The following is a 72,089-nucleotide window of genomic DNA, read 5'->3' as shown; positions in this document are numbered from 1 at the left end:
TTTTTTTAAAAAAAAATTGCCGTAAAGTAGTATGGGAAGTTTTTAAATTTGTACTGTAATTGTTTTTTTTTTTTAATTGCATGTTGTTGGAAGTTGTTAAAAAGGAACTACACAACTTCTAAAATGATGGATCTGTTGATATTAAGGTTATTATTGTAGATCAAGGTTAGTTTTTTCTGATTAACATTTTTGCCTTAATTTTTTTTTTTTTTTCCGGTAAATCAGTACTACTTTTGAAACACATGATATGTTATGTGCTATGTTAAGGCATAATGATTGTGTTTGTTAGTGTAAAATTGACTTACATAGGAATAATTGTGTTTGTTATGTTTTGGTTTGATTAGAGAAAGGAGTTAATTTTGAGTGAATTGTTATTTAGTGAAATGATTCCGTCTCACATTGTGATACCGTCTAAAAACAGGCAGCTGGTGTAATGTATTTTTATTTTACTCTTTCTTTCTTCATCTTATATTGTTTGATTTATAGCTGCGGAGTTTAATTATACATTCTTGTTTCAAATTTAATCGATGGTTTTTATTTTTTTGGTACTTCAATGTCTGTCAAGGCTTGCTGTTGGTTGTGAGAGCTATTTAATGTCGTATACTTTGTTTTGTGGTGAATTGAGACGATATTAGAGTTGACCCTAACTGTTGACTTGTGGTGGATGATACCTGAGAAAATAGGCTGAAACTGTGTTCTTTCAAAACTGCTGGGGGTATCAAAATGAATATGTGATTTGACTATTTGACAAATTTAGCTATGTATACGTCAATTGTCCTAACCTTATCAAATTGAAGTAGATCTTGCATCAGCCCACATGATAACTATGTTGCTGCAGGTTCTGCAGATGGGTCTGTGTATATTTGGTCAATTCAGAAGGGAGACATAGTTGCTACTTTAAAAGAACACGCGGCTCCTGTTTTGTGCTGCAATTGGAGTGGTCTTGGAAAAATATTGGCTACTTCTAATAAGGACGGGGTTGTCTGCGTATGGTCGTGAGTTTGACGGGTTTATCATCGTCAGTTGACGTGGTATTTCTATGCAACCAATTCCTATAAAAAGGTTAGATGGTGTGAATATGATCTCATTTTCTTCTACTCTGTTTTCTGCTAATGTACAGTTGGTTTCCTGAATATTCCGTTTATTTTTTGAACTATATGGCAAGCTTTTAAGTATCTCATTCTTATATCTTCGGATCCTTTTGGGCACTTTGTGTATGTTTATGTGCATCGCTACTAAACTGTTGTGGAATTGCAAATTAACTCATGATACATTGATATTTACACGAACTACCGTTGCCTTGTTCTTTTTCACAAGTAGTTTTTGGCGAAAGTTTGGATACCTATATACCATTGTTGCATTTGACATACGCTCTTATTAAATTTGGCCGAGTTGTGAAGGCTTTGAATGTTTCCATGTGAAACTCATACACAATTGTAGTGTATGAGTTAAGCTGGTCATTTTTAAAGCCAGTTTAATATAAACAATTTGGTCATTGATGTTTAATTGCGTTTTGATTTATTTTCTTCGGAATATCGAATCAATTTACATCTCTAATGCTTGGCAGTTACTCATAGGAGAGTCAACCCTAATTTAAGGAAGTAGTAGTTAGCTGAACTACATTATGACTTAATTGGGTTGCATGATTCCACATGAATTCCTTCAATCAAACTTACACATTATCTGAATCGGAAGCATAATCGGAATTGGAATCTGATTCTCTTCATCCATTTGATCTATAGTTCATTGTGGTGTTTATCATGATCTATTTCAATTGTGATTATAAAATTTTCTTTGTTACCGATATGTGTGTATTAAATCCTGTAAATTTATAAACATCCTAAAATTAATTGCTGGTATTTTTTATTTGATAACTGATTAAGTGATGAAATTGTTAGTTTTGAGGAATAATCGTTCAATGTTAATCTGTCTGTATCATTTTAATTCAATTCATAAAGCGATTAAGGTTGTTTGGAAGGCTAAAATATCATATCGGCATGATTATTGAATATGGCATCATAATTGTTGTAGAAATTATTTCATTAAGTTTTTGTTTTTGTTCTTTAATGTTGGTCATTGCTGTCATATGTATTAGAAGAAGAAACTAAATCTAAGAAATTGATAATTAATACCAAGAATTGATAACTAACAGAAACAATTTCTGTTACAAATTTCTAAGCAATGGCAGAATTACAAATAAACATTAACTTAATAAAAAAAGGTTCAAGAACAATAACTACAATGGATCTGTATCAACTTAGGAAAATATAAGAAAAAAATTAAAGTCTATCGAAAATCTCCTTGTAAACAACATTAGTTGTTGTATTAGACATCCCTCCTTCTTCATCCAGAAGAAGGACTTTTAAACCTTTCTTACTTGTAACCCTAGATATAGCAACGTACAATTGGCCGTGGGTAAAGACCGGTCGAGGTAGATAAAGTCCAACACGGGATAGTGATTGCCCTTGACTTTTGTTAATAGTCATTGCAAAGCAAACGGCTAAAGGAAATTGTCTTCTTTCAAACTTTATTGGAAACCTAGTATTGTCGGAAGGTGTCAAGGTGATTCGGGGAATATAGACCTTACTACCAATATGACTGCCAGAAATAACAGTTGCACTTATAACGCGTTTTCCTAGATGATTTACCTCGAGTCGGGTGCCATTGCATAACCCATTTGCTTGGTCGATGTTTCTAAGAAGCATGACTATAGCTCCAACCTTCAGTTTCAAGATGTGATTGGGTAAACCAGAACATCTGATAGAGTTCAGAAACTCAGTAGAGTAGAGTTTTCTTACCCCACAATTCGTCTCTTCCTTGCTAATTTCATCAGAGCTTAGATAAACAATTTCTTCCTTTTGAATTTTATCCAAGACATAGTCGTTCACCGATTCGACAACATCGTGAGTAGGTGCTAGTACAGCTCTTTCAGTGAAGTACTGAGGGTCACCTAGGTGATCTTTAAAAGATGGGTACGTGCTGTCTACAATTGTAGCTATTGGATCTTCACCCGGATGTAAAAGTATATCATCAGGTAATTCAATGCTAGCTACACCATCATTTGGCCCACCAACCCCATCGCCAACTTCTAGAATCCACTTCGAGAATTCTCTAATCTCATCAACATCTGACCGTGCACTTCCAACCTGAAGTCTCATATTTTTTGTGAGCTTCAAAACCTGGAATTTTTATAATGAAATAAAAGAGTCAAGATTGAATTACTAAGTAAAATTGATTAGTGAATCAGTAATAGTAGAAGTGTAAGATAGATCTTTTTAAAAAAAGAGTCTAACCTTACAATATCTCCATAAAGGAGAAGAACTGATAGCAGCACCTACAATATCTTGCCTGCTTCCTTTGGGTACAACAGGCAAGATTTGTCGAAAATCACCGCCAAAGACAACAACTTTTCCTCCGAAGGGTTTTTCAGGGTCCCCTTGCGATGAAGTTCTCATGATATCTCTCAAGCTTCTATCAAGAGCTTCAAAACAATAACGATTAACCATAGGTGCCTCGTCCCATATAATAAGCTTTGCTCTTATTAATAGCTCTGCCAAATCCGTTCCTGGTCGTATTCCATGACAGGTTGAGTTTTCATCAACATTAATAGGTATGCTTAGTCGTGCGTGGGCTGTTCGCCCTCCGGGAAGAAGGATAGATGCAATGCCACTTGAGGCCACAGCTATAACGATCTCACCTTTGGACCTTATTGCAGCGCATAAGGTCTTCCATAAGAATGTCTTACCTGTTCCCCCATACCCATAAACAAAGTATACACCACCTTGACCATTTTGAACAGAATACATGATTTGTCTATAAATTGACTTCTGTTCATCAGTCATTGAAGAAGTGAGCACTTCATGTTCATTCTTCAAAGCATCCTTATCATAAGATAACTCATCTGCCAAGAGCCTATTCGAGCACGTTGCAAGAATGTCAATGTCTGGATATGGCATGTTGTCAAACTTACGCAATGAACTACCATTTCGTTGCAACCATGATTCAATTTCGGAAAGTGTATAATTCAGAATCGCTCGTCATTAGGCGGAGTTCGCATACACAAAGAAAAATATGTTGTATTTCAATATATCCAAAGAGAAAGTTACTTTATTATAAACTAAAATAAAATTAATATATTTTTAAAGCATAGTTGACAAACTACCTGGGTTACGTAGTTCCATTCGTCTTCTGTATAAGATATCATCAGATAATAACTTCCACGTCTTTTCCCAAACTAATTCTGGCTTCACTAAGCTATTAGTGAGCAAAAGAGTTGCGAAAAGGTTCCTAAGATAGAATCCTGTCCCCCAAAAACTCGCTTCCTCAATGGCATCAATATACTCTTTATCATCACCAAGTAAGCCTAAAGCGTAGCAAGCCTCTTTGAAAGTTGGGTGAGGGAAACCATGTACAGTTCTAATATCTTCATATGATTTCGGTCTTTTAACAAAGTTCAGTAGAGTTCTCAAATAGTACCTCTCACCCCCATTTGGAGACATATGATACATTCGGCCAAGAGTAAATCCTCTTTCCCTTGGAGTCCATCTCCTTTCTTTTATTTTCCACACATATTTTTGTGGAAACTCCCAATATGTTAGATCTCTACCATCGGAATTCAGATTATTATATTCCAGCCAAGCCGTGAATTTTGTTCTACCTCCGGAAGACCTTTCGACCACTTCGTCGATTGGATCATCATCATGGAAAATAACATTTTGCTCATTAGGTAGGTGATAATCTAACCTTAATACGGGGGGGGGGGGGTCCTATATTGAATAGGAAATGAAAAAATTCTCCAAACAGCTTCACATGGTGAAATGTAACGGCAGTCGTAGTATTGTTGTATTTGATCATCATCATTTGGGTCTTGACTACCTATTCGAAAGAAAAAAATGGTTCTTAATAAGACATTTAATTTAGATATTTTGAGTCAAAAATCATGACAAAGAAATTAGATAGATACGGCCGATTACCAGTATTGCTGCGAGCCGCACTAACAGTGACACGGTCAAATCCTTTATTAATGTACTTGAATAAGTACTTAATTGATCTTGCTTGGTTGCACCATTCCACATTAATGTGAGCACGATATTTCAACAACAAATCTGCATTGTATGGAACAACATATCTGTTATCAACCGTTTTATGATTTTTTTTCAATTGTTCTTCCATTGTCCCTTCTCTTATAAACTGGATAACCATCGCCATCTACTGTAGTTCTCTCATTAAACTTCTTAGGGAATTTTTTCGAGCAAATTCCATCAATCATGCATGGCGAATCTGGGTTAAGTTCTCCACATGGGCCGTGAATCATACAATCCTTAACTGCTGTATAAAGGGCTGGGTTTTCTAGGGGGTCTGGAATTTCAGCACTTATAATACGATCAACATCCACGGCTTCTGGGAACTTGTCATCCCTTTGTAAAAAGAGCAAAATATGGGCATGCGGTAGACCACGCTCCTGGAATTCAATTGTATAAACAAAAATAAAAAACGTTATTTAATTAGACGGAGTTAAGTATCAAAATTAGAAGAGATAAAGAATATAACAGATATTTTAAAATGTTAAATAAAGTAAAAGATAAAATCACCTGCCCTTGTTCGCCCAAAAATATGTAGTTCTTTAAAGTCCCGCATGAGCTCATCAAGTTTCAATTTAAAGACTCGAGTAACTATATCAGGTCTATCCTCTGGCCGTAGGCCTCTTTGTTGAACAAACCTAGTAATTTCAGGCCATTTTGGGTTGCATGTGAAGGTAATAAACAAATCAGGATACCCACACCACCTGCAAATGGTCATTGTGTCTTGATATGTTTCCCTCATGTAACCCTTGCCCCCTACGAAAGATGATGGGACAATGAAACGAACACCAGCAGAGGAAGGGGTGGTCTGTCCTACAGCTGCAGCATTTGCCAAATTCTTGAAGTTTTCGGACCGCAACTTTGGTTGGTTAAAACGGATATACTTTAAACGGTCAGATTCTATCATTGTGCAACCGTCAGCAAGGAATTGTTGAAATGCTTTACCTGGACAATAAATACGTAAACAACGAATATAAAACATGTCACCATATGATCTAGTAACAAATTGCAACAGATGTAAAATCAATAAATAATTTTAAAATCAAAGAAAAAAATAAATTAAGTTTGAAATAATATACCTGCCATCAAAATAGTTGGATACTCCCGGTCAATTGATCTATTTTGAATGCGAAAGGCAAACCACTCCCTCAACGTTAACTTATCCCGAGTGTTGTTATTGTTACTGGAGGAGGCAGCTTTCGACTGTTGCCTATGAGGGATACCAAGTCTATGACCATCCTCTCCACGCGGGAAAAGAATAGGGTACTGCAAAGCTAAATAAGAAGCATGTAGCTCTGATATACGTTGTAGTCTACCCGAACGTTCCTCAACCACAATGTCCCTACTATCAATTGTGTTCTCTATATCTCCCACAATTAAGGCAGCAACCTCTGAGACGGTAGGTAAATTATATGTTCTCCCATCTGTATGACGTGCACTAATAAGCCGTAACCTGACCTGACCATCAGCACCTTGGTGTAGCCGATCTCTAGCCATTCTAAATGATTTAACCAAAACGTTGTGACGATCAAGCATTTCTTTTAATTCCGTCATTAGACCATTGTCAAATTGAATACCGTTATTAGAACTGCATATATAAATGGAATTGATTATTTTTTTTTATTTTGAAAAGCAGTTAACTACAACGTTAAAAAAATAAATACATATAAATAAAAAAGACAAACCTTACTGCATTCTTCCTATGCTTCAACTCCTCTTCCGTGTCGTAAATGTAAAGTTGACAAAATTTGGGTGGTGCGTCAACATTAGGTAATAAGCTTCCAATTAAATGTGTATTCTCACCACCGATTCTAAATGTGTAAGGACCTCTACCTCGGTTCACCGTATGATCTACTTTTCCACCCATAGATGTAAATGAAAACATATTATTGTAATGACGTATGTTTTCAATGAAATGATTACTCTTAGGATGTTTTCGCATCAAAAGATCACATAACAATTTCGGAGGTTTTTTGATAAAAGGAAGTTCAACTTTTCCATTTTTGCAACACATATTAAAAGACGGCACTATGGGTTTGCTATCCATACGATCCCTTTCACCGTACCACATCTGAGCTCCACATTTTGTGCAAGTGTAAATAGGGTCCCCGATATCATCGTATCCGTCAAGGACTGTTAATAAAGCCAAATGTCAATAAAAAATTCTATGATTAGAATTAAAATTGTAATTGAAGAAATATGTAACTAATATGACCTTGAAGGTTATCATCAACAATTGTTAAACGGTTATTTGCTTCGTAAGTTTCATAGGCTGATGAAAGATCTCTTGCTATATCTCGGATCAAATTTTGTCTTTCAATATGACTTTGTATTGAAGTATTATCCGTCATAAAGATTTGATTGTCCGAAAGTTGGTGTTCTCCATTAACTGTACACAGAGAAAATATGTATAAGTACAATAAATGATTTTGTTTTCTACAATAAAACAGGTTTTTATCACTTATTTACCATTCGTGATGTTGCTGATTGGAGTCGTGGTTGTTGAAGTGGCTGAATTTTTTGACAACATTTCCTGACGTAAGAGAAGCTTCCTCTTTTGCCTTGCTAATTTTGCAGCCAGTTGTTGTTGGGTCAAATTATTGTGTAGACACGTATAAGCTTCGAAAGTTCCTTTGGATCTCTTTAGGGACAATTTTTGTTTCTGTTGTTTCCTTGGGGTTTGGGCAAGTAGATAGTTGTTTACACCTTTTGCCAACTCATAATCTATGACAAAAAACTATGTTAAACATATGGATTAAAAAGAAATATAACATATGGATTATAAAGAAATAGAGTAGTTAACAGTAGGTTTTTTTTTTGAAAAAAAGGTAGTAGGTTGATTACCATTCCAAAAATTGGTTATAGAGGCTGCCATTAGTTTATTTGTAGTCATATCTGAACATTATTTTAAAGATTGCGTAAAATCAGTATAAAGCCCATCATGAGAGAAAAAAAAATAGTAAGTACAAAAAAACTTTAATTAAGAGACATACCAGTTGGTGAGTGAGGAAATGATGATCTACCTTTAGGTAGGTGAAATGATGACTCATTTTGAATATTTGGAAGTGGCTGAAAGGCTTGAGTAAAAACGAATAGGTATATAATGAGGAAAAAAAAGTTAGTAAATTTAAAGTCAAAAGTTTGTAAACGGTAAATACGTATTTGTATAAATTTCTTTCAACTGAGAGACGTACCATTTTCAGATTGATACAATGGTGCTTTACCGTTATTTTGATGGTTTGATATTTTCCTTTGAATTTGTGGAGGTGTCTCTAATACTGGCGAAAAGTCAAACACTATAACATCATGTGATGTGGGAAAATATAAAAGTAACCATGTACAAATTCCACTGACATTATTGATGAACAATGATTAATGATGACCAGTGCTCTAATATATAGTTGTATTATGCAATAAAAATCAATAATAGAGTAACATACCATTATGTGATTGATAAATCGGTGTTTTACCCTTGCTTTGTTGAAATGAAGAGTGAATTTGATTTTCTGGAGTTGGTTGTAATTCTTGCAGGTTAAGAGTCACGTTAACATCAAAACGTGGAGTTACTCATAATAAGATTGTGAGAAAAAAACAAACGGTAAGCAAATTTCGATATTTGTATTGCACATATTTGTGTTTTTATAAGTTAATTTAAATGTAAAGACTTACCATTCGGAGATTGGAAAATGTACCAATTACCATGGGATGGTTGACCTGATGCTTGCCTTTGTACTTGTGTGTTTGTTATGTCGCGTAGCGGCATCATATACGTACCTTATTGTATTTGTTAATTCATTATATTCATTATATTCAGCAACTTCTTATGATAACATAGTTGTATTATGCAATAAAAATCAATAAATAGAGTAACATACCATTATGTGATTGATAAATAGGTGTTTTACCCTTGCTTTGTTGAAATGAAGCGTGAATTTGATTTTCTGGACTTGGTTGTAATTCTTGCAGGTTAAGAGTCACGTTAACATCAAAACGTGGAGTTACTCACAATAAGATTGTGAGAAAAAAACAAACGGTAAGCAAATTTCGATATTTGTATTGCACGTATTTGTGTTTTTATAAGTTAATTTAAATGTAAAGACTTACCATTCGGAGATTGGAAAACAGACCAATTACCATGGGATGGTTGACCTGATGCTTGCCTTTGTACTTGTGTGTTTGTTATGTCACGTAGCAGCATCATATACGTACCTTATTGTATTTGTTAATTCATTATATTCAGCAAGTATCTAATTAGTAATACACTATATTATGTAAGAAAATAAATCTAAGTTTAAAAGATATACCTGGTAAATTGAGTTCAAAAATGTTCATATACCCATGATTATTTGGCTGTGAATGAGTAATAGTGGACATTGACGTTCTATTGTGTGTGGATCCCATTTTCTCATAGTCACCTAGAAGAATAGCGAAAAAATTTAAAAACTTTGTGCGTACCTAATTTTAGCCTTATACATAGGATGTATTGTAGCCTTATATGGTTTCAAATATACATAGGTTTTTTTCCTTTTTGTACTAAAATTACTACTAAAAAATTGTTTGTGAAATAGTTGCATTATTTTGGAGCTGTTATGTTAAATTGAAAAGACTTAACTTGGTAGAAGATGATTATTATTCATGATGAGCAACGTAGAAGAAGGATACAATACATACTAACAGACTCCTCAATCCTATATTTGACCTCCATTAATCTTCTCCTAAAATATGGCAACTACTCCTAATTATATGACAAATAATTGATAAACTTAACATATACAAAAGATACATGATATATTTAATTACGGTAAAGATCAATATCCATATTAGTATTATTCGTATTCTATTAATTATACACGTAATTATACTTCCAGTTCAATTAAAATTTGTATGAAATAGTTCTAACCTTTTTTAGCTTCATTGCCATTCCTCCTACTTTTCTTTGATACTTGCTGATGAGAATTAGATGATGCCATGGATGAAAGTAACGTTTTTGATGAAATATAATTTTGAAATAACTGAACAGAAAAAAGGATGAGGCAGTATTCTGAGATTTATAGGGGTAACAATAAATAGAATTCGAATAGCCACTTTTTTATTCAATTTAGGTTTTACACTATTATCCAAATAGTATAGATAAACGAAATCTATGAGCCATTTAATTTCTAGTTTTTCGAAATTGAAATAATTGAATTTTAAGAGCCAAGTCTTGGAACTTTAATTTTTAATAATGTTTCACGATTTACACTGTCAATGACAATATGTACTCAATTTTTGATATGTTTTGTAAACCCACCGTGATAGGGGTAACAATAAATAGAATTCGAATAGCCACTTTTTTATTCAATTTAGGTTTTACACTATTATCCAAATAGTATAGATAAACGAAATCTATGAACCATTTAATTTCTAGTTTTTCGAAATTGAAATAATTGAATTTTAAGAGCCAAGTCTTGGAACTTTAATTTTTAATAATGTTTCACGATTTACACTGTCAATGACAATATGTACAAAAATTTTGATATGTTTTGTAAACCCACCGTGATATTTTTTTTCTTATCAAAAATTTACTTCAAATTGATGAAGTTTGGTTTTTTGAAATATATACTGTTTGATTAAACTATAAATTAATAGGGCTAATGAATAATGTGTGGGTATCACGTTTTTATTAGTCAATGTGTCACATTTTTTATCTAAGCCCTAATAAAAACTAATATTTTTTTTATCTAAGCCCAAAAAATTCTAATCATTCCAAAATACTTTCACAGTTATCTAAAAGACAAATAATGTGGACACTCTAATCTAAAAGTTTATTTAAAACGTGACACATTGACTACATTAATATTTTAATTTTATTTTCAATTAGTGTTTCGATTTTAAAAAGTTTGTCCGTAATACATGGGTGGGTATCAGTTTGTTATTATTTGTTAAGTTAATTAGAATATCATTGTTTGGGAGGGAATTTATCCGAGACAGGTTCTTTGGGTCATCTAACGTTGATTAAAATTTTAAAAGTGGTACGTAAAATAACCTTATCTGTAAATAGGGTACATGAGACACTGACAATGTATCTTATCAGTAATATATCAGTAATGTATCTTTACCAATTTTCAAAATTTAACAAAAATTTGTATTCTGAGTAACTGAAGTAATGTATCTTTACCAATTTTCAAAATTTAACAAATAATCGTCGAACTGCTCTTAAAAAAATTGTGACAATTTTAAGTAGAATAACAATAAATTTGAGGGGTCTTACGTATTTGAAAACAGACATTAAAAATCCAAATTCATCACACAAAACACTCAACTTCAATTACCAAGACATTAAAATCAAATTTCATCACACAAAATCAACCAACAACTTCAGTTACCAAAATCCGGCAACATTCAACTTCCAAGTTCACGTACGTACCAACACATATCAAACCAAAAAGTAGTACTATAAGAAAATAACAGTCTTCCAAAATAGTTCTCAAATTTAATTAAAAACATCTCAAGTTCACTTCTCCTTCTTGACAATAGAGGCCTTCTTAGTTGTAGAGCTTGCATCAATTGTTTGAGAGTCATCATTAAATGGCAGAACCCTTTTGAGAGGAGTTATTGTTTTTGGGCTGTTATCTTCTGCATGAGACTCGTCCTCCTCGCATTCCTGCCAAATATATCACGTGTTATTACTCAAAATTTACCCATAACATTTGTGAATTAGAAATTTGTAAATTCTAACCTTCGAGCTTTGGCCTTGGATCATGGGTGTATGCCTTGATTTAAATGAATTCATCTCCGCCTAAGAGTAACAAAAAAAAACGCTTAATAATTAACTATTTTTTTCGTATGATTAAAAGAGGTTAAACTTAATTGTAAATGTAAAAATACCTTGAAAATTTGTGTATATCTTTGAAGCCATTTGTCGGCCATCTCAAATATAGTCGGTCATAGTAACAATAGTATAATTCGTAAGACCTTTGATCACATTGTACTTGTGATCTATGTGTACTTTGAACAAAAAGGACCTGTCGAGAAAAACTTCGAGGTCCCTCGGAATGTCATTTGGATCACAACCATCCTATGAAAACATGAGAAATCAATTAGTAAAAGAAATATATTGGTAGATAGTATAGTATTCAAAAGTTAAGCCCAAATAAATACTTACCTTTTCATTTTTTGAGAGTAGCTCAGAAGCAGATTTGGTGACGAATTGACTCACTTGATTATCGAACGCCACAAAGTCCACCAAATCATCTGAGGGGTCTGAGACCTGGAATTTGACCTGGAATCTGAATAAAAAAATATAGATATAGTTTAGTTTCACATATGAATATGGAAAGAATACATCTATTAATAAATTAATAAAGGGAGATTAAAAAGTTTTGTAAGTTCGACCTAGGCACTCTCGATGTAAATCCAGTAATACGACCGTCACAATTATCTTTGTTACAAATCCATCTCCCATTTTCGTTTTTGGTTGCCCTTGTCCAACACAATTTACAACTGTCGTAGTACCACCCGAACGTGCAGTCGAGGTCTACGATTTTTGCAAATGTGTAGTAATAACCTTCCTGCAATTAAAAAATTAATTAAATTGATAAATTCATAGTTGTACGAATATAACAAATTATTTATAGTTCACGAAGAAATTCTTAGCAAATGAAGCACCTATCAATAGTATACCTTCTCGTTTTCCTTAATGTCACTTATGGATTTTATACTTTCCAATGTCATATCATCTTTGTCGTCGTCGTCAGAAATCTCAATTATTTGAAGAGAGTTACTTGCTGAAGGAGTGGCAAGACTAATGAAATAAAATAAGTTAGAGATGGCATAATCTTATAAAAAATATAGATAATAAAATTGTCAAATAACAGGAAGAAAATATACGTTGGCTGAAATTCTGTCACTTCAGGTATATCGGGGTTGACGTTAAAAACCGTTGCATTAAAAGTGGTCTGGATCCGCCATGTACCTAGAATATTTTAAAAAAATGGCAAATGGAAAAGTCTTAATTTATTTTAATATATATATATATATATATATATATATATATATATATATATATATATATATATATATATAACGATTATATGACGTATTATATAGTACCTTCATATTTTTTTTGTTTGCGCACATTGGATGACAATCACTTTTGATTGCTCTGGGTTTGGAAGCTTGGATATGAGTGCTGGTACTTGATCCGTGAATGTTCCCCACAATGTGCACGAAAGTTGGTTTCCCCTAAAATAAAAGCCAAAATAATTTAGTTAAATAATAGATAATTTATGAAGCACTCATATTTTCCAAAAGATAGAGTACTGATGAACTTACTCATAGTCTTCTAGCTTAATTGTGCGACAGAGATGCTTATTTGGAGTTTCTGTAATGGGACCTATTTCATATAGTTTCCCTATTACATCTGGAAATTGCAAAATTGGAATTAATATAAATAAGTAGGTTTTTCAATGAAATCTAAATAAAGTAATAATATCTTACAATTGAAGATTCATACCTATATATTGCGTCCCGGGAATTATACCATCCAATATATCATTGAATCTTGCAAAACGATATATGCTAGTAGGTATTGTTGGATCCTGAGTGGGTTGGACTCTTGTCGAAAACTCAAATTTTAAACGCAAAGGGTGAGGGGTTGCCTTATCTAGGCCTGTGTTGTTGTCTACGGTTAAGTTGCGAATAGTATAAACTTCACCGACAGTAAGCTTTGGTCCAAAGTGGGACATTAATCGCTTACGTATTGTTGCTTGGATACAGTCATTCTAGTTAAAGGAAAAATAATAATAGAAATATTAGTAATAAGGAAAAATCAAAGGGCTTACTGTTACAAAGTAACGAACAAAAAAATCTGAATGCAAAAATATATATAGGCAACAATAATACGTACTTTTGAATCCACAAACAATAATTCAATTGCTTCAATTGCGTCCACGGGTTTCTTCTTATCGTCGTTATTGTATTTGTTGGCTAAATTGTTTTTGTTGGATAATTCTGGTCTTGACCACTTGTGAGCAACTCTTACGTTAATCTGAGAGGCTCTAACTCCGTATTTGAGATCGCTAATGGTAAGAAAATTTGTCATAGCCATATTTGCAATGGAGATTAAGTTGTTGAGAAATTAAAGAGTTTTTATTTTTTTTGGGTGTTTCACAGGTATTTTTTTTTTGGGTGTTTGACGTTTCACAGGTTATGTTGATCCAGGTTTGAAAGACAATTTATAGGAGAAATTATAAGAACAAAAAAAGAGGTGAATGGCTTTTGATATTTTCGAAAAACCTTGAAAAAAATAAACTTCATTATGGCAGCAAGGCTTGATGGCGTGATTACAGATTGATTTTTTTTTTTTTTTTTTTGTTATAATTTATTGGCTGAAATTAGGGGTAATGATGTATCTTAAATAGCATTTTCAATTGATTGTAATTTGAATAGGATAATGGTTGTAATTTAATTAGGTTTATTGGTATTAGGATTTTATTTTCTCAAAAAGTAATCCAGGGAATCAAATAGAAGATCAAAAAATGAGGTGAATGGCTTTTGATATTTTCGAAAAACCTTGAAAAAGATAAACTTCATTATGGCAGATAATAGGTGCGTGATTACAGATAGTTTATTTTTTTTTTTATTTTTTTTTTTTTTTTTTAAATTTATTGACTGAGGTGGAGACCTCAATGAAAGGTGATTGGTTAAAACAAAGATGTTTTGGTGAGATGCAATGTGAGGCCTCCAAAACACTCATTCTTGCACCACATTGCGCCACATCAGCGGTTTTACCTAATTCTTTTTTATATATATAGAATAGATAATGTTGATGGAGATTAATTGTAAGACGGAAAAGAAAAAATGGCAAGACGGAGGTGATAGGCGCGTGGAGTATATGGTCTAGAGAAAAGGGGAGTTCTTATCTAAGGGAGGTAATATGCACATAATAATAAAAAGGGAAATACTCCCTCCCATTCAAAATAAACTTCCCTATTTCCTTTTCCGTCTATTCACAATAACCTCCCTATTTCCTTTTTTGGTAAGTGTTTGTGTGGTCCAAATTTAATTGTATGGTGGGGTAGTGTATTTGTGTGGTTGAAATTTAATTATATGGTGGGGTAGTGTGTTTGCTTAATATTTGTGCCAAAATGAAATGGGAGGTTTATTGTGAATGAGAGGGAGTAATAAAATAAAAGGAACCTTCCTAGGTATTTCCTAACTACTACAACCAAAACGATAAATACCCATCTTCCTACCATTTTTATTTCTATTGCTCTACAAAACCTCCAGATAAACTAAGAGAGAATTTGAGAGAAGGAAAGAAGACTAGATAAGGGTTTGTTTATCCGTCTAAATATCAAAAGGTAAGAATTTTATAAAAAGGTCTTACAATTAGTTGTTCATGTTTATGTCAATGACCATAGCCTTGACTTGACCGTGACCCGTTGACCGAGACTTGACCTGACACCTCTGACTGCCGTTGACTAGGGCCATGGGGTCTGACCACGACATTGACCTCCATGGGCTGGTGATGGTTGGGCGAGACCGTGGGTGAAGTTAGCCGTGTGTTTGGGTAATGGGATTTTATGGGTAATTTTCAAATTGTTGGTATTATAAGATTGGTAGTAATTGCTTGATTAATTGTATATTTAGGTGAAGGATTCCAGGAGAAACAATTATAACTGCTTGTTTGATAATTGGAGATCTTTGCTAAAAGGTAGGGAACTACTCAACTAGTGTTTATTAAATTGAAAGTTTTGATAATTGGCTTGTTTACATGAAATTGACTTGAACATGAAGAGACTACTTGATTTATGTTTGTCTTATGAGTAAAGTTGCTAAATTTAATATCTTGTGTAAAGTTGATTATATCTTTGGTTAGAGACAATTGAAAACTGAATTATTATATTCATCTGTTATTATTCTGTGATGTTTAATGGGAAAATTACTATTGACATGAGAAGAGGTATTGGTAGGCCAGGCACGGGGTGTTGAAGGTCTGTGGTCCTGATATTACATGAGAGGCCAGGCACGGTGGTGGCTGGATATTTGGCTGTGGTCCTTAAGGCCCATGGACGTGTGGTGCGTGAGGTAGTGTTATATATGAGCATATGGGGTGTGTTAGGCGTATGGTTGCTTGGCTGTGCATGGCCTTGATGGAGACGAGAAATTATTGTGTTGTTTGCTTATGCTCATTGCAGGATTACTTAATACTTTTACCTTGTTGTTTAGTTTTCTACTCGGCCATTGGTTGACGTGTGTTTGTGTCTTGTCAAAATAAAGTTGATGCATGCTTTAATCGATGGCATCCTTTGTCAATCCATTTAATATTTAAGGTTAAATGAGGAGGAGATTGAAAGAACTGGTATTTCTAATGCTCGATGATTGGCGTCGGGTCCTTGGGGCGCGTGACAAAGGAGCTCGAGTCTAGCTTTCACTTAGACAGTTTAAACATTAGTTATTTTTCAGACTTTAATTCTATTCAGCTGCATTGTAACTTTTAAGTTTAATTATTCTTTGGGAAGTATTGTAATAACCATTTGAGGTAACATTAATTATTTATCTTCAAGTACTTGGTTTGTTTATCTTTGTTATATTCACTATCTCGGTCATCTGAGATGGTAACAGTCTCTTTTATCTGAGAATGCCTTATTAAAGGCTTTTGGATAAACGGGGTGTTACAACATATAAAACAACCGATCAAATATCCATTGATCAAAACATCATAATATTACATTATTAAATGAACAGTCAAGTTTTCTTTGATCAAAATAACATTACCCATAAATATTCCATTACAAGTTCCTCTCACATTAATATCCAATGTTAGATTTAACCACAATGACTTAAATATTTATGACCCTACAAGTGTGAGTTTTCAACTTCTCTTAGAAGAAACCAAGCTACCCGAGGAACCAAATCGCGGCTCTCAGTACTGCCCAAAGACAATCAATGCACCATGCCATCAAACCAAATATGTATACCCATATATCACTGATTAATATCCACATTTTTGTGTATTACATTCAAGAGAACTTACACAATATACTCATTCCCACTCTATAGGACTCACCTTCATATATTATATTCACCATATAATAAAAAGTTATAAAACCAGTATTAGTATAATTACTAGCAAACAAGCATTGTGATAACAATATAAACATCCATATGAATACATTACCGATCATCAAATGCAAAAAATTACTCAACTAAAACATAGTCAATACACATGATAACTGATAATAAATTTTAACATTATTATTAAAATATTTGATGATCAAACATCAAAAATAAAATATTAACTCATTCTAATATTCATGCGAGCATAAAGTTAGTGATACATCAACCGCAACAAGTGACGTGATCATTATTTCAAAACTAGATCAAACATATATACATATATGTATATATTCCACATTATATACATCATATATGATCAAATAACAATCTAATTAGACTTGCTCCACATAAAACTAGTGGTGACCGCCAATGAGACAAAGCTCGACATAAACAATGTCACATTTCATGGGTGATACTCCAATTCCCTTCTCAAACAATCTTGGGTGTCTTAAATCACTATAAACCGTGACTATTCACCACACAAGCATCAATACACTATGCAATTAAACTATACGAGCACCCGTATTCTACCGCTCAATTCCGCATGACCGTGTACTATTTCAATGAAGACCTAGAAATGACATTCACGCCCACTCCATATAGACAACAACCAAGTTTGGTACTCTATACTAACTTAGGACAACCAAAGAGTTACTTTCTTAACCATGTCATAACATATGATCATTCTTTTACAACTTCTTAATATTAAACAATATTAAGAATTCAATTCACCCATCAGATCATGTCAAAATGTCCAATAAATAAAAACATCTAATGCTCAAAGATGTCCAAAGTCTACATAAGTGGATCTTGAAACTACCCTGAACCAATACACTATGCTCTTGGTTGTGTCATACAAATTCCTGTTTGATACAACTCAACCACGCATTTCTGTGTATATACTATCTCGAGGAGAGTTTATATAATAACCATTTATTACACCATAATGTGATAATAATAAGATAAGAGAATACATATGAGTATCAACACCCATAACATGAACAAAATCGATGATTACACCGGATTATCAACACTCATAGAAGCAGCCAACTGAATATGAGTACTTGAACGCATACAACCAGAGAACCAAAAGAACTCAGATATTAGTGCCTTTGATCCTATATCGTTGACTAAATTAGTAGCATGATATGGCCATAAATTTCAAGAATGAATCTAGCTGTAAATAATTTAAAAAGAAAAACATACAAGTTAACTAATCCTACGTGGCCTAATGATATTCACCTTATTAGACGTCTAAACACATACCCTTCATCCAATAAAAATAAGAAATATGGAAACCCTTCATTTACTATAAAATTACACCGTAAAAAAGAAGTCTAATTGTCTCCGTCTTTAACTATGCCATTGCAATCACCTCTTCACCTCCTTATCATTGAGATTTTGGGTATTTTTTTTGGTAAAAATTTACCGATTATGAATTAATTATATGAGTGATAGTGAGTATTCTAAATGCCAATTATGGTTAAAATGCAAATGATAGGAACAACGAAATAAAGACAAACGAAGAGAATGACACGGAGGATTTTTGGTGTCGCGGAAAACCCGGTGTGGGAACAACCGCGGGAGAGTCGTAATCCCGCCAACTTTGCACTATAATCAAGATTTTGTAAACTAGTAAGGAAATACAAGTGTTATGTTGCTAGAGAAATATTGCCAATTGTAGATGGATTTTGAGGAGTGAAGTGTTGCTCGAGATTACTGATGAATGCCTTGAGTGTTGATCTTCGGCCCTTAAATAGTTGCTGGAATCAGACCTAGGGTTTTCTATTTCTGTTCCTGAATACCAGGTCAACCCCTAAAGAATAGGGAGTTGTTGATTGACTTGGTTGGTGGCCCTATTTTGCACGTGGGCTTTTAATTTGCCAATTTGTGTTTGTTAACTCTTTAATCCCCACGGTCCCTTTTGTGCCACATCACCAATCCCCTTTTCTTCCCATCTTCCAATAACCATACGCCACATCGCCTAGTCTACTTGGCACCTTTTCTGCCAATAATACGGCGCCATGTCACAGGTGATAAAGTACAATTTTTATCCCTAACAATTGCCCCCAAATTTCCGTCTCAAATATTTTTAGGCGGGAATTTCTGTTGCGATGCGGAGAACTGACGAAGTTTTAGCAGTTACTTTGGTTTCTACAACTTCTCCACTTAATGCTTCCTCAACCGCCATATTTAGTGCCCCACTCCCCCATGAACTCCTTTTTTATATAACTCCCTCGGTATTCCCCTCTAGCTTTCTCTATCTTATCTCTCACTTTTCCCTCATTATCAATTACTTTCATCTTCTTCATAAATAAAAAAATTCCTCATCTTTTCTGGTCGTCTGTAGCAGGTACTCTACCTTCCCTCTTTGCCTTCTATTTGTTTCTTTCTTTTTCCTTTCTTTGCATATAATGTCACAAAAATCCGCTTCTTCAACCTCGGCCTCGGATCCGGTGATGCCGCCTGATCTTTTCCTCTCTGGCGGTGTCCTTTCCGCCAAGCATTCTTGCGATTCCGACTTCTCTCCAGAGGACCTTGCTCATATCAAGGAAACATTTGGTTTTTATGACAATGTGGTGTTTCATATTCCAACCCCTGGCCAAAAAGCCGACTCTGTGAGGGAGGGGTGGATATGTTTGTACGAGTATGCTTTCCGTCTGGGTCTGCGGTTTCCCTTTCCTCCTCTGATTCAGGAGTTTCTGAACCTGAATCACTTGGCTATTTGCCAAGTAGCTCCGTATACCTGGCGGACTTTGCTTGCTATTGAGGCTATGAATAGCCGCTTTGGCTATGAAATCGGTCTCCCGGACCTTGCACACCTATTTTCGATCAGATCCCTTAGTCGGGGTCAAGTGACCGTCCGGGTTCGGGACGGGGAAAAGAGTTGCATTATCTTCCCCGTGAAACCGGATGATAGCAAGTGGTTCACCCATTTCATTTTTGTGAAAGTAGACACTCTTCCTCCTCCCACCGACTACATCGTCAGCACTTGGCGGTCAACTAACGGTATTTGCATATCCCAATTCCTGTGTATTTTTTCTTTGACGCTTATATTTCCTTACTTGGTTCTTTGTGCAGATCTGTGCCACTTGCCTCCATCCCTCGACGAAGTTGCGTCTCTTTCCAAGCTATTCGGTCCACCCCCTGAGCATAGGACCTTCCCCAACTGCCCAGTCGGGGATTACGCCTGCGGTGAAGGAGACAAGAATGAGGAAAAAGAACACTGTGAATCAATGTCGATTGGTGCGTTGTTCTGTTCTTTTGACTATGTTCTGTCTCTGGGTATTTGATACTTTCTGGTTCTGACTTGATTTTCCCTTCTTCCAGGCTCTGCAAAATCCAAAATTTCGCTGGATGACGTCCTGGTCCTGAGAGAAAAGAAACGTGTCGAGGTTGCCCCCAAGCCTGCTGAGAAGAGAAACTGGACCTCGTCCCAAGAGAAGATCTGCTGCTGCGGGTCAAGCTAAGGAGCAGATTCCCATCGAAGCTACTCCTCTAGCCGTGAGACCTCCAATTCCCCCGGGCATGGGTCATGCCTTACGGGATCCTCATGTTCCCAGACCTACTCCTGCTTCCGGCCCAGTCCCTACTGCCACGTCTGCTTCTGCTTCAATCCCAGCATCTGGAGCCATTCCTGCTTCTGGAGCTACTTCTACTTCCAAATCTACTCCTGCTACTAGGGTTGTTGCCTTTACATTTCCAGACGACTTTGGCAAGGCTAAATCTGCGCGTAACCTGGGCTTAATGAACCAGCTGCTGTTTCCTGCCCCCAGGTCTGCGTTGGGGAGTAGAGCTTTGCATGACTTGGTGGATCGTGCAGCTGAGCACTTCTTTGAGGTGAATAGACACTGACTGCTTCAAGTTTTTTTTTTTTGACACTCTGCTCTGGTTTAACAGTCCTTCCAGATGGCTCTATTCTTGCGGGAGAAGGTACCTCTCCTGGAAGCAGAGAATGCTGATTTTCAGAAACAGATGAAAGCAGCTGAGGAGGGCAGACTTCAAATTCAGGCTGATTTAGACAAGTCCCAGAGTCTGCTGTGGGAGGAGGCTGCTCAGAAGCAGAGGCTGCAGAGCAGTCTTTCTGCTGCTGAAGGACGGATTTCTGGCGCTGAAAAGAATGCTGCTGAGGCTAAGGAACGTATTGCGGAGGCTAGAAAGTCTGCTGCTGATGCTGATAAACGTGCCTCAGAAGCTGAGAAACGTGCTTCAGAAGCTGAGAAACGTGCTTCTGATGCGGAGGCTCATGTTTCTCAGATTCAGGAAGAGAAGGCTTCCGAGGTGCAGGAGTTGAAAGAGAAGAATGCTGAGCTCGGGGATACTTTGGTGAATGCTCTTTCCTACGCTGCTATAGAGACGAAGATTAAGTGCATAAAGACGTTCCAGAAGGGAGAGCATTTGGCTTGAGACTTAGGAGCTGAAGAGGAGAGGCTTGCTGCTGATTTCCCTGATGGCCTGAACCTGGATCTGCTAGCTGGCTTGGTAGGAGCCGGTCTTTGCTTCTCAACGATGATACAGTCTTTGAGGAAGAGGTGAATTCTCCCTCTCGACACTCGGTGCAACCGCTTATCGTGGTGTGGATCACATTGACATAGATTAACTTTTTCTGCGTCTGAAAGACTTTTACCATGCTTAGTTAGTTTTTGGCCCTGCGGGGTGTAACATTTAAGTTTTATTTTGAACAGTTTGATGTATTTTGGTCTGGTTCTGGTGCCAGCCGTATTTTGCTTTTGAACTTAAGTATTTTCTGGTGGATATATCTTTGTGTCGTACCGTTTCTGGTGCTTTGATTTGTGCATGCACGTCGTTTGTTTGGCCATCGCTGTTTGATTGCTAGCTAAGGGGTCTAGAATGCCCACTCGTCTAGAGGAGTCAAGCTTGCGTGGGTACTAATGCATCGCGGGAGGCTGGTTGTCCCGGTTGTACGTGCTTAGCCACGGACACACGCCTTCTGTAGTGAATACAGACTCTGCCAGATTAGTTTGCATTTTATTCTCTTGGCCATTTATTTGAAATAAATAAAAAGGGATTCTATACTTAAAACATTCAAAGTGGTTTTGTAACTTAAAATTTATTAGAATTAAAATTCAAATAAGGTTGTTTCAGAACCAAAAATGTTAAATTCAGAAATAACATTTAGAACCAGCAAAGTATTCAGAGTCAGAAAATATTCAGAGCCAGAAAAATATTTAGAGCAGAAAAATATTTAGAGATAGAGAAATATTTTTAGACAGAGAAATATTTAGAGCCAGAAAAATATTTAAAGCAATATCTAGCACCTGGCTGAGCTGTATCTGGTAGGCTGAGTACCCAGTTGCTGACCATGCTGGTGACTTAAGTGAAATACTTTTTCAAGTGGGTGATATTCCAGGATCTGGGAACCATTTGCCCTTCCATAGTCATGAGTCGGTAGGCTCCATTTCCAACTGTGCTCTCCACTTGGTATGGCCCTTCCCAGTTGTAGGCGAATTTTCCCGCTTCTTTGGTTCTTGGTATTCTAAAAGACTTTCCTCGGACCGGATCTCCCCCCGCGTGGTTCTTACTTTTACATTCTTGTTATATCTTCTAGCCACGATCTGCGGTAGGAAGCCATCCCGATCCGGCGCCGTTACGAGTTCATCTATCGTGTCCGGGCCTTGCCATTTCCACCGATTCCGATCTTCTGTTATACATCCATATCTGGGTTGGGACCCTAAATTCGGATGGAATGATCGTATACACTCGAACACCAGGCTGAAGGAGTTTGTCCCGTTGCAACCTTGGGTGTCGTTACGTCGACCAGGAGAACCGAGATAGCTCTTACGCCCATTTACCCCCAATCTCCTCCAGCTTCTTTTTCAAGTTTTCGACGATAATCTTATTGCTGGATTCAGCTTGTCCGTTGGACTGGGGGTTCCTAGGAGTAGATTTCTGCAATGAGATATTCCACCTAGCACAAAAATCTTCTGTCTTATTTCCAATGAATTGGGACCCATTATCACATATAATCTCAGATGGAATGCCAAACCTGCATATGATTTTGCGTTTAATGAAGGATATCACCTGGGTTTCTTTAACCTGGGAGGATGATTCTGCTTCTATCCATTTGGAGAAGTAGTCCGTCATGGCGAGCATATAGACTTTGTTTCCTGGTGCTCTGGGTAGTGGTCCCACGATGTCCATTCCCCACTTCATGAAGGGCCATGGTGAGATAACGTCGATGCGCAGAGGCTCTGTGGTGGTGGGCGACGTGGCGTGCCTCTGACAAGCGTCACATCTTTTTGCGAATTCCATGGCATCTTTACGCATTGTGGGCCAGAAGTATCCCTGCCTCAGTGACTTGTTGGACAGGCTCTTTCCCCCTGCATGGTTTCCACATTCTCCACTATGGAGAGCATGCAAAACAGTCTGAGACTCTTCCCGATCCAGGCATCTGAGGTAGGGTCCAGCAAGGGATTTCCTGAACAGAACACCATCAATTAGTATGAATCTAGATGCTCTCATTTTGAAGCTCCTTACCTCCTTTTTATCTGCTTTGGCGGATATCATTCTGACCAATCCGGTATGGTTTCCTCCGATCTAGAGCATTTTCTTCCTGCTGGTCTGCGCACACCGCTCGCTTCTGCTAAGATTTTAGTGTTGCTGGCTCCAGCACGTGGACAATTGGTTTTGTGGAGATGGCTCCTGCTTTGACGGTTGCCCCCAGGGTGGCTAGTGCGTCTGCTTCTGCATTCTGATCCCTGGGGATTTGCTTGATGTTGAACGTGACAAATCTGATTTTTAGCTCCTTTTCTACGTCTAGGTATGCCATCATCCTGGGATCCCTGGCCTCATAGAAACCATTAACATGGTTAACTATAAGCTTAGAATCACTGTAAACCTGGAGGTGTCTGATTTTCAGATCCAGTGCCAGCTTCAGACCCAGGATCAATGCCTCATATTCTGCTTCGTTGTTTGTGGCTTTGAATTCACATCGCACAGCCTGGACGATGAGATCTCCCTGGGGTGACAGTCCTACTCCTGCTCCTTTGGCATTGGAGGCTCCGTCCATATGTAGCTCCCATACTTGTTCCCCTTTATCTTCTTCCAGACTCAGAATGTCCTGTTCTGCCTGGGTCTGGAGAGCTAGGCAGAAGTCAGACACAAAGTCTTCTAGAGCCTGAGACTTTATGGCCGTACGGGGTTCAAACTTCAAATTGTAACCGCTCAAGTGCACGGACCATTTAGCCATCCTCCCTGACAATTCTTGTTTTCTCATGATGGTCTTAAGAGGATAGTTAGTTATCACAGAAATTGTATGAGACTCGAAGTAGGGACGCAATTTATAAGATGCAGTAACTAGTGCAAGGATAAGTTTTTCTAGTGACGTGTACCGGTCTCCGCCGGAAGCGAGACTTGCGACGTAATACACCGGGTCTTTGTGATCCTTCCTGCTCTCGCACTAGTTGCCGCACCGATCGCTACTTCGTGGATCGACAGACGGGAATAGTGGCTCTCCCGGTTACGCTTGACGGGAGTGGTGGGGTCTTTGAGATAACGTTTGACTCTGAAATGCTCTCACATGTTCCTCCGTCCACTCGAATCTCTGGCTCTTTCTAAGTACATCGTAAAACAGCCTGCATCTGTCCGAGGATCTGGATATGAATTTGTTAAGGGCTGCCACTCTTCCGGTCGGTATTTGGGGACGTCTTTCGGTTTTCGTGGTGACTCCGGTGCAGAATTGCTCGATTTGTTCGATCTTTGGCACTACTACAATAACCATTAAGGAGAACGGTCAAGCACCGTTCTAAATGCATCTTTCAACCGGCTCAGGCTGGCGCGTTCTCTTTGATATATGAGAACGGTTGGTAAATGGTCAACCCGTGCTCGTTGTTATTTCAAATAGCACGGTTGCTAAAGGGAACCGCTCTCATTGATATTTCAAACAACACGGGTGTAAAAGGGGACCGGGCTCTTTGTTAAGGCGTTCTCTTTGACAAAGGTGTTTGGCGCCATTGTTGAACCTTTTCAAAGAGAATGGGGGATGATACAACCATCCTGTTTGTTAAGGCGTGCTCTATGATATACCATTTGGCGCCATTGTTGTACCATTTCAAATAGAACAGGTTTAACAATTAACCGTTCTCTTTGAAAAGTGATTTTTTTTATATTTCCTTTTTCATTGTAATTCCTACACGATTGAATCGTATATAGCTCATATAAGAATTAAGCCTGCATTAAAATTCAGAAACTCCAGCATATTTTACGCAACAAATTTTTTTGGAATTAACAAGGACAAATCCTTGAAAAAATATACATCGTTAATGTTTGTAGTAGCGCATAGGCTACAAACGTACTTTCATACTTACAAAATATAACTAAAAATCCTTGAATCGTTATTACTTAGTAGCATGTAAGTGCAAAAATAATTGAACATCAAAAAATTGTAATCGTCTTCATCCATAATTACTTTTCGGCTTAAAATTGAGTGTGAATTCAGCCCAAACATTCCGCACCTCGTCGATTTGCTTAACCGTATATGTCTTTGGGGCGTTAAGCATGACCTATATATATAGGACATCCAAAAATTTAGTTAATACGCTATATATATGACGTGTAAAGTAAAGCAATTAATAAGATGGAGATTATAATAAGCAAAGCGATGAAAATAATTGAAACGAAGAAAAAAAATACATACATTTGGGGTAATATTAATATATCTATATCGACAAATATAATACCCGCATAATACGCTCCCAAACCCATATACATATGTTATATCTACTCCGACAAAAAACAGGCCAAAATAAAGCCTGATGCAAAAACTGGCGAGAATGCAAATACTGGAGAAAATCAGCACTAAATGCTACATCAACAAATCAGATGCTGCACATTCACATGATGCACCAACAGACCAAAAGCTACACAAACTGATCAGGTGCCGAGCGATAAAGGCTAAAGCAGGAAGTACCTCAGATCAAGGCTCAACCCTAAGACTAAAAAATAGGGGTGAGATTTAGGAATCACAGATTCCGTAAGAGCTCGATATGCGGCACATTCAGATGATGCACGCACCAACAAACCAAAATCCATCAAATTTGACATGATTCAACTATAGTCTAAGTAGTCTATCAGGTGACCGCAGCTACATCATGATGCACGCACCAACAGACCAAAAACATTGAACACAACTGACAACTATATACTTCCATTACCCTTCGAATGCATCAAAAGAGACAACACCTAACTCCAAATCAGAAAGTTTCACTAAATGCTACATACACAAATTGAATTTTTTCCTAATAAATATTGACAATATAAAAGATATACCTTAATTATTCTCCAAGTAATTGGTTTTGCCTCGAGCCCTGCAAGTGGATCGATAGAGTTTCTTTTCCCGAAGGCTCTGTATTTGATTTAACTAAAATAAGTCGTTATGTCAAACATAATTCAAATCACGCACTAACATGTAATATACATGATTTACCTATTAATTATTTCCATGATAAACTATCGAGGCTTCGTATACCCAGCAGGATCACACCAATACACAATACTTTCAAATGGAATAATTGCAGCCAACATCCAATGATCACTTTGATTAAAAAAAGAGGACAATGAGAAAATTTCACGTAAATAGCCAGGCATAAATAAATAGAAGTTCGAAAATGGGAAGCTTTATGTATACCTTTCGTGATAAGCTGCAAATATCAGTTTTCGACCCCTGCCACACTCCGTACATGTCATAGCTCTAGGTAAGGGTTATCTTCTTCAAGACCGTCTTCAATTAACCGATCTCGTAATATTTTTTCTAATTCATCATCATCAAACTCGTCAGCGGACACAGAATTCATATCACAAGAATTCATATCCCAGTCCGAATCTTCCGGTGAGTCGATACCTTTTTCTATAGGAAGACTTCCCCCCTCAATCTCAGTCTCTCCCATATTTTCCTCCATTTTCTGTACCACTCTAGACTCCCCATGAAACCTCCAAAGTTTATACTTTGAAATAAATTTATTCTTTTCTAAATGGATTTTAACATCCGAGAAGTTCATATATTTGATATTCAGACACATTTCACAAGGGCATGGCATATTAGACTTGTCTTTCACATTCTTTCTAACAAATTTATAAAATTCAGCTAAACCGGCATCATATTTAGGATCACATCTTTTCCCATCCATCATCCACGTACGATCCATATTGGTCTATATAATAGAAAAAAGCAACTAATATTACAATTATATTTAATTTGACACTATCAGTTTATGTAAAGAGTTTCTCGGCTCAATTATTACCATCGTCAATATAAAATCATGTTGTCAAAACCAAATTAGATCATTATACGTGTTTGGGCTAAAAATAGCATAATAGAAAAGGCCCATTTGATAAGATAAAGATTACAAAAGAGGTGGTAAGGAGAAAGGGAGTCCGCGGTCAGAAAAAGGGGAGATGGGCATGAGAAGGATCAAGAGCCCGTCAAAAGAAGGTGCCCGCGTTAGGAAAAGGAGTGTTAGGGAGAAGTTAAGGAGAAGTCAGGGAGAAGTTAGGGAGATTGGGGAGAATTGGTAAAAGAGTTCGGGTTTGGAAAGAAGTCCTTATGGAAATAATATTCCCTTTCCATATTCGAGGTAGGACATGTCTAGGGTTCTTACCCTATAAATAGCCAAGGAAGCAAATCAAAGAGGAGATCCAAGACAACTCATTCAACACATCCGTATTCATTCATACAACAATAATCAAGATCATATCTCAGCAAATAATATACGCTCATTCTGGATCTTGCGGGCTGGCGCCTAGGGCCGGCGGGATTAGCTACGCATCACAATTGTAATCATTCTCCAATTCATATAGTGCAATACTTGGCAGGGTACCGTCCCTCCCGCGGTTGTTCCCACATTGGGTTTTCCGCGTCACCAAAATCTTACGTGTCAATTTACATTACGTACTTTATTTTTTCCGTTTACCTATTGACATACAAATCATCATACAATCGACCAACGAATATAGACTACATTGACCCTAATTAATCGATTTGGTTAAAAATACCTAAACAATACGTATCAATGTTTTTTTTCTGAAATTAAAGCTTTATGGACCAATAATGTGTATCAGGAAGAAATCAGCTTACAGAACGCGCCAAGTATTTCTAGTACTTCAGCCGTGGAGAAATCAGGAAGAAAGCAAACCACCAACAAGAAGGACGAGAGATACAGACCATATGGGAGGGAAGTCAACAGAATCGAGGAAAACCAGCTACTCCCCACCCTGGCAGAGTATGGATTCACTACAGGTATCGGAGGAATCTTGAAGGCGCTCAGAGAGATGGGAAATGGAGTCAGGTGGCCCAACCCATCAGTAGAAGAGCAAGCTTGGAGAAAGGATAGCAAAAAGAAGTGTGAATTCCATCGTGATATCGGACACAATACTGAGGATTGCTACACATTGAGAAGAGAGATCAAGCGCCTGTCAGACGAACAAGGAAAGCCGAGCCATCTGTTACCACGTGGGGGCAAGCGGCGGGATAAGGTAGGCTCATGGCCGGGAACCCACCCACATGCACTAAAATTATAAACGTGATAACAAAGCTCGGACTTAAGCGGCTGACATACTCAGCAGACCAAGAGACATGCCACCGAGACCAAAGGAGACAGCCAACCAACTCTTGTAGAATTTCTCACAACGACCTGCCCGCCATGAAGCTTTGATGAAGGAGATACATACGATGAACGAGAACACCATGATGCACTTATTATCACCTTGTCAATGGCCAATTGCACGAAGAAAGGTCTTGGTAGATACGGAAGCTCGGTCAACTTAATCATCTTTGAAAACCATAGAGAACATGGGATTCAAATGAGAAGGATTCTGAGAGAAGACTATCCCGCTAGTAGGCTTCGAGGGAGAAACACCAACTCGCTAGGTGAGATAATCATCCCCACCTATGTGGGAGGAGTCAACAAGCAAGTCAGGTACCTGGTTATAGATGGCCCCTCTACTTACAACGTCGTCCTAGGAAGACCATGGCTGCACCAGATGAAAGCAGTCCTTTCAACATATCACCAGTGCATAAAGTTCCCTACCCCATGGGGAGTAGAAACGATAAGAAGAGATCAGGAGGAAGCTAGAGGTCGCTACAAGAAGGCACTCAAGTGCACCGCCACCCTCCCACATAGCAATTACTGAAGCGGCCTATCCAGACGAATACATCGAGCCCCCAAGCAGAAGAGCCGGATCGGATTAACCCGGACAAGCCGCACCCGGAGAGAACCGTGCTCATTGGAGCAGGATGTACATGAAGCTTACGACAGCAGCTAGTCAAGTTCTTACAAGATAACATGGATTGCTTTGCATGGTCATACGATGATATGATAGGCATAGATCCATCCATCATAACACATAAGCTTAACGTGGACCCAAAGTGTAAACCCATCCAACAGAAGGAGAAAGTTTGCGGCGAGAGAAAATAAGGTAATCAACCAGGAAGTAGACAGACTGCTGGCAAAGAAAGAAGATAAGAGAAGTGAAATACCCAGAATGGTTGTCTAATGTAGTGGTGGTGCCTAAAAAGAATGGGAAGTGGAGAGTATGTGTGGACTTCACTGATCTCAACAAAGCATGTCCTAAAGATCCATTCCCGCTGCCTCATATTGATGCAATGGTAGATGCAACAACTGGACACGAGATGCTAACATTTCGGATGCATGGAGTGGATACAATCGGATCAAGATGGATCCTGCAGGACCAGAGAAGACATCATTTATGTCCGAAAGAGGAATATATTGCTACAACGTCATGCCGTTCGGCCTAAAGAATGCAGGCTCCACATATCAAAGGTTGGTTAACCGCATGTTCAAAGAGCAGATAGGAAGAACCATGGAGGTGTACATTGATGACATGGTGGTGAAATCGAAAAGCCAAAGATCATATGTGACATCTGGCGAAACATTCAAGACCCTCAGGGAATACAAGATGAAATTAAACCCATCTAAATGCACCTTCGGGGTGTCTTCTGGCAAATTCTTGGGCTATATCGTAACTCAGAGAGGAATAGAAGCCAGCATCGAGCAGATCAAAGCTATCTTACAGCTGGAATCACCCGAGAAACCTAAGGATGTTCAAAGACTAGCTGGAAAGGTAGCAGCCCTGAACAGGTTCATTTCAAGATCTTCGACAAATGCGAGGCTATTTTACGTGCTAAGGAAAAGCCGGAAGTTTGAGCGGACCGGCCGAACACGAGCAATCCTTCGAGACCTGAAGCACTATCTCAAGAAATTCCCGCCACTCGTTGTCAAAACCAAAGCCAGGTGAACCATTATTCCTATACCTAGCTGTCACAGAAGTAGCAGTGAGTGCTGTCCTGGTCAGAGAGCAAGAAAAGGAGCAGAAGCCAGTGTACTACGTAAGCAAGTCTCTGCTGCCGGCAGAGACCAGGTACACATATCTTGAAAAGTTAGTACTAGCATTGGTAGTAGAATCTCGCAAACTGCGTCCCTATTTTGAGTCACACATCATACATGTTGTGACAAACTACCCGCTAAAAGCTATCATGAGGAGGCCTGAGCTATCAGGAAGAATGTCTAAATGGTTTGTACACCTCAATGGATACGACATCCAATACGACCCTAGAACAAAGAATCAAATCACGAGCACTTTGCCGACCGTGTCGACTTCATCCGGCCATCCGAGAATCCGGCGACATCGAGATCCTCACTTTAGAAGGAAGCAAGCGAGACGTGTCCGCGGATGCATATCGACGGAGCCTCCAACCAAAGGGGGACAGGCGTAGGATTAATTTTGCGATCACCACAGGGAGATCTGATAGCGCAAGCTGTAAGATGTGAATTCAAGGCAACCAACAATGAAACAGAATACGAGCCTTGATATTGGGAATGAAGCTAGCACTGGAGTCAGGGGTCAGACACCTGCTCATATCCAGTGACTCCTTGTTAATAGTCAACCACGTGAATGATGAGTTTATAGCCAGAGATTCGAAGATGATAGCATACCTAAAAGTAGCAAAGGAATTAAAACAAAAATTCGAATCTTGCAAGCTTAAACAGGTCCCCAGAGATCGAACGTGGAAGCGACGCCCAGCAACCCCGGGGGCAACATTCAAGCCAACAGAGCTATCCAAAGATTCCAATAGCACATATCTTTGGAACCCTCTATCCGTAAGGAAGACGAAATAGACAGGGGTGAACTGGAGGATCCACAAAGCAAAAAGGAAATCCAAGCAGTTACAGAGGAAGGTGAGAGCTCTCGGTCAAACGGGCAGACGCTTGACCAGGTAGCCGATCCAGCAGACGACTGACGCACACCTTACCTAGACTGGCTGCGCCATAACAAGCTACCAGATGATAAGAAGAAAGTAAGAGCTTTTAGAATAAAGGCCTCCAGATTCATACTTATTGATGATATATTATTCAGAAAATCGCTAGCAGGCCCCTACCTACGGTGCCTGGACAAGGAAGAAGCGCAGATCGTGTTACATGCTCTCCACGGGCGAATGTGGAAACCATGCGGGGGCGAGTCCGGCAAATAAAGCACTTAGACAGGGATATTATTGGCCTTCAATGAAAGCAGATGCAGCAGAGTATGCACGAAAATGTGATGCCTGCCAGCGCTCAGCGCCCATGATCCACCAGCCAGCGGAGCCTCTGCTCCCTATCATCTCTCCTTGGCCATTCATGGCATGGGGCATGGACATAGTAGGCCCCCTACCACGGGCCACGGAAATGTAACCCGGATGCTAGCAATGACAGATTACTTCTCCAAGTGGATAGAGGCAGAAGCATTCACGGAGGTAAAAGACAAACAAGTCATTTCATTCATAAAACGAAACATCGTTTGCAGATTTGGTATCCCATCAGAAATCATATGTGACAATGGCTCACAATTCATCTCCAACGATACCGAGGATACTTTGTGCCGGTGGAATATCACCTTAAAAAAGTCGCACCTAGGACTCCAAAGTCCAATGGACAAGTGAATCCAAAGAATAAAATTATTATGGACAATCGAGAAGGAGGTTACGGGAGTTAGGAGGAAAGTGGGCGGATGAGTTGCCACTAGTGTTATGGTCCGACGTAACGACGCCAAAGGTAGCAACAGTCAAACACCCTTCGATCCGGTGTTTGGCGCGAAGCGGTCATTCCATCGAAGTTCTAATTCCCACTCACGGTATGAAAATATGACGAGGGAACCGAACAATGCGGACATGACCGAAGCCTGGACACACTGACGAGCCGCGAGCAAGCGCAAAAATCCGTCCGGTCGCCTACAAACGATCGGTGGCCGGGAGTTACAACAAGAATGTGAAAGTCGACTCACTGGAGGTAGGAGACCTAGTTCTCCGAGAGGTGTTTCAAAACACCAAAAATCGAAAAGCGAGTGCAAATTCGCCTACAAATGGGAAGGACCATACCGTAGAAGGAGTTGTTGGCCATGGCGCATCTGATCGATGACTATGGACAGTCAAATCATACAACGCCCATGGAATATACTTCACCTGAAGAGATATTACTTTTAATAATAAGTAGACTCTAGCTTTCAGAATAATGTACTGTGAGAAGCCAAATCATTTTTAAAATAAAAATTCGGTAGTAGGCATACTGCCAGTATCACTCTTATTTCTGGTATCTTTAAGTTATTTTTTTAAACTTTAAACTACTATTGGATGGTGTGGTCTGGCAGCGTCCTGGGACCACAATTGCTCTGGTAACCCATGAGATGGCGACATGTACTTCACATCATTTTTATAGATTTTCTTATTTTTAGGCTTCTCTAAGCACATCACTTTGAATTCTGGTATCTATGGTACTTTGAAATGATGTCTAGCAGGACTGTTAACTGCCAACGTGGGGTGACAAGGCACACGGCACTCCAACATGCCCAACCTATTTTCTCCACAAGGAGCACCCTCACCAAAGTGACCGTGGAACATACGAAAGGGAGCCTGGCCGACGGTGAATACGCTTATCCAAATACCCCCGATACCACCCCCTGGACGTAGCTCGCACTAATCGCACTTAATCGGGGCCCCAAAGATGCATGCAAAAACGAACATGGAACGTAGGGATATCTCGCTACCGTAATCCCGCAGTCGTCTCCATCTGGTCCTAGAAAGACGATAAAATTGCCTCAATGACGCCCCTGTTGCCATTAAATGAGATGAACACACCTTGCGTCATGAACAAGGTTAAGTAGTCCAAAAACTGCGGCATATGCCTAAATCAGCCATTCGGCTGACACGACAGCTAGCTTGGTCTGGGTCAGTCTTTTCAGGCTGACCAGGCTGGTCTAAATCAGCCTCCTAGGTTGACACAGCCACTCCTCCTTACATTGCGGCATACGCCTAAATCGACCATCGGTCGACACGGCAGACTAGCCGAGTCATAACGTTATCCTTTTCAGGGTGACAGGACTCGCCTAAATCAGTCAAACAGACTGACACGGCATAAACTTCCTAAAAACAGGGAAGATAAACAACAAACACACGATATGTAAGCTAAAACCTTGCCAAACTATGACAAGGGGCATTTCAAAATATGGCCAAAATACGGCCCCAAGTTTAACCGCCACCCCGGCGAGCAAACACAAGAACAAGTTTAAAACTTACAAAGTCTCGCCACCTCCGGGGCCGGCCGCAAAAAGTTTATCAAAACATAAAAATTTAATTATCGGTCACATTAATGACCTCCACCTCCTGCATCCCTTCGCCTGCCGACCTCTCATTTCGTGTACCGCTCACTGAGAATCCTCGGCCGCCATAGCTCCCCGAGCTCGTCGCAAGAAATCCCGGGACATTCCAAAGATCACCCCCGGCTGCTGCTCGGCCCAACGCAGAGAATTCACCTCACCAACCTCGGGCATCAAGATACTCGGATCGGGTTGAGCGGGGTAGAGCATCTCCAGCTGCTTCTCCTCTTCCTCTATGGTCTGCTGAGTGGGAGCCTCCTCAAGGGCAGCACGCATCCCACTGATCTTTCCCCGCCAGGTAGCATATGCAACAACATTGGTGGCCAGGGAAATCAGCTCACTGATCTTCTCATCAGAGCGCTTGAGGGAGTCAGAGAAAGTGCTGCACACGGCCTGGGTTCGAGCCAACTGATCAGCCCCCTCCTTCAACTTTTTCTTGGTGTCAGGAAGCTCAGCCTTCAGCTCCACCACACGCTCCTTCAGATCAACCCGCTGCTGCGCCAGATCCGCGACAGTTTCCTTCAGCTCCTGATTCTTGGCACTGGTAGCACGGCTGGTCGTCTGCACTATGTTGATCATCTTCCTATTGTAGAGTGCGACGGAGGGTCCGGGGCGGAGCAAATCAAGAGTCGGCAAGGAAATCGGGAGGCAAAATCCGAGTAAATGCAGAAAACAGTGGGTAGAAAGTGAAGAATATTTACCATGAAGGCATTGTGCACATCGTTTTCAGCCATCTCCTCTGGGGTAAACTCCGAAAACGTTTCCTCAACAGAAGGAAAGAGCAGCTGATTGATCTCCGGCCAGTAGGGCACCTTGTCCACGTTCCCAAAGCCTTCTGGGAAATGAGCAATGATGCCCCCATTAGACGAAGCACGAGGACTGGCAGGGGGAGTAGGCGGATGGCGAGATAACGGATTAACCTCCAGGGGCACGCGTGCAGCCGAACTGGAAACTGTGGGAGGAGTCGAAAAGAGGCGGAGCACTCCTCTTGGAGGCGGAGGCCACATCGGGCCGGCGGAGGGTCTCTTTCTTTTAGCACTTTGGAGGATGAGTTCCAGTTGATCGACTTTTGAACCTGCAAGCACGCATAGCCTCAGGCGACAGAATGGTTAAAACGTCCGCAGAAACGGCATGCAAACGAGAGTGGCTACAGAAACCTTACCAGAAGACATACCGTGGGCTGATTGAGGAGGATTGGAGGAAGAAGCAGGAGAAAAACCAGGAAGCGTGTCCGGGAACTTTCTCTCGGACTCGAAATCTTTGAACGACTTCTTTGCATGCGGGGATCTTGGCGCCGATACGGGTGAGGTCGCAGGGGGCCCGCACAAAGGCGATGAAGTAAGCTAGTAAGCGGCGAGATAAAACAAATCGGGTAACAAGAAAGCTACTTACTCAAGTCGAACCCATTTCTCGAAAATATAATCGGCGGAGGCGGATTGAGTCCTTCCTCACGTAGAAGAAGTCCTCAAACCATTTCTCATCGCGAGATTTTGACACATGTTTGAAGGGAGCCTCTCCACGGCCCCGGAAGGAGAATTGACCCCTGCCCAGGGACCTGATTTTGTACATATGGGCCAGATCGCCCAGGGTGACAGATTTGCCAGTACTCTGACCAGCGGCCAGAGAATAGAGAAGAACTCTCCAAATGGCGGCAGAGATTTGTGCCATGGCGAAATTGTTGGTGAAGATAAAATCTTGAATGAGTTTAGGGAAAGGGAAACGGAGGCCATATCTAAACGGATATAAGTAGAAGCAAACCCACCCTGGACGGAGGGCGTCGGCTTTTCGTCCGGTTCGAGATGGCAATATCCACCCCATCACCAAGACCAAGCAGGTTCTTGATCGTCGGAATGTCGGCCGGAGTTAGGACGGAGTCACAATCATGTGGGTGTTTGAAAAGTCCCCGAGAAGGGAAAGTAGGGTCAAGATTGCGGTCGGAGGGTGTAGGGGTTAACGAAGACTGTCGAGTTTTACCCATGATGAAGAGAGAAAATGAAGATTAAAAGGAGAGAAGAAGATGGATTACCCGTGATGGAGACGGGGAGGGGAAACAAGTGAAGCGGTGGAGAATAAAGGGGAAGGAAGATTGAGGGTTTAAGAGAGATGAGTTTTTGAAATAATTTGAAGTGGTTAATGAGAGTGAAGAGGGACGTTGGAGTTATAAAGAGGAGAGAGGGAGTTGGGTGCGGAGAAAGAGTAGTAGGGCGGCTGGAAATGATGGGATGTATGGGAAGAAGAGAAAAGACGGCGTAGGGTTTAGCATTTAGTTACGTAAAATTCCTTGCTCGATACTTGAAAGCGTACTTCGCAAGAAATTTGGGGCAAACTATTTGGGCTAAAAATAGCATAATAGAAAAGGCCCATTTGATAAGATAAAGATTACAAAAGAGGTGGTAAGGAGAAAGGGAGTCCGCGGTCAGGAAAAGGAGAGATGGGCTTGAGAAGGATCAAGAGCCCGTGAATAGAAGGTGCCCGCGTTAGGAAAAAGAGTGTTAGGGAGAAGTTAGGGAGAAGTCAGAGAGAAGTTAGGGAGATTGGGGAGAATTGGTAAAAGAGTTCGGGTTTGGAAAGAAGTCCTTATGGAAATAATATTCCCTTTCCATATTCGAGGTAGGACATGTCTAGGGTTCTTACCCTATAAATAGCCAAGGAAGCAAATCAAAGAGGAGATCCAAGACAACTCATTCAACACATCCGTATTCATTCATACAACAATAATCAATATCATATCTCAGCAAATAATATACGCTCATTCTGGATCTTGCAGGCCTGACGCCTAGGGCCAGCAGGATTAGCTACGCATCACAATTGTAATCATTCTCCAATTCATATAGTGCAATACTTGGCAGGGTACCGTCCCTCCCGCGGTTGTTCCCACATTGGGTTTTCCGCGTCACCAAAATCTTACGTGTCAATTTACATTACGTACTTTATTTTTTCCGTTTACCTATTGACATACAAATCATCATACAATCGACCAACGAATATAGACTACATTGACCCTAATTAATCGATTTGGTTAAAAATACCTAAACAATACGTATCAATGTTTTTTTTCTGAAATTAAAGCTTTATGGACCAATAATGTGTATCAATGTTTTTCCAGAGGTGACGTTAGGTTTGACTGACTGATTCCCCTTCTTTTCTGATGTTAGGTCTGCAATATTTCAAGATGACTGCAAGATAACTTCAGATTCTCATCCACAAAGTCACTGTCAAAATAAGGTTTTATATTCCCCCTTGTGTGGCCAACTCTTGCAACGACTATTTTCTGTTTTTGTTGGACTCTCATCCATATATTATATTTAACAGGCCTTACTCAAAGGACACAGGATATTAAAACTTGGATGTCTCAGCCTACTTACTTGTACGGTTAGTGTTTCTGATTGGTATTGCTATTAGGATTTACCCGTATTCTTTCCTCTTTTGATTACCTCTCGTTCCTGATTTTGTTTTGTGTCTAGGTGTTTACCAAGGTTTCCTTACAAATGCTTGGATAGTAGATGAGACAAGTGTGCCAAACAAACTTCTCGATTCAGCTATTTTACCACACCTCAAACAATTTTCAGCCATTAACAAGCTAAAGAAGATGGCTTGCAGGGTAAAGACATTTTATAAATTATTAAGTATATGTAAAGATATCCAATTTCTGGTTCAAGTAAAATATTTAGCATTATATGACTTACAAGGATAAAAATACACACTTTAGATAAATAAATGAAGCAAGAGCTAGGGGTCAGAGCAACATATATTTCACTCCAATACACAGTTTACAAGGGCTAGGGGTCATATGGTCACAATTGGAGTACAATAAGGCTTTATTTGGGAATTAAGCTTCAGTTTACAACGGGTGTGTTGAAAGCTTCATATCACCACTTCCCTATACTCGATTCCTATGGTTCTTAGGTAAGTGGAAAGACGAGAGTGTTAGCTAAATGTGAGAGTTAGAATCAGGTTTATATCTTCTATGTGGCTCGAGTTATAGTAACTGCAAGATGACGGCACGGGTGAAGATCGTACAGGTCAGAATTAACCTCTCTGCAAAGAAAGCACTCTGACTCACAATCTAGAAGGTTTTTTTGTGTTATTCTAATTCGAAATGAAAGCTAACAGAATTATCTTTCATTTGATGTATGCTGGGAATTTTTATTCGACTTGAGTTAAGAGCTATGAAGTCTGAAATTTGTTGCTGCTGCATAAGGTAGTGCTGAACTTTCAGAACTGACCTATCAGAAAAGAAAGGACCATATCTCACAGTATAGAAGTTTTTTTTATATGATTCCAATTGGAAATTAAAGCTAACTCAATTAGCTTTTATTTGATGTATGTTGGGCATTTTTATTTGACTTGAGTAAAGAGATATTAAGTCTGAAAGTTGTTGCTGCTGCACAAGGTAATGCTGAACTTTCAGAACTGACCTGTCAACAAACAAAGGATCATATCTCACAATCTAGAAGTTTTTTTTGTCTGCTTCCAATTGGAAATGAAATCTAACCAAATTATCTTTCATTTGATTTATGTTGGGAACTTTTGTTCAACTTGAGTTAAGAGCTATGAAGTGTGAAATTTTTTGCTGCTGCACAAGGTACTGCTGAACTTTCAAAACTGACCTGTCAGCAAAGAAAGGACCATATCTCACAATCTAGAAGTTTTTTTTGTATAATTCCAATTAGAAATGAAAGATAACTCAATTAGCTTTCATTTGATGTATGTTGGATATTTTTATTCGACTTGAGTTAAGAGATATGAAGTCTGAAAGTTGTTGCTGCTGCACAAGGTAATTCTGAACTTTCAGAACTGACCTGTCAGCAAAGAAACGACCATATCTCACATTCTAGAAGTTTTTTTTTGTGTCATTCCAATTGGAAATGAAACCTAACTTAATTAGCTTTCATTTAATTTATGTTGGGCATTTTTATTCGACTTGAGTTAAGAGATATGAAGTCTGAAATTTGATGCTGCTGCACAAGGTAGTGTTGAACTTTCAGAACTGATCTAAACTGTTTACAGCTTTATAAATCACAAACTAGGCGATAATTTTGTATAATTCCAATTGGATATAAGAGCCAACTATTCTAGCTTTCATATGGTGCATCATTGGCTCGATAACTCAATCTAAGCTATGTGATACAAAGCCTTAAAGTTCCTGCTATAGTAAGGTGAATGCTGAACATTTCTGAATAGACGTGTCGCCACTCAAACCCGAGTATCTGGAGTTTTAGGCAACACTTATTCCTTTTGCACCTGCACCAAGCCATTAACCCATGAAACACTATTTTATAAATCAAACTCGATAACTCCCATGGAAGATCAATGTACAAAACTCTTAATAAATTCTTCCCTAGTTCATTCTGGTTAGCATTTTTTTCATACTCCATGATTCTAGACAGACCAAGCCCCTGAAACCCTAAATAATTGCAGGTCCCCTGACCATCTTCATCACAACCACTACATGTGAAAAATTCATTAAACCCTTATATTGCAACCACCAAAGCTTCAAAGACAAAGCCCCTGAAACCGTCTAAATTATACTCCGTACTCGGTATGAACAAACAAATTATGAATATGTCTGTTAAACCCTATCATCACCAAATAATAAACCCTAACATCACCATACATTAAATTATTTATACATAGGGTTGTCTTAGAGGTAGCGATTCAATGAATTAATCAGAGAACATATCGATTGTAGTATTATCTTAAAGCTAACATCGAAGAGTAGTGAAAAAGGGTCTTACCAGCAGCAAGAAAAACCAGCAACGATGAAAGGTGAGCTATCAGGGACAACGGTCTTATCAGCAGCAAGAACAATGTGCAACCGTGCAAGGGCGAGACGAGTGAAAATCAAACAAGGCTAGGGCAGTAGGGCGAAAGAATGTTTTTTGTGTTTGAATGAAACTGATAGAAGTTTGAAGGGGAAGTCTAATATTTAGGGATTTACAAAGAGAACATTGGGGAAAAGGGACCGTGCTGTTTGTTGTGTAAAGGAGAATGGTTGTAGTTATTAACCGGTCTTTTTGTTAATTTAAGAAGGTTGGTCAAACGTAACCGTTCTCTTTGTTAATTTACGAGCCCGGTTCAAACGGACAACCGCTCTCTTTTGGAATTATACATGCGTGCCCAAACTAAAAATAAGAAACAGACCGGTTCCGCTATTAACCGTTCTTTAATTGGCGTTCTCGTAGCCTTAAATTGTAGTAGTGTGGCCTCTATTCCCCTCTGGGTCACCATATAACCCAGAAAGTTTCCACTGGATACTCCAAAGGTACACTTTGTCGGATTCAGCTTCATTTGATATTTTCTGAGGGTATTGAAAGTTTCTGCCAGATGCTGGTGGTGCTGTGAAGCCTGCTTCGATTTGACAACCATATCGTCTATGTATACTTCCATAGTTTGGCCTATTTGCTCTTTAAACATCATGTTTACCAGCCTCTGATAGGTAGATCATGTATTTTTCCGTCCAAAATGCATGACATTATAACAGTAGATACCTCGCTCGGATCTGAATGATGTCTTTTCCTGGTCACTGGGGTGCATCTTTATCTGGTTATATCCGCTCCACGCATCCAGGAATGTCAGCATCTCGTGGCCTGCAGTAGCATCCACCATGGAATCTATGTGTGGTAGTGGAAATGGATCCTTTGGGCAAGCTTTATTTAAATCCGTGAAATCGACGCAGACCCTCCACTTGCCATTCTTCTTCGGAACCACCACCACATTAGACAGCCATTCTGGATATTTTACTTCTCGAATCTTTCCTGCAGCGAGCAGGTTATCTACTTCCTGGTTTATGACCTGGTTCCTTTCAGAAGCAAACTTTTTTCTTTTCTGCTGCACGGGTTATAGCTTGGATCTACACTTAACTTGTGAGTTATCACGCTTGGGTGTATCCCTATCATATCATCATGTGACCAAGCAAAGCAATCTATGTTAGTTCTTAATAATCGAACGAGTTCTTTGCGAATGTTACCTGTACATTCAGATCCAATGAGCACAGTTCGTTCTGGATGCAGCGCGTCCAGGATGACATTGTCCAGTTCTGCCTGCTGAGGCTCAATGTACTAATCCTGGATGCGCTGGTTCTGTAATTGCTATGCATGCGAGCTGGTTGTTGACTTCAGAGCCACTTTATAGCAATCCTTAGCTTCTTCCTGGTCCCCACGTATCTCTTGCACCCCCCAAGCTAAGGTGTTGGAAACTTCAGACATTGGTGGTACGTTGAGGGAATTGCTTTCATCTCGTGGATCCAGGGCCTGCCAAGGATCACATTGTAAGTAGAGGGTCCGTAAATAACCAGATACCTTACCTGATTGTTTACACCTCCGGCATAGGTTGGGATGACGATTTCTCTTAGGGAGTGCTTTGTTTCGCCACTGAAACCAACCAAGGGGACCACCTTCTTTGCTAGATCTTTCTCGGTGAATCCCATGCCTTTGAGTGTCTCTAACATGATCAGGTTCACGGAGCTTCCGGTATCCACCAGGATCTTTCTCACCTCGCAATTTTAATGGGAAGCGTAATGATTAGGGCATCGTGGTGCTGTTCTGGAGCAGACTCTGTATCTGTTTCGTCAAAGGTGACTGATGGCAGATTCTGGCGGTTGATCCTGCAGGAATTTTCTGGTCTGTCTCCTTTAGTTCTGGTTGCGTGCCTCTTTGATGCTGACTATGTCAGCCCACACAGCTCCGATCCACCTGTAATAACATTCACAGTTCTAGTGCATTGAGGAGGAGGAGATGACAGAACCTGATCTGCTGAGTTTACTCTGGTTGTGTTTCTAGGTAGGAGGTGATCCAGGTTTCCTTGATCATAGTGGAATTTGACTTCCTTTCCGAGGGAGTGGCATTCATCGGTGTCGTGGCTGTTGCTGCCGTGGAACTCACACTTCTTGCCTGTGTCCTTTCTGCTGCCGGGGTTTCCTTCTGGAAGTTTTGGCCATCTGACTCTGCGTCCCAGCTCCTTCAAGGCTTTGAATAGTCCTGCAAGATTGGTAGTAAAACCATACTCACTTATTTTCGGAGGCAGATCTGCTTCGCTCTTTCCTTCAGAATTTCCAGAAACTCTATTCACGCTTCTGCTGTAGGGTTTGGGCCTTTCACTTCTCTTTTCTACTGGAGCTTTTATGGATACTGGGTCTGAATCATAGATGCCTCTGATTGGTGCAGAGTCTTCCTCCAATCTCATGACAGCAATTGCCTTTGTCTGTACTTCCTCAAAGGTGGTGCAAGGGTGCTTCGTCAGATCCTTGTAAAGATCTCGACTCTCAGTGCGATCCTCGGCGGAAGGCTTGTATAACGGTTGCTATATCACATCTTGGGATAGCCACCTTCTCCTTGTTGAACCTATTCAAGTAATCACAGGTGGACTCCTCGAACCCTTGCACTATCCGGTAGAGGTCACTAGTCTGCTTCTCCGTCTTTCTGCTGATGGCGAACTGCTGGTTGAAGTCGTTGACTAGGTCGGCGAAGCTGGATATGCTCTTGTTTGGCAGGTCGACGAACTACTACAGGGCTGCTCCTGACAGGGTTGACCCGAATCCCTTGCACATACAAGCTTCCTTTAGAGATCTAGTTGTGGTTATCACCATCATTTTCTGCTTGTAGTGGTTGATATGGTCAAGTGGGTCTTTGGTTCCGTCATAGAGCGTCATGGCTGGAGGCACACATCCTTTAGGGACACCGATTAGGGCTATGTCATCCACGAAAGGTGAGACTGCGTAGCTGTCTCTGGCTGCTTTCTTCAACGGATGGGCTACGCCTGGCATCCTATACATCAGCTCCCTCAGCTCCTGGTATTGCTGCTCCAGCGAATTACCTGCTCCTGCAAGAGGGTTAGAAACAGGCGGAAAAGAACCAGCCGGTGTACCTCCTAGCCAAGGCGCTCCAGAAAATTGTCCTGGTGCTGGATGACTGGTTACTGGTGTTGCACTGATTATGGATCCAGGCTGCCATCCTGGTGTCTGCTGTAATCCTCCAATCCAGGCTCCACTGGTGTACTGGTTGCAGGATGGAATTGATGCATTGATGACAGGTCCAGATTGCCATCCTGATGTCTGGTGTGCGGGGGTACCTGAAAAGGGTGGAAGGTCAGATCCTGATGGGGTGCTAAACAAAGCGTTACCTGTTGTCTGCTGCAGACTGGGTGGATTATCAAATGATAGGCATCCTAATCCTCTGGGCTCAATTGGTTCGCTGGGTGCTACTCCTGTAAGGTACAGTCTGGTGACTAGTTCTGATGGTATTGATCGACCCGATCCTCCACCGCTGGTTCTGGTCGGAGCCTCTGGTGCTAATGCTAGTTTGGGCTTGACTGCTGTCACGATCTGAGCAATCAGGTTCTGGTTGTCCTTTCTTAGATCCTCAATGGCCCGACGCAGAGTGTCCATCCTCTGAATCATCACCTGCATCGGATCAAGCGCTGGAGATCCTTTGCTTCGGAGAACTTCTGCGCCTAAGGCTTCCTGGGTCTGGCTTCTGGATACAGCTTCACCTCTGCTGGGGCTGCTTTCCCTTTTGGATTTGGACTGACTGGATGCACCTGCTGTCTTCGGAATCTGCGGTGGCTTCTGAGGCTGGGGCATGGCTCTGGTCGACATGCTGACGGGGATCGTCTGGTTGGACGCTGGGGATGCACTGACTGATCCTGCGGATGCAGAAGTAAGTCCTGCTCCCGGAAGACAGACCGACATGCTCGTCGCTGGAAGGATTCTGGCTGGTTCCAGACATTGTGACGGTTGGTTCGGTTTTGCGAGGTTTGGCTATAGAAAATGATCACTATGCCCCACGGTGGGCGCCAAACTGTTTTGGTAAAAATTTACCGATTATGAATTAATTATGTGAGTGATAGTGAGTATTCTAAATGCCAATTATGGTTAAAATGCAAATGATAGGAACAACGAAATAAAAACAAACGAAGAGAATGACACGGAGGATTTTTGGTGACGCGGAAAACCCGGTGTGGGAACAACCGCGGGGGGAGTCGGAATCCCGCCAACTTTGCACTATAATCAAGATTTTGTAAACAAGTAAGGAAATACAAGTGTTATGTTGCTAGAGAAATATTGCCAATTGTAGATGGATTTTGAGGAGTGAAGTGTTGCTCGAGATTACTGATGAATGCCTTGAGTGTTGATCTTCGGCCCTTAAATAGTTGCTGGAATCAGACCTAGGGTTTTCTGCTTCTGTTCCTGAATACCAGATCAACCCCTAAAGAATAAGGAGTTGTTGATTGACTTGGTTGGTGGCCCTATTTTGCACGTGGGCTTTTATTTTGCTAATTTGTGTTTGTTCACTCTTTAATCCCCACGGTCCCTTTTGTGCCACATCACCAATCCCCTTTTCTTCCCATCTTCCAATAACCATATGCCACATCGCCTAATCTACTTGCCACCTTTTCTACCAATAATACAGCGCCATGTTACAGGTGATAAAATACAATTTTTATCCCTAACAATATTCATATCTCATAAAGCCCTATTTAAATGCATGTGTAACGAGTGTAGTGTTAAATTACTTCCTTGGCGATTGAATTTCCTTCCCCAATCCCTATGTATACATCTTTGATTTACGAGTAACTAATCAGGTATGTTTTCTTCTATTCAGTTCATTAAATTTTTATTTTATTCTTTTATTATGTATGTAAATATAACGCACTCCATACTTAAGTTAACTATTGAACCTTAATCGTATATAATAAAACTTTTAAATGTAAAAGTGTATTTGTTGGAAAATTTAGGATGGAATTCAGCAATTAGTTGATGTTTGACCTCAATTCGACAAAGTTTCACCATATTTGTGGTTCAGATGACCTTTTCTTTAGACTCTTGCTAGATGGCGGAGTAGATTAACTATATTTCGACGTATCAATGCAGTACAATTTGAATTGTCGTCAATTTTTTACAATATCATTTTCCCTTGTGCTATACTTGAATGTCTTTGGTATCATACATGCAGCTGCAGAGGTGAATTTTAGGTTTAAAGTCGTTGAAAGGTACGCTTTAAGTACTCTATTTGTCCGGCCTAGAAAATGACATACTCCTTAGATTTTAAGTTATTTAAGCTTAATGCTTTTGTAGGTGTACAGTTGCCAATCTATGAAGATGATATGAATTTACACTTGGTTTAACCTCAAGGTTGTAGCTTTATTGGATTGTCGAATTCAACCCCTAATTGTGTTGATTGTTGAGCAAGTTCGTTCGTGTGTGTGTGTGTGGTGGGGCTCTTGAGTCCCCTCTTGAATGCCTGTCATCTTTGTCCGCTTAGATATCATACTCTCTTATTATATACATATTTCTCCTATTTTTTAATTTGATAGACTTACCTATGTCAAACAAGGGTAGAATAAACTCATAGAAAATGACATTTTGCAGAACTGATACATGTAATTACATAGTACAACAATCTGAAAACCTTTTAACATATAGATGATTGAAAGTTTGCTTATACACTTTTATGTCAAATAGGTGTATCGTTATGAAGTCACTCTAAAATTCTGAATGGCGAATCATAAATCAATATGCCCAAAGAATCGAAAACTTTCAAAATAAAATAAAGACAATGTTTGTTTTGTATGTATTTGATGCTTCTTAATCTTATGCGGGCAATGCCCGTATTAAATGAGAATTTGGGTAGGGTAGGTTGAGTTGGGCAGTTTAGTGGTGATATTTGGTTTGCTAGAGTGTTATATTGTTTTTTTTTTGTTTTTGATAAAATGTAAGAATATATTATCAAAAAGATGAGTAACCATACATTTGAGATAGGACCAGCCACTAGCAGGCCACTTCCTAACTCAATAAACAGCTCAAGCCCAGACTTATAAGCCCACACCGTAACAAAAACTTCCATCCCACTGACATCAAATCTGATCAAAATAAGGAATGACAAAACAAGATAGACCAAATCCCTAATTTAGACAACAAACCCAGATAAACTTCACCTTCTTCGATCTCAATCACCTCCATCGTCCTTTATTCAGTTTCAGTCATCTTCAATTCAAATCTAATAGACCTTGAATCCAATTCTTATCTCTATCTTTCACTGGTAAGATGATCGTGGTTCGCAGCCTCTTCTTCATTTCTGTGATAAGTTGCCTGGCAACAATTTCGGGTCGAAGGATTTGCATCTCCACCCTGCTACGATTTCGTTGGAGCCATATACTGTAGATGCAGGCATTCAAAACCGAGTTTATCAAGCCCCTTTTGAGTTTGGATCCCCTTCGAGAATTCATCCAATCCTGCAGATCTTGGTAAGGTAAACGTATTCCCATCCACTTTTCAACTTCAGAAATTACTCTTCTGCTGTACTGGCATTGAAAAAATAAGTGGTCGTTATCTTCTCTGCCCCGATCACAAATGCAACAAGCGAACTCAGGACTGACCCCTATCTTGTGTAATTTGTCCTTTGTGTTGAGACCATTGTGTTGATGTATCCAGACTAGAAAGCTATGTTTCCTGTGAAACCCAGGAAACCTCAGGCTTTTTCACACGAATAACTCATACCCCTTTGCAATAGTATATTCTTGCCCCTTCTGACTGGTCCAGATCTGGTGAATATAAGCTTCAGTGTAGATATTTTTGGTTTGGCAAATCTTCCTCCAACTCCAACTTGAGTTAGAGGGAGGGGAGTAAGTCTGCCAATTTTGCCCTTTTAAGTAAGTGTGGCTTACCCATTTGACCCAGAGATGGTCAGATCTGGATGCTATCCACCATACTAATTTCCCCACTGCCGCTTTATTCCATAGAATATCATTTTTGAGCCCAAGTCAACCCTCCTTTTTTGGATGACAGATTTTTTCCCAAGAGACAAGGGGGGTTCTGATAAAGTCCACACCCCCATCCCAGAGGAAACATCTGTAAATTGCTTCCACTTTTGTGATGACTCCAGTAGGCAGAATAAACATTGAGGCCCAGTAGTTGTGGAGAGTCTTAAAGACTGATTGTACTAGAACAAGCCTCCCTGCATAGGATAGTTTCCTAGCCCCCACACCCCTTATCTTACTCAAAAGTTTATCAATAAGGGGGCACAGTCCTGAGCATTTAGTCTTGTAGTTTTTATAGGGACCCCTAGGTATTTAAACGGAAGGGTACCTTGAACAAGACCTGAAACTTTGAGGATATCATTCTTTAGATCTTCTAGCACCCCATTAAAATAAGCATTGGACTTCCCTTTACTCATGTTTAAACCAGAGCTCTTTGAAAAGGTAGAGAAAGTTCTAAGAATAGTCATGATTGATTGAGCATCTCCTTTACAAAAAAGCAATAAGTCATCAGCAAACATAAGGTGAGTGAGCTTAAGGGGTTTGCACAGTGGGTGGTAATTAAAACTTGATCCCTCAGTAGTGTATGCCAACAGCCTAGAGAGGTATTTCATGCATATAGTAAAAACCAAAGGGGACCTTTGGCATTATCCGCATATTGTTTAGAGAACTCGATTGCGGCGTCTTCCCAAGTAGCGACCTTCTTGTGATCTAAACTGTAGAACCATTGCTTCGGGATGGTGTCAAGAGATGAAGGAAAGATCCTTAAGAACATCTCGGGTTTGATGCCTTTGATAGACATGTAATCCTTGAAGGCACGGATGTGGTTCAAAGGGTTCTCATGTCCTTTGAACTTAGGGATATCCGTCATGCTAAAGTTAGTTGGCAATTTGGAATTGACGGCTTCATACTTGCGATTGTTTTCCCTATAAATGTCATCCCCCTTAAGGTACATCAATTGCTCCTCTAGGTATTGGAGTCTTTTCTCACCGCAGCTTGTCCCTATGATAGGATTCTCATCCCTAGACTCGTCATCGGAGTAACGTAGTACTTCACTTTTAAGGGGAGGCAACCTTCCCTCTACATCAAAGATACGGCCCTCGATGAGTTCAAGGCGGTCATAGGTTTGGTTTTGGGTAACTTGCATTTGGGCTAGCGCGGCTAGGATTCGATCATTACTATCTTGAATTTGTTGGAGATTCGTTTCATCACTTGATCCGGGCATCTTGGAAACTGGATAAGAGATCGGCGACGAATCAAAACACGATCGACCATTCTATCCCACTTGCTAAAAGAGGAAAAGTTTTGACTCGTGAAGCGGGTGTGTGCTACTGCTGTTGAGTGAGTTTTGAAGAAAGACAAGGTCTTTGAAAATGTGTGTCCTAGTCAACTGTAGTGTAGTTGTAGGAGTGGACTCGAAATGAGGTTTTGAAATGGGCTTGTGGCCCGAATTTTGACACGACAAACGGACAGAGTTTTGACCGGATTTTGTGCTAATTGAAGGCCTTTTTTCAAATTTTTGTTTTGAAATTGGGTTTTGATTTTTGAAAATTCGTCATGATTTGTTTAGAAATGGTGATCACGTAAGGTTTACACATTTATACAAGCATTATAACGGGATGCTGAGTGCATTTAAAAGGGTTTTGGTTTAAAGGGTGGGTTGCCATACCGAACCATCAAACCCGAAGTCTGTGGAGAGGCTCGTGCCAAACAAGAGTAAGGCCGATTCCTAGTCCATTTCCTCAAGTAGTGAAGGCCCTTGATACAAACAAGAGTAAGCATCACGGTATAGATGACGTCAATCGCTATCCATGCTTAGGCCCAAATAAGAATTAGGACCGTTTAGACGGGACGATTGGTCGAATGGGTTTGGTTGGGCCTAGGAAGGCCGAATAAAACGGTCTAGGAAGACCGAGTTATGAAAACCGACAATTGTCTTGTACAAACTATTCCCTAACCTTGTTCAAGTTTCACCCTAGCTACACGTAAGTGTATTATCCCAAGAGTCGCCAAACGTGTGACGGGCCGCCCACGGGGGCGCTTGGTGAAGGTCGAAAACAAGCGTTTGCATTTTGTATGGAGTCGCCACCAATTTTTATGGGAAATTGGAACCGTTCGAATACCTCGTGTCATGTCAAGACACAAAGTAGTGACATGAACACTAAGCAATCGTTACCCTTAGCATTCTATGTCTAGAATGACTCTCGTGGATGCCAATGAACACGGGTGCTCACGGAGATCTGGAGTAAGGGGTGAGGGTACGTATTAGGAAGCTCTTTTGATCGAACACCTAATCCCGCCCGCCTCGATAGCGGCCTCTACTAATAATTAGGGACGTTATTCATACTCGATATATCGTCGGCTATATGCATGCAATGCAACATCCAAGTTTTAATCCTAGCATGTGAGAATTTAACTAAGTCGGTTGACACGTAATTAGCATACAATTGGTTCGAAGTTGGAATTTAAGTTCAATTACATGTGAAAACATACAGACAATAAAAGAAATACAATAATTACGAATTACAATAATGAAAATTACAATAATTACATTGGATTAGGCGATTTATGTCGAAAATACCTTTAAAACGGATAATTTGAGAAAAAGAGATAAAAGGAAAGAAAGAAAGAAATTAACGAACGAAACAGAAAGTGATAATACGGATAATAGTTAGTTAATACGTAAACTAAACAAACTAGGTCAAGGCAGAAACGGAGTTCAGGGACATAACTCATCTCGAACAGCGCAAGCAGATCGCGCCCTGAAGAGGCGCAAGCGCGGCGATTCTTTGCGTCATTCCAAGGGTGAGTTCTCGGCCGGTTTTAACAAAAATCGTTAATTTGAATTGATGAATTTAATGATGGATTGAAATATTTACTCGGATGGAAGTGATTAATAGGTTAATTACATGTGAATGATGGTCGTAAAAGCGATAAACATGGATAGGATGAATCGGAAACGGATTAATTACATGAAATTACGATGAAAATATTAATGAGTCCTCTATTGAAATAAGTCAATTAATTAGGTTAAATACAATGGATTAATGACAAATATGCGACGAACATGCGAATAAACAGATTAAACTATATCAATGATGAATTCCAGAAACTCAATATGAACAAATTGAACCTCTACAATCCGGAATTGAATTTAATGACAAAAACCCGCAAATATGGATTATAAGGGATTTAAGTTGGATTTATGACGAATTAAACATGCTAATGATGGTGATTATAATACATGTGAATTATTATGACATTAAGACGAAGAATTAACAGACGAACAACCAAAACAAAGATTTGAATACGAATTACAGAGGACGAGCGAAGAAGAAAGGAAGCGAATCTGCGCGGCCCTCACGAAGAGGCGCGGCAGAATCGCGCTCCTTCAAGAGGCGCGGCGATTCTTTGCGTCCTTTCTCGACGGTTACTTACTGGAAATCCGCAAAAACAGATTTTAACAAAGGGTTTTAGAAATCGATTTTAACGGTATTTTCGACGTAAATCTTACAATTGATGATACGAAAGGGTAAAATACAATAAATAAATAAGGATTATACACCCTCAGACTTACATGTTGACGGAACGAGAAGAACTAAGATATCGATTAGTGAATGCTCGACGCGAATGCAAAGAGAGTGCCCTCGTAAGAGGAAAACGATTGATTAATTAAGTTGATTGAGTGTAGTTGGTCAAATTGGTCGGTCATGCAACGGAGAGGTTGGTACCGGAAAGATCCGAGCTTACGTGGTCGAAAGTTCAAGCACGTAGGCGCCAATAAGTAAGAACAAAGTCTAGAATGCAAAGGGAGAAGAGAAGGGCGGACACTCGCGTGAGAAATATGAGGAGCGAAGGCTCCTATTTATACTAATCACGTGAAGGAATTAGGGTTTCGGAGACTCTTTGGAAGTGAATCTCGGAAAGATATGAAAAAGATACGTAAGACATGCAAAGAAGGGCGGGGAAAAGGCGCGGCGACCATGCGTCTCTTGGAAGAGGCGCAGACTGCTGCGTCTATTCCCGTGAGGTTTCCTCGTCTTTGAAGAAAGATTTCAGCGTTTGAGTTATGGTAGGACGGAAATAATTCGATTATCTTATGAATATTACGGGATATTATTTGCCAAAAGATAAAATTTATAAAATATGGAATAGAAATATCCTAACATTCCGAATATTCGACTCGGGATTTAACGGTTATCGAAAAATGGAGACGGTTTTTGACCCGGACTCCGAATGTACTCTAATTACCGCCAAAACGACCGTATCGGGACGTAGATGACAACTAAGAGGTAGACATTTAATATTCGAGCAATCACTTGACGATAATCTTACGAACTGTCACAAATCGTTCCGCGTACCAAACATGTGGCCCAATCATCACCGGGTGGTTTGCGGGAGGTGCGAAATGAGGTATCTCTGAGCCCCACTTTGACCGAGGCTTGGACAAGGCGAAATTCAAAGTATAGCCATCAGTCAATCGAAGATTACAACTCGACGACTATGGCGACGCGAGGCGCTCAAGGGGTCGAGCCAAGGACCTGTCGTCGGGAACATTTTAGAGTCTGTCGACTATCGGGAGGGTCGTTTAAAGTCCATTAGACTACGTAAAGAAGCTCGCCACCATGAGAAGAAACCATACCCGAGATACCCCGGGTGAAACGGGATCAAGACGCTTCGGCAAAAAACTCTTTGGTCTCAAGATAACTTGGTGTCCAAGGCATTAGGGGTCACAGGGGATATCAAGAAACTTCTTTCTCGAGATGCTTCCGGAGAATGACACCTTTGCCGAACTCCGTGAAGAATAAATATCGAAAGCGCAGGACGTCGGTAGAAATCGCTGGGAATCCGCTGCGTCGGTCTCAAGCGAACTTTTGCAAAAACTTGAGGTTGAATCGCTTGTGTCGGTCTCAAGCGAACTCTTGTTGGGAAATATATTGACGATTAGGAACATCTTGATCGCCATGGAAGAAATCTTGAGTGAGCAATCTTTGCAAAATCTCGCTCATACTGGGACAAATATTTTGACGACCTAGGAACATCTTGATCGTAGAAATCTTGAGTGAGCAACACATAAAAATATCTTCTGCGCCGAGGACAAATGAATAATAATGTGCAACATCCGCTTTCTTGGGGGTAAAATGCGGGCCGGAACGAAAGAAAATCGTCGAATGGGCCAAAAGAGTAAAATAGCATCGAGGAAGAGGCGCACCAAAGATGGGCCCACAAATAACGAACTTATAACGAATTTTTGAAAATCCATGTGGAGGGAACAGAAGGAAGAGGCGCAGCAAGAGCTGCGTCTCTTGGAAGAGGCGCAGCGCCTGCTGCGTCTTTTCCCCAATTTGGCTTTCCTGCGTAAAAACGCGAAATCAGAGGGATTATGTTCATTATTTCGAAACACAACTCACACGATTTCTCTCTCAAATCTTCACCATTTCCGCCAAGGTTTGATTCAAAAGCTTGCTTTAAACATGGCTAATCGAGGTATGTGTCTTAATCTTGCATTAATCTTCTTCATTCGTCGAATTTTGAGCCGTGAAAATTAGGGTTTTCGACCCTTTTGATCGAAAATTTGGGGCTTTTCCCCCAAATGGTTTTGCCTTGCCAAATTGATGTTAGAAATGGATAGTAGGTGATGTTAGGAACATAACCATGCATTTGTTTCGAATTTTCATCAAGTTTTGAGCCTTTGAATGAATTTTGAGACGGTTTTACAGCTGAACCGTAATTTGCTTCGAAAATAGCCTTAGGATTGCCCATTGGCGATGAAATTTGATATTTGGGATCCTTGAACGATGGGTAAACTTCCTACCATCTCGGAATTTTGGTTTGTGACAACTTTTTCAGGACACCTTTCTAGGGCATAATCACCATTATAGCGAAATGCTGCCGAATTTCCGACTCGAACCCAGAACTAGGCTTTGAATTGGACTTGACTTGACCCAATTTATCGCATGAGTGATCGAGTTGATGGGAACGTGGCCAAGGATGGCACGGGAGGAGTAGTTTCAGGGCTTTGAAGGCTTGAAAACCCCTTGACAAAGGCTTGTCGTCGTATGACGCGGCCTGAATTTGCTTTAACACTGCAGGTGATGAGGCTTCTACTTCTGGGAGAGCTCCCATGGAGATAGACGCCGCTACTGTTGAGGAGGCTTTAGAGCAGGCCTTCACCGCCGCGGTGATGGCTGCTGGAGACGAGGCTCACGAGGAGGAGGCCGTCGAGGAGGAGGAGGCCCCGAGACGGGCCAACGTCGGGCAAGGAGGTCGTCAGCTGAGAGGAGCTCCTGCGTGGGCTGAGACTTGAGAGAGTAGACACCTCGTGTGGGCTGCAGAGGGTCACCTGTCCTACAGGACGGTGAAGAGCTTGGTAAATAAGAATTCACTACTCATTATTCATCCTCTTTCATTTTTTTGTCCAAATTTCTTTCAAATTTCATTCAAAACTAAAGACAGCTTTGTTTCAAATCATAATAGGAGGCCGGGAACATCGGGTCGTTCTCGGGTTACACGACAGCGATGGAGCACTACGAGCAGCTGTCGGCGGAGGAGAGGGCCATGATCGAGTGTGGAGCGTTCGGTCCTCTGGTTCAGGTCTGGAGGGATATCGTGAAGAGGAAGTTGCGGGCTAACCTTAGCCTGGTCCGCGCTTTCTTGGATCGATTCTGGGATACGACCTCCACGTTTCACCTACCTTTTGGTGAGGTGGGTGTCACTCTGGAGGATTACGGCATGATTTCTGGTCTGCCGTGTGGGACCGAGGAGATGGTGTGGCCGGAGACTGCCATGAGGGCGGACTCGGCCGAGGCGAGGAGATTGATCGGCTGGAACTTGTCGCCGAAGGCTGTTGCGATCTTGGGTTTGGTACCCAAGACTTACGTTCGAGACTACTTTACGGGAAGACCCCGGCCGGTGACGATCGATGGGAGGGAGACAGCTCCTCCTCCTCCTGTACAACCGGTGAGCGAGAGGGCCTGCCCGTGGCTTTGGTGGTTCCTGTCTTCGATTTACCTCGGAGACAAGGGCGAGAGGCTATCGACGAAGCTCCTTCCCTTTCTTTCGACTCCGAGTTCCCTAGGGCGCTGGGACCGGTCACTCATGGTTTTGCGGTCCTCATCCGCTTCATGAGGGCCATGGTTCGTCCGGAGTTGATGGAGAAGGGGACTTCTCCGTCTTTGTCGGACACATCTTGTTGGAGGTATGAACCTTCCTTTAGACCAAAGTAAATTCCTTTTTTTATCAAATCGCGAAAAATCGTCATTGATTATTCTGCTTTATAGGCGTGGGTGTACTCCTACTTCCCGAGTCTCGCGCCCAAGAGGACGGAGCCGCTGGAGAGGGCCTATCCTGTGTTGAGGGATTGGGTCATGTGCCGGATGAAGAGCAAGCGTTCTTCTCACAATGTCTACCGGCGGGACGTGAACGCTCTTCAGCTGAGCAGCGTTAGTATCCCATTTGTATTCATTTACTCTTCTTATACTTTGCTTTTAATTGATCATAGGAATGATCTGGGCTTTTATATTGTCGCAGTGGGTGCCCAGACCTTGGGCGGAGTACGCAGGAGCGCCCCCTTTCGTCGCTGAGGTCCTTCGACCTAGGAGCCCGAGTCGGCTGCTGTTGAGGACGTCGATGGGTCCTGTGTGGTATTTGGGCGAGCGGTTGGCTCGTCAGTGCTCTCGGGACGCGTTGACGGTTCCCGTCGATCCTCCCAGACGATGTTTAGGAGCCTTCGAGGCTGAGAGGGAGGCGGACTTGGCTGGTGCCAGTGGCGACGACCTTCTTCTGCCTGGCGAGGACTACTCGGCGTTCCTTTACGGGAGGTTGGCGTACTGGCCGGTAGTGGTGAGTATCTTTTTACTTTTGCTTGGTTTGATTTCGAGAATTGCGACGAAAGATCATCGATTAACGAGAGCTATTTGTCTTTGCAGGAGGTTGAGGCGGCGGGCATCGAGCCCCCAGAGTACCCCGAGACCCTCGAGTACACTGACGCGACTGGGAGGACGACGATCTCCGAGTTGCGTGACTTTGACGTAGCTGTGACGGATGCTGGCTTAGATGATCGGCAAGATCGATTCGGAGGGTAAGCCTCCGACTTGTATGACTTTTGTGTAAGAACACATTTGATTGAGTTCGCTCAATTTGCTGAGAATTTCTTTTGATAATGCAGGTCGCACCGTCCCGGTTCGTGGCACTATGGAGGGTGGCCAACCGGCTGCGAGCTACTGACATCGAGGCACTCGTCGGTGGTCGAGGTCGTCAGGTATGAACCTTATTTGATTGATTTTTTTTTGGTTTTGATTTTCGATCTTGCTTGAATTGATTGACATGAGCCAATTTGTTGCTGTTCACAGGGTGACCGCGGGCTGGAGCGAGAGTTGACCCAGTCTCGGGAGGAGACGGCTCGCTTGTTGAGGGAGCTCGAGGTTCGGGACGCCGAGATCGCCGCTCGTGGCGAGAGTTGCCGAGTTGGGGCGCCAGCAGAGTTTTGTGTAGTTTTGTAGACTTGTACATTTTGGACATTTGATTTTGAAACATTTTTGGACTCTGTTTGGGGCGCAAGCCCCCAGTTTGCTTGGACTTTTGGACTTTGTTCATGACGCAAGCTCCCAGTTTGCTTGTACATTTGTATATACGATGGCCTGAGTGCCTTTGCTGTTGGGTTGTGTTGCTTGTACCTGCAGGTTAGTTCTTGAACAGGTTTGGTAGACAACGGTTTATGTCGTCATGCTGCCGAAATTTACATGGAAATTACGCAAAACATACATTTTATATACATAAGGCCTTTAATCAGCGCAAAATGAGACTCAAAAGAGCACGAGGAAAAGCAAAAATTTGCCGGAAATGACCGGACGGTAGGGAGGGTTACCCCCTAAAAAAAAGAAAAAAAAGAAATCTGTAAGTTAGAGATGTGGAAATGAAATTAAGAAAATAATGATAAAATAAAAAAAAAAGGTAAATGAATTATAATGGAAATTATGTCCTAAGATGAGGAATTGGAATTGTTTTTAAAAAAAGAAAATGAAATGTATTTCCTATAATGAAAATGTGCACATGTGGTAAAATGGCGAATTGTCGATGTCGTCTCGAAATGCGTGCCCGCGAAAATAGGAAACTTGAAACATGGTAAACTGCTCGTATTTACCAAAATAAAATCCCGTAGGAATAGGAAATTATTCGTTATAGAATTAGGAAAGATCCAAACGCGGAAATCACAGAAGTAAGACTGGGGAAGAGGCGCAGCATGATGAGCCGCGTCCCTTCAAGAGGCGCGGCCGAGTCTGCGCCTATTCCCAAGCTTCCGTCCGTTACGGCGGATTTTTGGAAACAGCAATTAGTATAAATAGAAGCGTCGACGAGGCGTTAATTCACACAAATCTTCCGCCTCCTCCTCGTCTATTCACATAAAACTCTCAAAATAAATCTTCAAGAGAAAATTGTCATTATGAATACTTTGGAGATCCGCTTGAAGGAATGGACCAACGAGTTTTCGAATATGGAGAAACACGACATGGGTGCTTATAACCTTGGGTCTTTGTTGAGTTTGAAACTCATTAAGGTAGTAAAACCGTTCTTGGATGCTTGCCTTGACTATTGGGACCCGAATTATCATGTTTTCGCGTTCCCGGGAGGTGATATTTGCCCGTTTCCTGAAGAAATTGCTGCTATTGGTGGGTGGGACCCCGAACATTTACCTGCCATTCCTTCCACTTCACAAGGGTATAAGAGCAAATTCGAGACTTGCTTGACCGACTAGACTTGAGGTGGATCGCTTAGTTACCCCGAAAGGCGTGAGAATGTTGGACTTTGTAGACCGATTCATTAACAGGGCCGACCCTACTGTTTCCCATGTTGCCAGGAGGAGGGCATTTGGCTTTTGTTTGCTGCACGTGTATGTCTTCCAAGGACACGTTGATGAAGATTTGAGAGATGATCCCCGTCTTTTGGGTCTTATTGAGCAAATGGAGTCACGCAGAGCCCACTTGCTTATGCTTAGGGGAGATTATCTTGGGTTTGGATAATAGGAAATCCAACCGCGATCTGCCGTTTTTGGGGAGTCCCGTCATTTTGCAGGTAAAAGACATCATCTTTTCTTCTTTTCCGTTTTTTTTTTGAACGTTTTTTTTTTTTTTTTTTTTTTCGTTGTCTAATACCTGCTCTTGGTAGGTTTGGCTTATGGAACGGCTCCGATTGATCGAGCCCCCAGTTCATGCACTTTCCTATCATGCTCGTTCGATTGCGATGAGGACGCGGTTGTACATGGTGGACTTCACCCGGTCCGTGACTATTGGAAGAACAAGTCAAGAATGATGATGGTCCGCCGATTAGGTGGGTCGTGCCGTGGTGGCACCTCAAGTCTCACACCTGGAGTATCTTCTTTGGATCCCACTAGGTCCGTGCGCATTCGGGATTGGAGTTTATGGTATGCATCTTTCCTAAAGATTGATGAGGCAAGTTGGGTTGAAGCGATGATCCCTAGGCTTGATACCGTCCCCGCAGATCGCTATGGCGCTTACTACAGAGAGCCGAAGAGAGTGGGCCATTAAATGGGCCCAAAGAAACATGTGGTTCTTGAGCTTCTCCGCCAATGCTTTGTGGGTGTCGGATTCTTATCTGAGGTGGAGAAAGGCTGCAACTCCGGAAGAGCGCGAGAGACTGAGGAAATGTGAGCCTGTTGATTACAAGGTGCGCGAGGGAGAGAAAGAGAAGGAGAAGCATCTGACAGAGGGAGAAGAAGAAGCTGGATTTCAGGTCATTCATCCTTCGAAGAAATCAAAGACTACTCTGTCGCGGAAATGGTGGTTGGCAAGAATGGCGAGTCGGGCCTCGAGAAAGACCGTCGGTGATTAGGTCTGAAGTGGTGCAAGAGCGCCCAGCTCGAGGTCGTGACGGGAAATATGACAAGAATGACAAGGGCAAGGGGAAGATGGAGGAATAGCCCGAGTCTTTATTTATTATTTGATTATTATTATTATTGTTGTTGTAATAAAAAGGAGGGATTTTTAGAATCCTAGCCTATTCTATTTTTATTATGTAACGTACTATTATTATTAGAAAGTGAATGAAATAAAAAGGTTAAATGGTTATGAAACCGTTGAGATTTTCCACTTATTATTCTTGTCGAATTTCAAATGCCATGCAAATGTCCTTCTATTTACATTTTTAGATATAATGGGTTGAATCCTATGAAGGATTGCCTACGTATTCACTTTAAAAAGCGAAATCAAACCCTTGCGCGTAGTTCGAGTAAATGTAAAAGAATAATTGTTCGAAGCAAGAGCTTGTAATGAACATAGAAAATAAGCATGAGCTTTTGCTTACTCTGGAGGTGCGAATTTAGTTTATTTGATGATATGAGGATGACAAACTTGTCAAAATGCAAGAGCACAGTGACATTTAGCTTATTTCAGCTTAGCCAGGGGCCGTTTATTTAGTGCCACAAGAGCGACACATGGGTTTACGTGAGGCGCGTTTTTGTCCTATTCTAGGCATAGTACCGTTTCAATTGGTCGAGGTTTGTGGGGTTTGAAAATTCATTCCCATCTAGGTCTGTGATTCTAACCGCACCCCCTGGGAGTATGGATTTGACTAGAAATGGTCCGGCCCAATTAGGTTTGAATTTTCCCCTTGGGTCGACAGGTAAAAGAGCTCTAACCGATTTGAGTACTAAGTCTCCTTCTTTGATGTTTCTTGGCCTAACCCTTTTGTTGAAAGCTCGTTTGATACGGGCTTGATATGTTTGGACATTATGTAAGGCGCGTAGCCTACGTTCATCCAGGAGGATGAGTTCTTCATACCTATCATTCTTCCAATCGGCCTCCGGGATTTGACTTTCTAGTAGAATACGCAAGGATGGTATCTCTAGCTCGACTGGTTGTACAACTTCCATGCCGTAGGTCAAATAGAAAGGAGTAGCCCCAGTGGGCGTTCTAACAGATGTACGGTACCCCCATAAGGCGAAAGGTATCTTGCTTGGCCAATCTCTGTAGTTGTCGATCATTTTCTTGAGAATCGTGACAACATTCTTATTTGCCGCTTCTACCGCGCCGTTAGTCTGTGGTCTATAGGGCGAAGAGTGATGATGCTTAATCTTGTATTTGGCTAGCAATTGCTCGGTTTCAGCTTGGAAGTGTGACCCATTATCGCTAATGATTTCATGTGGGCAACCATATCGACAGATGATGTTGTTTTGTATGAATTTTGCCACATTTTTAGCCGTAAGACCAGTGTAGGAAGCCGCTTCTACCCATTTGGTGAAATAGTCAATCGCCACTAGAATGAAACAGTGACCTCCTGTTCCTACCGGGTTATTTTCCGATTATGTCGATTCCCCATGCAGAGAATGGCCAAGGAGATGTCATCGTGTATAGCAACGAAGGAGGGACATGTTGTACATTCCCGAAGATTTGACAATTGTGGCAGTGTCTCACGTATTTGATGCAATCGGATTCCATTGTGGTCCAATAATACCCCAAACGTGTGATTTTCTTTGCCATCATGGGCCCACTCATGTGAGGACCGCATTCTCCGTCGTGGACTTCTTCCATCACCTTTCGTGCCTGTGAATGATCAAGGCATCGTAGGACTACACCGAGAGGTGTTCTTTTGTATAATTCTCCTTGCATCAGAATGTATTGGGAAGCTAATAGGCGTATAGCACGTTGTCCCCTTTTGTCCATATCCGGTGGATAGGTACCATTAAGCTTGAAATTCAGGATTGCTTGGAACCAGGGTTCCTGTGCGATTTCCTCTTCGTCGGTGATTTGATGGACATAAGCCGGCTCTGACCGTCGTTCGATGCACAAAGGCATTTCCATCATGTGATCTGGCATATTTATCAAGGATGCGAGTTTCGCAAGAGCGTCTGCAAATTGATTTTCCTCCCGAGGTAGGTGTAGGTATGTTACATGATCAAAGAATTGAGCGACTTGGTCTATCCTAGCCTGATATGGTGCGAGGCTTTCGCTTCGGATTTTCCAGGATCCTGTAACTTGGTTGATGATCAGTGATGAGTCCCCATGTACTCGAAGGTTTTTAATGCCTAAGCTTACTGCCGCTTGTAGTCCAATGAGACAAGCTTCGTATTCTGCAGCGTTGTTTGTCACCTCGAAGTCGAGTTTGACAGCAATCGGTGTATGCTCACCTTCAGGAGAAATGAGCAACACTCCTATTCCGAATCCTCTTAAGTTGGATGCTCCATCAAAGTATAGGTCCCAGGAGTCTACATCTGTTTGAAGTATATCCTCGTCGGGAAATGACCAAGTATCTATGGTTTGTGCGTCGTTGATGGGATTTTCTGCGAAGAATTCGGCGACGGCGCGACCTTTTATAACTTTCAGTGGCACATATTTAAGGTCGAATTCTCGAGAGCATCGAGTCCATCTTGCCGGGCGTCCGTTGAGGACGGGTTTCTCGAAGAGGTATTTGACTGGATCCATTTTGGAGTATATCTTGACGGAGTAGCTAAGCATGTAGTGACGTAGCCTCTTCGTTGCCCACACAAGAGCGAGGCATGTCTTTTCGAGTTGTGAGTATTTGCACTCATATTCCAAGAACTTCTTACTTAGATAGTAAATAGCTCTTTCTTCGCTTCCTACGCTTTGAGCCAACATGGCGCCCATGGCGGTTTCCGTTCTCGTGAGATATAAACCAAGAGGTTGATCTCGTTGCGGTGGCATGAGCACTGGTGGTTTAGCCAATATCTCCTTAATTCGGTCAAACGCCTTTTGACAATCATCATCCCACATGGTGTGGTCTGTTTTCTTGAGTTTCTTGAAGATAGGCTCACAAATCATCGTAAGTTTCGATATGAATCGACTTATGTATTGTACTTTTCCCAGAATCCTCCTCCGACTTCTTTTTCTGTTTGAGGTTGTGGCATTTCAATCAGAGCTTTGATTTTTGAAGGATCTATTTCTATACCGCGTTGGCTAACGACATATCCCAGGGGTTTCCCAGATGTTACCCCAAATGTGCATTTCTGGGGGTTGAGTCTCATGTTGTACTTTCGTAGCCTTGCGAAGAACTTGCAAAGGTTTGCAATATGTCCCTCTCTTTCCTTGGATTTGACGATCATGTCATCTACATATACCTCAACTTCTTTGTGCATCATGTCATGTAGGAGTGTAGTTGCGGTGCGTTGGTATGTAGCTCCGGCGTTGATCAATCCGAACGGCATTACCGTATAGCAATATGTTCCCCATTGGGTGACGAATGCGGTCTTGTGCATATCTTCCATGGCCATCTTGATTTGGTTATAACCCGCATATCCATCCATGAAGGATAGTAATGCGTGGTCTGCAGTGTTATCTACCAATATGTCAATGTGAGGTAGAGGGAAGTCATCTTTTGGACTCGCTTTGTTCAAGTCCCTAAAATCAACACAGACACGGATTCTCCCATCCTTTTTGGGCACGGGTACTATGTTAGCTACCCAGTCAGAATACTCGGAAACTTTGATGAACCCGGCTTTGAATTGCTTGTCCACTTCTTCCTTAATCTTTAGAGCCCATTCTGTTCTCATTCGTCGAAGCTTCTGTTTCACAGGTTTGAAACCTGGCTTGATCGGATTCCTATGTTCGACAATATCCCTGTCGATCCCTGGCATGTCTTTGTAGGACCAAGCGAAAACGTCTTTGAATTCATTTAGGAGGTCTATGAAATCGGCCCTTTCGGTTGAGCTCAAGGTAGTCCCTATCTTAAGTTCTTTGGGTTCTAGTTCGGTTCCTACATTGATGGGTTCAGTGTCCTCTATTACAGGTCCCCCTTCCCCTTCCTGTAGTATTTCTTTGGCTACGTAGGGAGGTATTTGATCCGGTTGATGTCGTCACTCATCCAATCAAACACATTTATAATACTCAACAAACAACTAGTTAGCGGTAAGTCGAGGTCGATCCATGGGACGGTGTGCTTTGGGTTCTAAGTCCATCTATCTCAATGTATGCTAGTGTCACAATTGATGGGGTTTGTAGTTGTGTTCTAGACTAATAAAAGCAATAAGGTAAAACCAGCAATAAAAGGAAGGATGTAAACAAATGGTTAAAAGTGCTAGGATATCATGGGGTCATGGGGGATTCATGGTGTTGATCATACAAACATGTTTACAAGGTTGCAAGCAATTAATGTTGTGGAGGAACCGAGTTGGGTTATGTCTTACGGTTCTTAGGAAGAGTTGGGTCCCGGAGCCGAATCGATTAGATTGTACAACACCTACAAGTCGACTTACTTTCCTCCTAATCAAATTCTATGCATGGTCTAACAAGACTCGAGTTGGTTTATATCTTACAAGTCAAGTTGAGTAGATAAGAGATGGTTGTAAATGCAAGGATTCATAGGCTTGGCATTTCATCAAACACAACATGTGCATAAAGTTGACATCACAACAAGCAAGCAATTTAATCATGTGAACATATTAGATTAAGCATGAATCAATCCCATGTTTGTTTCCCCCAATTACCCACTAATCCTAGCTAAGTAACTACTCACTCATTATCATGGGAAACATGTCATTAATGGTGTCAATCATCACAACAAGTATAAACATGATAATAGAATGAAGAAATGAACAATAAAGATTAAAGAGTAAAGGAATTATACCAACTTAAGATGATCCAAATAATAAAGCAAGAATAATAGAAGAAACTTGATTGATTGATGGAAGGTTGTCAATCTCCCAATAATAACCCAATAATCTTCAATTACCCAATAATAAACTTGAATAATAAGCTTGAACAATAATTAAAGAGAGATTAATGTGTAATTTGTGGAAAGATTAAAGAGTAATCTATTCTAATCTACTCCTAATCTAATCTAAAGAAGGATTTTCTACCCTAAAAGTTCATGCTTGATTAATTACAAAGATGGAGTATTTATAGTGGAAATTAGGTGGGATGCATTAGGGTTAACTAAGGGCTAAACTAGTAATTACACTTTTTAAGTTGAGCAAGGAGACTCCGGGATTCTCCGAGAGAAGGGCGTCTTTCTTTGAGCTTGAAGAACACGAAAATCTCTGGAAAGGAATCCGAGCGGATTAGAGTCGGGACGGCCGGATTTGGGCGTGGAATCCGAGCGGATTCGGGAGACGGACGCTCGGATTGTTGAGGGGGAATCCGAGCGGATTCCAAGGAGGGACGCTCGGATTGTAGTGGGGGAATCCGAGCGGATTCAGAGCAATCCGAGCGGATTGTAGGGCAATCCGAGCGTCTTCAGCGCGGGACGCGCGGATTCCTGTCATGACTTCTTTGTTTGACCTCGGATTGTAAAACGGACGTTATTTTCTCATCCGGACTCCTATTGGAGTGATTCAAAAGCCTAGATCACTTGATTTTTCGATGCCGTTCCATCTAGCATACTTTCAGAGCCAAATGAGCAACCCTTGGTTCAGTTTTCGAGCAATTTCTTCATAAATGGCTTCCTTCTCGTCATCCTTGCTTTTAACCCTTATGAGTCTTCTATAAACTCTTTATTCCTACATCATTGGTCATCATTCTTGCCTCCTCTTCATACTAGTCCATCCAATATCACCAAAAAGCTTCCAAATATGCACGAAAGACGGGAATTTCCGCCTTATTATCTCCTTTTCTACAAAACATATGAAATGCGATAGAAAAGCAAATAGGAAGGTTTTGACGGATAAAATGGCCATAAAATGTTATAATAGTATGCAAAATAGGCTCAATTAGGGGACTAAATGTGCGCAAATAATGGTCACATCAAATATCCCCAAACCGAACCTTTACTCGTCCCGAGTAAAGAGGTGACTAAAACTAGACCTTTATTTAAACTAACCTAATAATATAGCCGATATGAGACTATTAGCGGGCCTCACTCCGCCCCTTCAACTCACAACAAGACAACCATGAGGTAGGATGCCTTATTGCAAGGCAAGGTGGGTCTTGCCAAAATGGCGACACATCCAAACATTAAGCACACAAAACAAACACATAATGGATGCATCTACAAAAGGAATAGCCACTCCCTCATCAAGTGGCGGAAATTATCTACAAGGGAAGCAATTCAAGGGTACACAATCCTTCATAGATGCAATTTGTTCAAACTACTAAGCCTAGAAGGATACCAATAAATCACCTCCAAAAGGTGTCAAGCTAGGGTACCTTTGTCCTCAATCGTTAAATGCTTTTGTCAAGAGTAGACTCCCTATGGTGTTAGAAACACTGGAGGATCGCGGAATTCCCCCTCTTGCCTAGACAAGAGGAAGGGTCGTCCCCTCTCTACCATGCACAAAAATGGATATGATGGATAAAGGGATCGATAGATATTCGAGTTTCATTTTGGGAGTTTGCTTTGTTTTTGTTTTCCCCCCAATTTTCATTGGCATTTGACATTTGAGAACACTTTCTTGCCATTTCTTTTGATTTTTGGCATTTCAATACTTGACAACTTTTTGCATTTCTTTTTTTGAACATTTTCAAAGTCACCCCAATTAGTAACGAGGGTGCCTTGTATTTGAAGCTTTAGGAGTCTATTTTTGCTCCTCTTTTCATTTGATGCATTTTTGCAAACTTTCTTTCACTTTTCATTTCATTGAACTCAAATTGATTTCTTTTTGTGCCCATTCCCTTTGATGACAAAATATGGTAGAATATGGATGAATGATGGAAGTATGCATGGTTTCAAGGGTCACCTTGGAATAAACGGTAGCCAAGGAGTTATCACACCACAAGGTACTCTTGACTAGGCCTTAATCCATGGGTCAAAGGATACTAGCATGACACATCCTAGGGTGTTTTACAAGCATTCTAACAAGCAAAGTCTTAAGAATAAAAAGCATCTACTAGGGCCTATATACACTTGTCAAGCTTCCCAAGTAGACGGTTTCACAAAATTTTTCTAACATGCAAACTACATGCCATGATGCAACTACCATATAAACATCCTAATGCATATGATTCTACCAACTAATATGACATATAATCTAAATGCAAGTCCTAAGTTCACATTGTTATACCGCATCAATCAAAATAAAGCCACATAGTCATTAACATAAAGAGGAAAAAGGAGATTGGAAAGATCATACCATGCGGTCTTCAATATCCTCATGTCTCGGATGTGGCGTAGTCAATCAAAGTGAACAAGGATGAAACAAACACAATATATACAAGACAATATATACAAAGGAAATGAACTTGTTTTTGGTTTTTTTTCAATTTTTCAAATTTTTATGATTTTTGAAATTTTTCAATTTTTATGGTTTTTGAATAAAAGTTAAGAGTTAGAATTCCCATCCCCACACTAATATGGGCATTGTCCTCAATGGCCAAAATGATGGAAATTATGCAAAGAATGATGCATGATTTCTATGCTAAATGCAATTTTACACTAAGCTATACTACATGATGCATGGTTTTTGTTATGACGGAGAGGATAATTTAAATTACCTCCCGTTGCGTATGCATTAACTTCCCCAAACCAAGCAAGACACTATTGCTAATGTCAAAGCATAGGGGAGTTCATGCACATGCAATGCTATGCATGAGACTAGATTGTCATTTTGGATTTTACAAAAGTGGGAACAATAAAGAACACCTCAAAGGAACCGAGGTGTGAGTCCTTTGATGTTGCTAGGACTAAACCAACAATGAGCAAAATGAAAATAAAATACAAAGAGATATAGACAAACCGTGGGAGAGTAGGAATCTCCAAGGCTAGTCTTCCATCATGCTACTATCATCACCACTTCCCTCATGAGAAGTGGTCACATTGCCACTTTCCTTGGCACTTTCTTCTTTGCTTTCTTCATCATCATCTTCCTCATCATTTTCTTCACCATCTTCACCATCTCTTTCTTCATCTCCACTTGCTTCTTCCTCAATATTATCATCAATCTCCTCATCGTTTCCAACAACCTCATTGTCTTCCACCACGTCCCTAGATGCACCCGGAAACAAGGCTTCTCTATCCGCCCAACTAGGCAAAGGACAAGATGGATCAAGGAGTCCTTGCCTAGCTAGATGTAGGAGGGGAGGATATTGAGCCAAATAAGCATTCTCCGATCTTCATGAGCTTGCTTGTGCATGGCTTGCATTAGAAGAGTTACATAGTCTTTCCCAATTTCAACTCCTTGTGGTTTGAACTCTTCATAATCATAGGGGTAAGGTGGTATAACAATGGAAGAGGAGGGGGTTTCATGATTACCCTTTTGTTGTTGAATGATGTACTCGGCTTCTTCGGATAGGGAAGTAAATAGTTGGTCCTAGGACACTAAGACTAAAATTTTTGCGGGTAAAGTGAATGATCGAGCCTCACTTGTAAGCCACCCATACTTGGTATCAAGGGAATTGTGAACAACCCACTTAAACTTGTTAATCAAGGTGGACATATCAATGAGATGGCCACCATCCTTAGCCTTGTACTTGCTATCCTTATTGAAATTAGGATCAAAGTGCTTGGCTAGGACCGTGACAAGGCCGCCATTAACAATTACGGTTTGACCCTTCTTCCCACTATCTATATGGAGCCATCTATCAACCAATAGCCTCAAAGAATTGTAAGGCTTGGTGTGAATTCTTCCAATATTCAAAGTTGATTCAAGGAGAATAAAATCGAGTCCCGTGAAATGATTGGTGTCTTTTCTAGCAATTATGGTATTTCCCACAACTTTGTGCCATATTCTTATGCCCGGATGATGGACCAAAAGAGCACGACAAGCTTTAAAATCTTCAAATTTCTTCCCGGAGATTGCCTCCCAAAGAGGCTCGGGATCATACTTCCCATATTGCTTATAGAATTTATGTTCATCGCTAAGACCCAAAATTGCACCCAATTCCGGAAAGGAAATGCGTCTACTAGTGTTAGCTAGACGAAACTCAATATTTTCCCTATTCTCAACTTTTGTCACTTTCAAGGAACTTAAGAATTCCAAGACAAGGGAGGGGTATGTTACTTCCTCCATTTCAAACAATTTCTTTAAACCCATGGCATTGAAAAAGACTCTTGTTTGTTCAAGAATACCCAACTTCTTTAAGGCATCTTGGCATATGAATTTTGTGGATTGAATTTGTTTCATAGCAAACTTGACAAATGTATTTCTATGGGAGTCGGAAATGAATGTTACCTCCGGGTAATGCAAGAGTTGATTAATTACCGGAGTAGAGGGTGATGCTTCCATAGAAATTTGTTGAGGTTGTTGCACTTCCAAGTTTGGTGTTGATACCACCATTGCCAAAGCTTTCTTCATTTGTAGAGCTTTTTGCCTTTGAGAGAGAGTTGTAGTCTTTGGTGCCTTTGTTGCCTTTGCCTTTGCTTTTGTTGCTCCCTTTGTTCTTGCCATTTGATGAGCTAACCAAGAAAAAGATCAAAAATCTTCAATTTGTAGAATGCCCAAATCGATTTTGAAAGTGAAAGGCTTTGCCTTTATGAGAACAAAAATCAATTCAAAGGTGAAGATTTTGGTCTTGGTTTTGATTATTAATGAAGATGGAGTGATTGATTTGTTATTTGAAAGATGGTTTGATTTGATTTTGGTGAGTTTTGTTGAGGGTTTTTTTGTTTTTGAGATGGGGAGGATGAGGGTTTTGGTAGTATGGGTAGTGTTTATGAGTGAATGAATGAATGAATGAAGGTGGGGTGGGTATTTAAAGAACTCGACAATGTTAGGACGCAGGGACAATCCGTGCGGATTAGGCGCAATCCGCTCGGATTCTTCAGCTTCAAATTTTCAAAAATCCCGCCTAGAGACGGGCGGATTGTCCACAAGACGGACGGATTCTGTGAGACGGGCGTCTTTCCAGGAATCCGCTCGGATTCTTCAACAGTCAAGAATTTTACGATTTTAAATCGGCCAAGACGGGCGTCTTCTCGCAGACGCTCGGATCCTCCTCGTAGACGGGCGGATTCTCAGGAATCCGCTCGGATTGGTCCTTGTGTACACGGATTCAGGTCCATCCGTGCACCAACGCATTCCCTTATCATTCATTCTTTTTTTCTTTCAAATCTTGTGTTCTTCATTGTGGGGGCACTACTAAGGCATGAATAGCCTAGGCAATTCCCATCCCCACACTAAGGTAAATCACTACACATTAATTAAAATCATTAGTCCCTCCCTCACTTCTCTCTTTTCATGACAATTATTTTGATCAAAGTAAAAATAAATCCAAAAATGACAAAAATGCAATGCAAAAATTAAATGTAAGTTAGGGAGTTAGAAATATTTACAAATGGTGGTTTAGGGAGGACTCCACCAAACTCCCATTCTTGATGAGATGTCAAGGAGGCATGTTCAAGGTGTTGTTGATGTTGCTCAACACCTCGAAGAAGTAATTAAAAGCTTGTTCGTTGTTATGGTAGAGGTCCTCAATAGACCGTGGTTCTTGTTGTTGATCATGATCGATGGCATGCCCAATGTAGGGATTAAAGATCCCTTCAAATTCGTCGTCCCAAAGACCACAAACTTCATTGAGTTGATCATTGAAAATTTCTTGCTTGGATGGAGACAACTCTCCCAAATTCTTCTTTTGGCCAATGAGGCCATCATCTTCTTCCTTGGTTGATTTTGATGAGCTTTGCAAGCTCTCCTTGTCACAATTCACTTGCTCTTTGAATGGAGCATCTTCAACTTTCTTCCTCCATTGGAGTTCGATCTCTTCTTCTCATCTTTCCTAGGCTATAATGATCAATCATGAAACATGGCTCATGCAAACGAGGAGCTCTCATGGTCTTGTCAAGATTAAAAGTTATGCTTTCATCTCCCACTTCTAGAGTGAGCTCTCCATGCTTCACATCAATCACCGCACCCGCTGTGTGTAGGAAAGGTCTTCCTAAGATGATTGGAATGTTGGAATCTTCCTCCATATCAACAATGACAAAGTCCACCGGGATGAAAAACTTCCCACCCGCACGGACATCTTCCCATATTCCTAGCGGTGTCTTCGTCGATCTATCGGCCATTTGAAGAGTGATATTGGTACATTTAAGCTCTCCCATTCCCAACCTTTTACTTACCGAGTATGGCATGACACTCACACTAGCCCCTAGATCACATAAGGCTTTGTTGATCGTTGTGTCGCCAATGGTACACGGTATTGAGAAGCTTCCCGGATCCTTTAATTTTGGAGGTGAACTCCCTTGAAGTATTGCACTACTCACCTTAGTGAAGGCGATAGTCTCAAGTTTCCGGATCGACTTCTTCTTTGTGAGGATATCTTTCATGTACTTTGCATAGGCCGGAACGTGATTGATTAATTCCGTGAAAGGAATTGAGACTTCTAAGTTCTTCACAATTTCCATGAACTTTCCAAGTTGATCATCAAATTTAGGCTTGGCTTGACGACTTGGAAAAGGAAGTCTAATCACAATGGGCTCCTTTTCTTTGGCTTTATCTTCATTTTTCTTTGAACTTTCTTCTTTTGATGATTCCCCTTCTTTGGGACTTTGCACCACAACTTCATTCTCACTAGCTCTCACAACTTCATCCTCAACTTGCTCCTTCGGTGCTTCATACCTTGTACCACTTCTCAAGTGAATGGCACTAACCGTTTCATGTCTAGGGGATTACCTTGAGGTGGTAATTGCCCCTTTTGTCTTTGTGAGCTCGAAGATGCTAGTTGGGTCAATTGTGTTTCCAACATCTTGGTGTGAGCTAGAATGTTGTTGATGGTGGTGTCTTTTGCTTGGCTATCTTTTTGCATTTGGGTGAAAAATTCTTGTTGATTCTTTTGCATTTGAAGGACCGCTTTTTGGACATCAAAACTTTGGTCATTGTGGTGATTGTATGGATTTTGATTTTGGTAACCTTGGTTTTGATTGAAAAAGGGTCTTTGGTTTTGATTTCTCATGGGTGGTGGAGTGTATGTTGTTTGAGGGTTTTGGACATTTTGGCTTTTGTATGAGAGATTTGGATGGAATTTGGTGTTTTCATTGTAAAAATTTGAATAAGGGGTACCGCTTTTGTAAGCTTGGAAAGCATTGACTTGCTCGGTTGTTCCCCTACATTCACTTGAGTCATGACCTAAGGTTCCACAATTCTCACATATCCCGCTTGGGATTGATGAGGATGCCGTCATGGCATTGACATGGTGCTTTGATGATTTTGAGCTTTCCTCAAGTCTAGCCATAGCTTGTTCAAACTTCAAGTTGATTGTGTCAATGTGAGCACTAAGTTGAGCACCCAATTGAGTAACGGTGTCCACTTCATACTTTCCTCTAGTAGCCTTGCGAGGCCTACTATATTGCGAATTATGGACCGCCATTTCCTCAATCTTGTTCCATGTTTGATTGTCATCAACTTCTGTGAACATTCCATTTGATCCCATATTGAGAATGTTCCTTGAATCTTCATATAAACCATTTCAAAATTGTTGCACTAAAAACCATTCGCTAAGTCCATGGTGAGGACATGAGCGACAAATACCTTTGAACCGCTCCCAAGCTTCATACAAAGATTCTTCATCCCTTTGCTTAAAACCCGTAATTTGAGCTCTTAGCATATTAGTCTTTTCCGGTGGGTAGAAATTTTTGTAGAAAGCTAGAGCTAGCTTCTTCCAAGAATCTATTCCAAGGGTGGCCTTATCAAGGCCCTTCAACCATTGCTTTGCGGTGCCGATTAACGAAAAAGGAAATAAGACCCATCTTATTTGGTCTTGAGTCACGCCCGTTTGAGAGATAGCTTCACAATAATCACAAAATGTTTCCATATGAGAATGAGGGTCCTCACTAGGCATTCCCCCGAATTGGCTCCTCTCAACTAGTTGGATGAAGGCGGACTTGGCAATAAAGTTTCCGGTAAGATGTTGTGGGGTAGGAGTACCGTTTGGTAGATCCTCCTCGGTGGGTATAGAGTGAGACGAGAATTTAGGCATTGTAGGTGGATTTTGTGTGGTATTGTTTAATGGGTTCTCTTCTCCTTCTATTGCGAAAGGATTGACAAACTCACTAGTGGGTTGAACAACTTCACCAACACCTCCCAAATTCCTCCTAACAAGTCTCCTATTATTCGTCAAGGTTCTTTCGATTTCACGGTCAAAAGGTAACAAATCTCTTTGTATCCTTCTAGACATGCAAAATATCAAACAACTCAAAAACAATTAGGACAAACCTTGAGGAGTTTTACTTCCCCAAGGTGAAAAAGACACAACTAAAAACAATAAAAGAAATCTTAAATCAATTAAACACCGTCCCCGGCAACGGCGCCATTTTGATCCGGTTGATGTCGTCACTCATCCAATCAAACACATTTATAATACTCAACAAACAACTAGTTAGCGGTAAGTCGAGGTCGATCCATGGGACGGTGTGCTTTGGGTTCTAAGTCCATCTATCTCAATGTATGCTAGTGTCACAATTGATGGGGTTTGTAGTTGTGTTCTAGACTAATAAAAGCAATAAGGTAAAACCAGCAATAAAAGGAAGGATGTAAACAAATGGTTAAAAGTGCTAGGATATCATGGGGTCATGGGGGATTCATGGTGTTGATCATACAAACATGTTTACAAGGTTGCAAGCAATTAATGTTGTGGAGGAACCGAGTTGGGTTATGTCTTACGGTTCTTAGGAAGAGTTGGGTCCCGGAGCCGAATCGATTAGATTGTACAACACCTACAAGTCAACTTACTTTCCTCCTAATCAAATTCTATGCATGGTCTAACAAGACTCGAGTTGGTTTATATCTTACAAGTCAAGTTGAGTAGATAAGAGATGGTTGTAAATGCAAGGATTCATAGGCTTGACATTTCATCAAACACAACATGTGCATAAAGTTGACATCACAACAAGCAAGCAATTTAATCATGTGAACATATTAGATTAAGCATGAATCAATCCCATGTTTGTTTCCCCCAATTACCCACTAATCCTAGCTAAGTAACTACTCACTCATTATCATGGGAAACATGTCATTAATGGTGTCAATCATCACAACAAGTATAAACATGATAATAGAATGAAGAAATGAACAATAAAGATTAAAGAGTAAAGGAATTATACCAACTTAAGATGATCCAAATAATAAAGCAAGAATAATAGAAGAAACTTGATTGATTGATGGAAGGTTGTCAATCTCCCAATAATAACCCAATAATCTTCAATTACCCAATAATAAACTTGAATAATAAGCTTGAACAATAATTAAAGAGAGATTAATGTGTAATTTGTGGAAAGATTAAAGAGTAATCTATTCTAATCTACTCCTAATCTAATCTAAAGAAGGATTTTCTACCCTAAAAGTTCATGCTTGATTAATTACAAAGATGGAGTATTTATAGTGGAAATTAGGTGGGATGCATTAGGGTTAACTAAGGGCTAAACTAGTAATTACACTTTTTAAGTTGAGCAAGGAGACTCCGGGATTCTCCGAGAGAAGGGCGTCTTTCTTTGAGCTTGAAGAACACGAAAATCTTCGGAAAGGAATCCGAGCGGATTAGAGTCGGGACGGCCGGATTTGGGCGTGGAATCCGAGCGGATTCGGGAGACGGACGCTCGGATTGTTGAGGGGGAATCCGAGCGGATTCCAAGGAGGGACGCTCGGATTGTAGTGGGAGA

General features: G+C 40.7%; 2 protein-coding genes, 3 long non-coding RNA genes and 1 other non-coding gene across 6 annotated transcripts; 4 read left to right on the top strand and 2 right to left on the bottom strand.

Annotated features, from left to right (window-relative positions):
* The first annotated feature begins 66 nt into the window (after positions 1–66).
* LOC141621620 (uncharacterized) lies at positions 67–9,243 on the top strand. Its single transcript, XR_012532504.1, has 4 exons — positions 67–165; positions 7,532–7,619; positions 8,613–8,679; positions 9,048–9,243. It is a non-coding gene; the product is annotated as an uncharacterized LOC141621620 (long non-coding RNA).
* A 2,331-nt stretch (positions 9,244–11,574) lies between these two features.
* Positions 11,575–14,169, bottom strand: LOC141618526 (uncharacterized). Its single transcript, XM_074435632.1, has 11 exons — positions 13,969–14,169; positions 13,603–13,843; positions 13,395–13,482; positions 13,198–13,304; positions 12,951–13,035; positions 12,744–12,864; positions 12,579–12,631; positions 12,226–12,349; positions 12,070–12,138; positions 11,800–11,859; positions 11,575–11,724 (listed from the first exon to the last, which is right to left on the bottom strand). The coding sequence occupies exons 1-11, from the start codon at positions 14,167–14,169 to the stop codon at positions 11,575–11,577; spliced, it is 1,299 nt and encodes a 432-aa protein (XP_074291733.1).
* Positions 14,170–14,922: 753 nt separating this feature from the next.
* LOC141623666 (uncharacterized) lies at positions 14,923–16,645 on the top strand. Its single transcript, XR_012533503.1, has 2 exons — positions 14,923–15,424; positions 15,714–16,645. It is a non-coding gene; the product is annotated as an uncharacterized LOC141623666 (long non-coding RNA).
* A 7,142-nt stretch (positions 16,646–23,787) lies between these two features.
* On the bottom strand, positions 23,788–24,420 carry LOC141618525 (uncharacterized). The gene has a single exon (XM_074435631.1). The coding sequence runs from the start codon at positions 24,418–24,420 to the stop codon at positions 23,788–23,790; it is 633 nt and encodes a 210-aa protein (XP_074291732.1).
* Positions 24,421–44,261: 19,841 nt separating this feature from the next.
* LOC141623665 (uncharacterized) lies at positions 44,262–49,321 on the top strand. Its single transcript, XR_012533502.1, has 3 exons — positions 44,262–44,426; positions 44,798–44,834; positions 44,920–49,321. It is a non-coding gene; the product is annotated as an uncharacterized LOC141623665 (long non-coding RNA).
* Positions 49,322–69,932: 20,611 nt separating this feature from the next.
* LOC141625978 (small nucleolar RNA R71) lies at positions 69,933–70,039 on the top strand. Its single transcript, XR_012535715.1, has one exon. It is a non-coding gene; the product is annotated as a small nucleolar RNA R71 (small nucleolar RNA).
* Positions 70,040–72,089: the final 2,050 nt, after the last annotated feature.

This window comes from Silene latifolia, chromosome X (assembly GCF_048544455.1).
Source record: "Silene latifolia isolate original U9 population chromosome X, ASM4854445v1, whole genome shotgun sequence".
Taxonomy (NCBI): domain Eukaryota; kingdom Viridiplantae; phylum Streptophyta; class Magnoliopsida; order Caryophyllales; family Caryophyllaceae; genus Silene; species Silene latifolia.
The sequence above is the reverse complement of the archived record's forward strand: the minus strand, read 5'-3'. Positions and strand labels throughout refer to the sequence as shown.

Excerpts from the sequence above, each read along its gene's own strand:
- LOC141618526 (XM_074435632.1), bottom strand. The coding sequence starts at position 14,169 with ATGGCTATGACAAATTTTCTTACCATTAGCGATCTCAAATACGGAGTT. Across the intron at positions 12,865-12,950 it reads GTGACAGAATTTCAGCCAAC|TCTTGCCACTCCTTCAGCAA; the intron begins GTATATTTTCTT and ends TTATTTCATTAG. Across the intron at positions 12,350-12,578 it reads GACCTCGACTGCACGTTCGG|ATTCCAGGTCAAATTCCAGG; the intron begins GTGGTACTACGA and ends TTTTTTATTCAG.
- LOC141618525 (XM_074435631.1), bottom strand. The coding sequence starts at position 24,420 with ATGAGAAAACAAGAATTGTCAGGGAGGATGGCTAAATGGTCCGTGCAC.